Source organism: Marmota monax, unplaced genomic scaffold (assembly GCF_021218885.2).
Source record: "Marmota monax isolate L192 unplaced genomic scaffold, Marmota_monax_Labrador192_F-V1.1 WCK01_AAM20220418_F8-fsc00238, whole genome shotgun sequence".
Classification (NCBI taxonomy): Eukaryota; Metazoa; Chordata; class Mammalia; order Rodentia; family Sciuridae; genus Marmota; species Marmota monax.
Genome location: NW_026693175.1, coordinates 1797452 through 1867686, shown reverse-complemented (window position 1 = coordinate 1867686; position 70235 = coordinate 1797452). Strand labels below are relative to the sequence as shown.

Here is a 70235-nt window from a genome sequence, read left to right as displayed (position 1 = left end):
GACATCTAGGGAGTCCCCAGGCCTGGCCCTCCACAGGGGCTCGGACCCCTCAGGATTGAGCTTCCTGTGTGAAGAAAGGGCCTGGCCATGGGAGAAGGTGGTTGGTGGGCTTATCTGGAAGAGGATGCCAACTACACTCCTCATTAGGCTCATGCCCGTGTCTCGCTGCCTCGCGACGGGGCTATGGACCACACACACACTCGCTGCCTGTGCTGGGACAAGACCTGTGTGGTCCTGCCGACTCTCACGGTGAATCTGCGAGCTTAATAAAAGGCATCACTTGTATCTTTTGATCTCTCGAGTTACTCATTAGCTCTGGGGAACACGCTTCTTGACTGACAGGCCCTTCCCAGGGAAAACCCAGGCTCAGTGCCTCTTCAAACAAAAGTGGTGTAGAAGAGTGTGTGTGGTGTGTGTGTGTGCATACATATGTGTCTGCTTGTGTGGTGTGTGTGCGCACTTGTATGCGTTTGCACGTGTGTGGTGTTTGTGCATACACATGTCTGCACTCATGTGGTGTGTGTGCACATTTGTCTGCATGTGTGTGGTGTGTGTGTGTGCACGTGTGTCTGCATGTATGTATACGTGTGTGTCTGCACATCTGTGGTGTGTGGTGTGCGTATGTGTCTGCACATATGTGATTGTGTGCATGTGTGTCTGCACATGTGTGGTGTGTGGTGTGCTTGTGTGTCTGCATGTGTGTGTGCACGTGTGTGGTATGTGTATGCGTGTGTGCACTTATGTGGTGTGAGAGTGCACGTGTTAGTGCATGGGTGTGGTGGGTAGGTGTACTGTGCGTGTGTGTAAGTATTGGGGGGGCCAGTAGGATTGGGGGGAAGGAGGCAGAGAGGAAGGGCTTGGCGACTTCAGGAAGTGCCTTGCCCATGGTGCCCAGAGGAGAGCCAGTATTGCCTGGGGCCTGTGGCAGCTGCGGAAGGCTCCAGAACCCTCGGATTGCAGCCCCCACAGGCCTCACTGTTCAGTCCTCCCTCCTGCCTCTCTCAGCTTCTTCTCAGGATTCCAGTTGTCCATGAAGGGTCTCTGTTCACCTCCAGTCAGCTCCAAGTCTCAGCCTTTCTTTGACCTGAGTTTGCTTTCAATGCACCAAGGCCACTCTCCTGAATGACCCTCTGCCTGTGAATTCCTGAGGGGATCAGCCCTGGATTTCCTCTCCTACCTCCTGGCACACCCCGAGTCGGGTTCCAGCCCCCACTGAGGGCCTGGCCCTGGGCTCAGTGCTGGCTGAGTGCTGCCACCTTCACAAGAGCTCTAGGAAGTGGGACAGTGGGGAGACAGGCTCAGAGGTTTCAGACAAGGTGCCCAAGGTCACCAGCTAGCCGACGCAGCTCAGGGCCCTGTCCTGGGGCTGTCTGAACCCAGGGTCTGCTTACCCATGCTGGGCCTCTCAGGGGACTCTTGGCTGGCCAAGGGGCCAAAGTGGGCTGGTCCAGGCACTGTGCACCATCCCCAGCACCAAAGTCCAAGGCGGAGGTAGAGTTCCCAGTGTCTCTGCCTCCGGGGACTCACGGGGCCCACTCCCTGCAGTGACCTCACCCAGCTGCTGGCTGTCCTGAGAAGCCACAGCCCCTGGGAGCCCAGGAGGCCAGGCTGGGATCACTCAGTGTGAGTTGGCGTGTGTTTCTCAGCTGGGAAAACAGAACCCCTGGGCCAGCCGCGTCTGCTGTTCCCACCACAGCACAGCCACCCCCGCAGGACACACAACGGGGCCACAGGGCCACACAACAGGGCCGCAGCACAGTGGCGTGGTGCAGCCGCAGCCAGCTGGGGTGGGGCTGGTCCTGTCTTCACCTGTGTGACCCTGGAAGAGTCCTCAGCTCCTCCAGCCAGGCTTGCCATGCAAGGAGCTCCGGAGAATCCTAATTTCTTGAGCATTTTAAATGAGACAATCTTTGCCAATAAGCCTGACTGCAATGACAGAATGTTTCAAGGTTAGGTATTACTAGTTGTGGACTGAAGATCTGTTGAAGTTCTAACCTCCGGTGCCTGAACATGTGACCTTCTTTGGAAAGAGGGTCTTTGCAGATGTAATCATTGCTAATCTGAGGTTGTGAGGGTGGCCCTGATCCCCCTCAGCTGGTGTCCTGATAAGAAGAGGACGTTTGGACACAGATGCACAGAGAGGGCCACAGAAGGCACAGTGGGGACAGTGGTATGAACACGGAGGCAGAGATTGGAGCTGAGCTCCCAGGGATGCCAGAGGCTGAGACAGAGGAAGAAGCTGCTCCTCCAGAGGTGAGAGGAAGCATGGCCCAGCTCCATAGCCAGGAGAGAACAAAGGCTCTGTTCTAAGCACCAACCCTGTGGTACTTCTGTCCTGGCCTAGGAGCCCAAGACCTCCACCAAATTTTGACTTTGTTTCTAAGTAGTCGTGTGACCTTGGGCAACGTAGGGAAGGACAGACTCTTAGAATGGAAAACACCTGATTGCCCAGGTGAAGAAACTGAGGCGCACAGAGGGGAGTGACAGCCACACAAACCCAGTGACCTGGCTTACCTCATCTGAAAACAAGAGGTAATTGTCCCGCCCTGCTTGCTTCACCCAGCTGTGCTTGAGGTGGCAATAAAACCACTAGGTAGACCAGTTGCCTCAGTCGCACAACCAGGCTACCCTCTGCCCCAGGGGCCACTGCCCTTGGCTCTTTCCAGGATGCTGCCCAACTCTGAAGGACCGGCCAAGGAGAGCCGTGAGGAGCAAATGAGGTCTAAATGGTCCATAGGGTAGACTAACGTGGAGGTCCATAGGGTAGACTAACGTAGACTAACTATCATAGCATAGGCTGGCATCACAGGTGAGAGGGGGAGGAGCCAGGGTTAGGGTTTGCACCCAGTGCTGCTGCCCTGCTCTTCGAGTCCTCACACAGCCCTTCTGCACCATCCTCACCACATCCCCGTAGAGTGGTGAGAGGCTGCACCCAGGGAGATGTGACCCAGGAGTCTCCGACCTTGACCCTGACCTTGACTCCGTTTATACTTTCAAAAGAGGAGGAAAGATTTGCCATTCCAGGCAGTGCAGGGAAAACACAGGCCATGTGTGTGTGTCAGGAAACCTTACCTTGCCAGGCAGCTCCGTGAGCTCGGGACACTGCAGAGAGGTCTCCGCACTCCTCCTGAGGAGGCAACTGTAGGCAGGAAGCCCTCCATGGTCAAGTGATGGACATGAAGGCTGAGAATTTGTAAAGCCAGAATGCCTCCTTTCTGGCCCTTCTCTCCCTCCCTCCCTCCCTTCCTCTCCCCCTCTCTTCTCCCTCCCTCCCTCTCTTCTCCTTCCCTCCCTCCCTCCCTCTCTTCTCCCTCCTTCCCTCCTCCCTCTTTTCTCCCTCCCTCTCTCCCTCCATCTCTTCTCCCTCCCTCTCTTCTCCCTCCCTCCCTCCCTTTCTTCTCCCTCCCTCTCTTCTTCCTCCCTCCCTCCCTCTCTTCTCCCTCCCTCCCTCCCTTTCTTCTCCCTCCCTCTCTTCTCCCTCCCTCTTCCCTCCCTTCTCCTTCCCTCTCTTCTCCCTCCCTCCCTCCCTTCTCCCTCCCTTCTCCCTCCCTCTCTTCTCCCTCCCTCCCTCCCTCTCTTCTCCCTCCCTCCCTCCCTCTCTTCTCCCTCCCTCCCCTCTCCCTTCCTTCCCTCCCTTCTTCCTTCCCTCCCTCCCTTCCCTCCTTCTTCCTTCCTCCTCCCTCCCTTCCTTCCTCCTTCCTCCCTTCCCTCCCTCCCCCATTTCTTCCCTCCCTCCCTCCCTTCCCTCCCTCCCCCATTTCTTCCCTCCCTCCCTCCCTTCCCTCCCTCCCCCATTTCTTCCCTCCCTCCCTCCCTTCCCTCCCTCCCCCATTTCTTCCCTCCCTCCCTCCCTTCCTCTCTCATCCCTTCCCTCCCTCTCTGCCTCCCTTCCTCCCTCTTAGCCCACATGAGTGGGCAAATCTGTTCCCCTTGATTCTACTGACGTAGGACTTAAGGGGGTCTCTGTGGAGGAGTCAGGGAAACTGAACACTCTTGGTGGTCCTCAGGCCAGTGCCCAGGACGCACAGCTTCCCCTCTTCCCCCAGAGCACTCCTGCTCTTTGTGCCTCTGCGGTTCCAGAGTCTGAAGTCGGCTTCTGACTGCCCCCAGCTTTCTCGTGGCCCCTCTGCTCCTCCACACCTTCCTGGAGGCTCAGCCGCAGCAGCGCCCACGACCTCCTCACCTCCAGCCTGGCTCACGCCATGGCCCTGTCACCACTGGCAGCACGGCAGCCTCCCTCACCACCGTCATCAACATCACCCTCACCGAGATCACCACACCCACTTTTAAACCAACGCCGGACTCTGCAAGCTGGCAGTGAGCTGGCAGATCCATCAACAGCTCAACGGACTAGTTGATTCCACCTTTACAGGTAAGGAGGCGGCATCTCCAGAACACAGTGACCCTGGGCTCACACTGCTGTGAGCACCCAAGGCACCACCCACATGAGGTTCCCGAGGCCCTGTCTCAGGAAGTCTCTCGGTGGCTAGCCGTTTCCAACAGGCACAGGGCCCTAGGACCGGCTCAGCCGGTGCACAGGTGGCTGGGGGTTGGGGGGTCCCTGAGTGGGGCCTACGGACTCCATCCCACTCCCAGGCAGCTAAGGGGCTCATTTGTATCCCTGGAAGCCTCTGGAGCTCTTCCCTGCCAAGCAGACTTGGGATCCAGCCCACACCTGCGAGATTTGGGTATCTTTTGTCCCTGAGAGCCTCACGCTGCCTGGCTAATCCAGTCAGCGCTTCCTGCTGCCTCTGCACAGGACGCGGCTTAGACCAGAATATTAATGGAGATCACATAGGCGCAGAGGCCATGGGCCAGGGAGGAGCTGCCTGCAAGGAGGAGGCCTTACAAGGAGGACCCTGCAGCGCTCTCGAGAGGCAGGAGGAGACAGTGGCCCTTCCGCGGCTGGCCAACTCCTGCTCTGTCCCCAGGACAACCTGACCACACCCTTGTTTTCCTGCCCATTACAGACAGGATGCCCACACAGCCCTGTTAGAGGGGCAGCCAGGTTTGTGTCCTCAGTGCTGAGCCCTGTCTAGTTTACCATGCCACCATAAGAGTGTCCTCATTGGCATTAGCTGTAGAACAGCCTTCCAAGACAAGGATCAAAGAAGGCAGAGGACAAGGCCATCAAGTCTGGGTTGGCCATGGAGCTCCAGGGGAGGAACATGAGACTCGGGAGTTTAAGTCTCAGCTGACTGAAATTGAAGTTTCCGCATGGGTAGGAGGACTCAGTTATTTCATCCGTCAAATGGGCCTTGGCAAACTCAGGTCCCTGCAGCTCACATGGCGGTGACCTGTGGTACTGGCACACTTCAGCTTCAGCTCAACCAGTTTTTCAATGGGGACCCTGAGCCCAGGGCTGGCCACTGTGGGGTTTCTGTGGGAGCACTATGAGAATCCCATGTGCTTAGATGACCCCAAGCCCTCTCTCTGTGCTGGGGCAGCTGGATCCAGGCCCAGCCCTGAAAACTGGTAGGTGACTTTAGAAGATCTGGAAGACCACAAAAAGCATTTCCTTGTTGGGGTTTTAGGCAGTTGCTGCCAAAAAGGCAGAAAGTGGTGTCAGAGGTGGATTATCTATAACAAAGGGCAAGACGTGTGCAGGTGAGGAAGGAACTGGAGTCCGCCTGCCAGGCCAGGCTGCTGGGGATCCTGGCCCAGAGAGGCCTCCCTGGAGTGGTGGGTGAGCACAGCAGTGTTCACCACGTCCTATGTTGGGGAGCTCCACGGGGCTTCTGGGGCCACTCGACTACCTCCTGTGCCTGTGGGCCAAGGGGGACGCCCATCAGTCGGAATCTGGCTTTGCCGATTTACATAGGCTCCCTTTCCAGCCTCGCACCAAGTGCACACCCGAGCCCTGGCCTCCCCCCAGCACCTGGCATGTCCAAACGCAGGGCCCCCGCCAGCCTTCACTCAGTCTGCCCCTCTTCAGCTCTGCCTCTGGTTGCCCGGTGAATGCAGCCAACTTCCAATGCCCAACTTGAAGACCCTGACTTTTCAAACCTTCCCTTGGCCTCACCTGTCCCAGGCAGGGGCTTGCTCCCTGCCTGGGGATTCTTAACTTAACCCTGTCTGCAGATGGAGCCATGTCTCCCTAGAGACTCAATGCCCGTCTCCATCCGCTGTGAGGCCAGGCGCTGTCTCCGCACCACAGTGCTTCCGAAGAGATGTTATTAAGGCAGCCAACTCTTCCTCCAGCCCTGAGAGGTTCTGACCCCCCTGAGATGGGGACTGTTTGAAGGTGACCAGGGTACATTCCCACCCCCTCCTGTGCCCTCTGTTGTATCGCGGAAGCAAGAAACCTGAGAACTACCTGCTTAGACTACTTTGCCAGCAGGATATAGGTGAGGAAGCAAGGCAGAAGCACCCCCTCCAGCTCCAGGACTGGACCATGAGCTTCTGCTGAAGGGAGCCTCGGTGCTCGGCTCGACAACCCATCCTCTGCCTATTATCTGTGCCCACAGCTGTCTGACCTTGGTTTGCAACTTACATGGAAGCTGGGCCAAAAACCTAGTGAAGGTCCTTGGCTTCCTCTATCTAAGCCATTCACTTGCTGCAGTGCACCTTGCTCTTGCAAAACCTAAATCATTTTTTCCTCAACTCCAAACAATACACCATTTTATTAGACTGAAGGTGTCTGGAGTCTGGGTTTGTAAAGTAGAATTTTTTTTCAATAGAATTGATTCATGAATATTACACATTTTCACCAAGAGAACGTTTGGGGGAATAAATCTCATCAAGCTGATATAATTTCCACATTAATTTTCTATACAACACAGTCACAGTTTTCCCCCCGTTTCCATTTTTATTTTATAGAACATTTCATCTAGATCATGTTTTCCCTTCCTGCTACAAAATTTGATAATGAAAGATTCACTATCAGTTAGGACCTTATTTTTGTTAAGTTTAGTAGTTGATCATATCTCCTGTTTTTACTGATTTTTTTCTAATGTTGATTTTATTGAAGTTGTGTTTCTGACAAATATATTTTTAGTGAGTTTCTATAATTTTCAATTTTTCCAAGAAAATTTATTCTGTTGATTTTTAATCCAAAGCAATTTTTTAACATACTGCTTAAACTCTTAGTAGTTTCATTGACTATTTTTATACAAACTTTTTCTTCAAATTTTCACATATTTGATGATACCCACAATACGTGACTTCTCAATTTTTCTCTCTGCCAGATTCCACTGTGCATTGTTTTAGCTAGTATCAAATTTCTTTCCTGATTATTTTCTCCATAGGCCACTCTTACCAGTAATTGTTAGTATGAATTAATTGCACAAAGATTGGTTATTTGGGTTTTGTTGTTGGTGGTGGTGGTGCTGCTGGAGATTGAGCCCAGCACCTGCTCTCCCACTGAGAAGACCCTTAGAAGGACAAAAGCCAAGGATGTCTATGCACAGTTAGCTCATAAAATTCTTATTTTCAATATGGCAGGGTAAAAAATTCCTGCTCCTCTAGTTTCCTTAACTAAAAGCTATATGTTTTGAGAATTAACTTAAATGCTTAGCACAACATCTGAAGCCTAAACTCCATAACTATAATTCATTTTTGTATTAACTCTAAAAGGGAGTTAAACTGGACGTTGAGACTTGTGAAATGAGTGGTATTATCAGCATCCCTACTTTACACATAAGTAAAAAGAGTGGGCTGGTGGCTGACCCGTATCAATCCAAGGCATGGGCCAGGCCCATGTGCAGGGAGGAGACAGCACGGAGATGTGTCAGGTGGATGCAGATGTGATACACACACCAGGACTCCACAGGAATTCCAGCAGAACACTGCAGTCCAGGCCAGGATAGCACCTATCCACTGGAAGACAGAGTAACAGGGAGGAGAACACCAAGCCAAGTCCACAAAGTTACGGCACCCAGCAGGACTTTCCTTACAAGAGCAACACTACCTAAAAGGCCACTGCACCTCACAAACCCCAAGAACTGTGGATGGGGTAGGTCAGAAAGGATGGACCAGAGATAATGAGATTCTCACAACCCTGACCCAATGCCCAGGTGACCTGTCATGATTTGACAGAAAGAAGAGTAGCAAGGGACAATGGCAGCAGTTTGTTCTGAACACTGATTCAACCATCAAATATAATTTAGAAAACTCCAGAGAAAGAAAGTGTTTCTTAAAGTATGTAGAGGAAATATATAAGAAAATCACAAATAGAAGAGGATAAAGGAACCTCAACAGAAGTAACATTTCAACATTTTTTAAAAATATATTTTTTAGAAGTAGTTCGACACAAAACACTTATTTTATTTATTCATTTTTATGTGGTGCTGAGGATTGAACCCAGGGCCTTGCACATGCTAGGCAAGCGCTCTATCACTGAGCCACAACCCCAGCCCCAACATTTCAACATTTTAAATGAAGTGATAAATGCTTACACCAGTAGATTATGGTGTTGTATATGCATAATGTAATAAATAAAGCAATCATTATTTTTAAAAAACTATACAAAAGTATGCATTTAAAAATAATATTAATAAATCAAAATGAATTCTAAAAAATGTTCAAATAATTCACAGAAAAGCAGGAAAAGAGAGAAGAATAGAAATAAGAGGGAATAAACAAAACAACAAATAATAAAGTGGCATACTTAAGTTCTAGTATGTATCACTGGTTACATTAAATGTAAATGTCCTAAATATATGAATTAAAAGACAAAGATTGGAACAGTGGATTAAAAATACAGCCCAACTATATACTCTCTAAAAGAAACTCACTTCAAATATAATGATAAAGATAGGTTTAACTTTAACATTAAACATAAGAGAGTGGGAATGACAATAATATTGTCATTATTACTGTCAGATAAAGCAGACCAAAGAAAATTGAAGTACCTAAGGCCAAGAAACACATAAAACAATGATTAAAGATATACCAAGAAAGCATAGCAATTCTAAATGCGTACACATCAAACAACTTTGCTTCAAAACATGAAGCAAAAACAGATAGGACTGAAAAGAAAAATGAATGAACACATAATTACAAATGGGACTTCAGTACCTTTCTCTCAACAGTTGGTAGAACTACTAGATGGAAAATCAAGGGATATAACTGAACTCAGCACCACTATCACCAAGAAGATCTAAGTGACTTTTACAGAAGATTTCACCAAGATGAAATCTGCAGTTCTGGATTTTAGTGAACACCATTCTCTCTGACCTGAACACCCTGCATGATAGAAGTCCTTAAATAAAAAGGGACAAACAGGCTTTGGTTACTGCTGAGTTTTGTAAATAAATTCTTCACTTGTCCTGTGTGGGTATAGGAGAGATGAACAAGGCTATGCCCCAACCAATAGGTTGAAAGCCTTGGTACTAAATAATGAAATCTCTTGGTGGGACAGACAAGTTGTTGGTAAAAAGAGCAGAAGTCATTCTAGCTGCCTACAATTAGTTCCAAGTGTGTTAATGGGGAGCTAAACCAGGTCTGAGGCCTAGGACCTGCTAGAGTTACCTGCCAATGTTACCTGGTTACATCAGAAACACATCTGGTCTCTCAAGCTAGATAATGAGTCTGAAAAACACCAATGCCGGCACTAACTTGGATCCAGCACGCTGCAGGTGCTCAATGAATATCTGAGTGGCTCCTGCTTTGCTGCTTTAACACATGACCCTGTAGATGTCTTCTCACTTACCCAAGCTCTCACACATGTAAGCAGAGGGACAACACGGGTCCCACCATCAGACCAGTCTCTGAGCTCTCATGGTCCATAGGAGCAATGCTTCATGTCACAAAGCAAATGACCCAATGAAAGCATCCAGGAGGGAACAATGCACAAGACAGAAAACACTGAATTTTTTTCCCCAAATCTTTTACCAAGTTGAAAGCTCCTTCGTGTGCCCCCTCCTCTGCGGCTGCCATATCTACTGCAATGTGCGTGCCACCTGAAAAGCTTGCCTTGTGTTATCACCAAGGTCTTTCCTGGTTCTGAGGTGCCACTGCCAGGCCTCAGAATCACCTGGCCTAGGTCCACTTTGACAGCACTGTGTCTGGAGAGGGATCCATTTGAGCTCAGTTTCAGTCTCTGATTATTCTTCGCTTGGGACACAGGAGGGGGAGCCAGGAAAGGGCTCGTGTTTCACCTGTGATCCTGTCAGACTGTCACTCACTTGCTCAGTCCAGAAGCTCCTGAGGCTGGCCTGTGACAAACCTGTGACCCAGCCTCCTTGGCATCTTCCCTGGCTCCTGGTTCCATTCTTATGCTTTCCATGCACCTCTGGGCCCGTCAAAGGCAGGAGTGACAATGGACCAGCTCTCCAGCTCCAGATGCTGCAGTCTGGAGCAGCTCGGGCACCCAGCACGCTGATGTCATGTCTTCCCCTTCCAGCTGCGCCACCCTCTGCTGCCCAGCTGACTCTCCGGGTGGGCAGACAGGGAACAGCCTCCCACTGTGGTCCTGTGGGCCATCAGCACTTGGAAGGGCTTCTCGATCAGCGCCACCCAGGCCAAGGCGCTGCCTGTGATATGGACCTCTGCAGGCCACAAGGGAAGGGGCGTGGGTCAGCAAGGCCTCCTCCTCTCCCTTGGTGGATTCTTGGCCAATGCAATCAATCCAAGGGCACGGCTGGCCCAAGTAAGGACAGGGCCAACCTGGAGAAGTGGCCAGTGCCAGAGCAAACGTGGCAGAATCCCCCCAAGGGGCAGAGAGGAGACCTCCCAGCAGTCCAGCCTGGGGGCCTGGAAGCAGGAGCTCCATCTCCACCTCTTCACCAGTGGGGAGATCTCCAGGTCTCCCACCACCCAGGACAGGAATTGCCAGGTGACACAGTTCAGCAGAGAATCACAGGTCTGGACTCACATCTTGGAACTCAGGGCAACGTGACTTCACTGCAACTTGGCCAACTCACCTGGGAATCCAGACAACCCTGCCGGCTCCGCCTGCCATGGGCTCCCACCGCGCTCGTCATCACACCTCACCTGGCTTCCCATGTGGACAGCTCCTGTGCACTCTATCCTCCCAAGTGTCCCTCCTGCTTTGGGTTGACTCGTGTTACACCAAAAGGCCAGTGTCCTCACACAGCACCTTCAGTGTGAGCTGATTTGGAAGGAAGGGGTCACAGAGGGGGTCAAGTCAAGCACCATTGGGGCCTGACCCACCAGGACTGGGTCCTCCTAAGAGGGAGAAACTGCCACATGAAGAGAGATGCGGGACGAACGCAGACGCCGGAGCCTCACAGCCCCTGCGGAGGGACACCCAGACCAGCAGCCACCACTGGAAGCTGGAAGTGACGGGGCGGATTCCACCGCAGTCTCTGGGAGCACGGCCACCAAGAGCCGGACTACAGCCCTCATGTCCAGCGCTGTGGGGGAACCTGATCTCTGGTTTCCCGGCCCCCGGTGTGTGGTTCTTGGTCACAGCAGTCCCAGGAGACTAAGCCCCTTCCCACGTACTCACAGACTCTACCTAGAAGGCCTCCCTGCCACTGCGGCCACCACCTACAGGCTCCCACTGATGGACACGTGCATGTCCATGGGGCACAGAGGCACCGCTGTGAAGGCAGGGACTTGCGCTCCCTTCTTCCACCCGGTCATTTGAAAACCAATGTCTGAATGCCTGTTGCCCACCAAGCACCGTGCTGGCCCAGAGGATGCCAGCAAACTGGACAAAGAACATCTCCATTCAAGGTTGTGGGGAGAAGCAAGCTCTTAAGCCCACGAACAATAGATAAGATCATTTCAGAGTGACAGTGCCCTGGGAGAAGGTGACAGGCAAGAGAGGAAGGGTCCTGGCGAACAGAGAGGTGCAGCCTAGTGGATAGCTCTGCCAGGCTGCTGGGGGTGGGGAGCGGGATGGAAGACAGGTGGCCACGTGGCCAGGCCTTCCTCCTTAGAGCACCACAGGTGTCACTCAACTACAGGGCCAGGCTCCCAGCCATGGACATGGGGGATTCTGTCCCCGTGTGCACTCTCACACCTGGACTACTTGGGCTGCCCTGCATGGTGTCCACCAGGACCTGCCGTGGGCCCTCAGTCACAATGAGCAAAGCCCGAGGTTCAGTGCAGCAGAGGCAGAGCAGGGCAGTGGACAGGGCGGAGGAGGCGAGGCTTTGTTCTCTAAGTAGGAGGCGCTCAGACTCACAGTACCAACACGGAGAGCAACAGTCACCATTCCCCAGCGCTGCTCACCACATGCAGCTGCCCGTGTGCACTCTTCCTGCAGCAGAATAGGTTTGCTTGTCTGGAATCCTCTGGGCCAGAGGCCGCAGATGGTCCTGAGTGAATAGTGTTGCTGACAGTGAAATTAAATGAAAACAGAAGCAGAGGCGAGTTTGCTTCCCCTCCCCAGCACCAGGCGGCTGTGAGGCTGGGAAGTGATGCTGAGCCCTGGAGGCTCCCCACGGCCATGGTCTTCCGTGGGGACCAGCGGTGGGAACGCGGCGGCCCCTCTCAGTCATCCCTGCCCATCCACACCCCCACCCGGCTCCATCACCTGCTGCTGGTTAGGCATCTTGGTCCCCAAGGGGACACTTCCACAGGGACGCAGCAGGCCCAGGGGAGTGGAGGTGCAGACTCCTCTGGCCACAATGGAGTCTCACCAGCCAATGGACAGGCAAAGGGATCACGGCTGCAACTGACCCCGACTCTGGGGCTAAGCCCAGGTACAGTCCTTCCTGTCTCCATCTTGCAGTTGTGACCTGAGGGAGGGGTGAGCAGGAGGAGCAGGCTGCACCCAGCCCACCGGCCAGCTGCTGGTCCCCTGACCCCAGCACCTGTGCATCAGGAGGCAGGCCCCACGTGGCAAGGACAGACCCCCAGCCATCTTCTTCCTGCCACATGACTGTGTGACAAGGCCCAGAGTCTAACCACCAGCGACTAGGGGCACTGCCCTGGGTCTCCAGGTGCCTAACATGCAGGTGTTGAGAGCCACAGCCAAAAGGGCCCCAGCAAACTTCCAGCTGCCAACTGATTGGCTCCTCTGCAGTGATGATCATTGGGCTGTTTCCCTGCCCTTTCAGACCACAGAGCTGCTCATTGGGGGACTTTTTTTGGCTCTGCCCACTCGACCCAGCCAATCAGCCTCAAGAGCAGGAGGAATGGGGGAGGTTTAGAGGCTTGGGGGAAGCCGGTGGTGGCAGTTGGGCTCTGAGGGTTTTTCCTGAAGAGCTGTGTGGTGGGTGTGTGTTCTAAAAATAAAGTTCATTTCTTTTGACAAGTGGCTCCTGAATTGTGCCCAGCCAGACTGCGGCAGCAGGGAGCTGTCCTCCTTGGTCTTTGGCCTCCCTGCCGCCTCCCCACATCCCTGCTGTGTCTGATGGAGCCGGGGGCAGACTTTGGGCATCAGCTTCCTGCTTAGATCCGATGCTGTCTCTAGCATTGATTTTTGAAGAACACAGCCTGCCCCAGGATTTGAGGCCCTGGCCCACGAGGTCCTGAGGCTGCAGGAAAAGCAAAAACCTGAGAGCCCAGCTGCGTGCCAGACACAGGTCAGGGCTGTGCAGGAGGTTTGTACCTATGACCTCAGCCACTCCACAAAGGAGGTCATAGCATCTGCACCTTCTAAAGAATTATCAGGCTCAGAGAGACTGGGTCACACAGAGACTGAAGAGCTAACAAGAAAATCCAAACCCACCCAGCGAGCCCTCAGCTGGACCAGAAGGGTGATGGGCTCCGTTGCTTCTTACCCAGTGATGGCTTCTGGCAAATCCTGAGTTCGAAACCCAACTTCACCACTCCCTGGCTGTGCAACTGGCTGGGTCACAGGACTTCTGAGTCTTCTGCTCCTTGTCTGTGGGGGTTTGTGCTTAGGATTGGCGTGATTGGTGGCTAGGAAGTTTCTGTGCAAAGGCACGAATGCCTGGCTGCTAGGAAACTTCCGTGTAAAAGACACGGGAAGCCTGGCCACTGTAGCTGTGTTCTTCACGAGGAAGCTCTGTGTTAAGAGTTTCGTCAGTTTCGACCTTGATCTTAGGCACATAACTCCTGGGAATAAAGGACCTTGCTTGCTAGATAACTACTGTGCTTCACCAAGTGCCCCTGCTCCAGGATCTGCCTGCCTAACGGTGACTTTAGACAATGGACTTTCTTGAGAGCTGCACAAAGCTCCTGACGTTGCATATTGAAACTGTGGAATGTAATTGTGGGATAAGCAACCTCACTGACATTCCAAGCAATACTGCAGTTATGGTACTAGTGACCTAATGTGACCTATTGGTATAAATAAACGTGGCCGCTTGGACAAGAGGCCGTTCTCCTGCCTCTGCACCTTGTCTCTGTCTCCCTTCATTATTTTTTCTTTACACTTGTCTGCAAGGTGAGGGGCCCAGCATCCACTTCTGAGGTGGACAGAGATGTCTGGAGCCCAATCCTGTGCCACTGGGGTGGGTGCTGCTGTGTGGTCAGGGCTTCATCTGAAGGGTGAAGAGGCTCTGAAGACTGACCTGCCACCTCTGCCTGAGGCCTCCCCACTCAGGAGGGCTAGGGTCCCAGGCTGCCTCTGCTCACAAAGGAGAGTTCTAGAGGACCCAGGGGCCCTAGGCTCATGCCAACTCCAGTCTGAGACCCTGGACTCATCCCCCTCCTTCTCGGCCTGGTTTCCTATAGAGAGAAGGGACTGGTTGAGCTGGTGGTCTATGTGCTCCACCCGAGGAGGCTCCTGGGCCTGTGTGATGTGGGTTTGGGTGCTGTGCAGACATCCATGGAACAGATTAACCCCAGAACCATGCACCATGCCAGAAAGAGTGTGCTGGGTGCGCGTGTCCATGGGACCCATCAGAGGCATCGTGAGTGTTCAGGCTGGGGCGTGGTTCAGTGCAGAGCCTTGTCTAGCCTGAGCGAAGCCTGTGTTCCATTCCCAGCACTGAAGCACCGCTTCATCCGCCCTGGATCACCTGGCTCTTCCAAGCGGCCGGCCTCGCTCCTACAGCTCTTCTAAGAGGCTGCAGGAGAAAGAAGTCTCTGATCATCTCCTCCTGGGTGGAGGAGGCTTCCGGGCTGGGACCTGAGCTTCTGGCCAGAGGCCACTCCATTCGAGCAGCAGTGCCTGCTGCAGGGTGAGGCAGCTACACACAGGCCAGGCCCTTCCACGTCCAATCACAAAACCAACCATCCCTCCAGGCAACTGCAGAGCTTCTGACCGCAAAGCCTGCACACCGTGGCCCCGCTGGTCCTGGGGTCTCTGAGAGCTCCGTGTCCTGGTTCTCATTTCCTAGAAGGGCAGCGAGAAAGCAGGGGAGCTGGGATTGGAGCCCCTGCCCCTGGTCTAGAAGCTGCCCTTGCCGAGGGCCCTCAGGAGGGGGCTCTGCTCCTGGGAGGAAGCAGTTCCAGTGGCCTGGGCACCAGTTCTGGTGAGGCACTTTGCAACTGTGTGTCCTTCGACACACCAACCTCTCTGAACCCAGTGCCATTGTCTGAGGCTGTCCTTGAGGGCATCAAGTAGCAGACCTGTTGTCTGGAAGGAGACCACTGACCAGCCCTGACCTGGTAAATGATGTGCATGGAGCTTCCTGGTTTCATGATATGGGGTTTATTTGGTGGGCAAAACCTTTGAGGAATAGACATCACAGAGAGGGTGCTAAATAACAAAGGGGCTCCAAGCCCTCAGTTTGGAAACTGAGCCTGTCACAGGGCCCATTGGAGCCTGGCCACCTTTGCTCTGAGAATCATTGACTCTCTGGGGAGGAAATGGCTGGTCCAAGGACTCTCAGTGACAAGTTTTCTGGGGAACCTCTCTGATGTTCCTAGGGGGACTGTCTGCTTCTCCTTGCACTTTGGCCACGGGGTGCTCCCTACCCTGCAGCTCTCCCTCCCGGGGTGCTCCCTCCTGCAATGTTCCCTCCTAGATGCTCCCTCCCCGGTTGCTCCCTCCAGGGTGCTCCCTCCTGGGACAACGCCCTCTCCCCGCGCTCTTGCTCACCGGCTAACTGTTAGAAAACGCTTCTGCAGAGCAAGTCAGAACCAGCCTCCTGGGGACCTCGTCCTTTGGCCTCGGAGGCCATGTGGTAAGTCCAGACCAACAGCCCTCTGGGGATCTGCAGACAAGCCCTGGAGTCCTGCCAGCAAAGTCTCATGTTTATTTTGAGTCCACGGATCTGGCATCCATTCCCCCCACCATACCCCCAGAATATTCTGGCAGGATTTAAAAATAAAGCTAATTAATTCCCATATGAAATTCCATCACCCCACCATGCACAGACACCGACGGTACCAGTACCACTGCCCATGCCCTGTCTGTGGTGCTCCACTACCTCCAAAGCCCGCCTGTGCTCCTGATGGTATTTGTTCCCCGGCACTCCGAGGGATGGCTCTTGGGGGACCATGATGCCCCAGTCACAGAAAGGAGACGGCTCAGGGTGGCCGGGTGACTTGCAGGTGACTGCACTGAGGGTGGGACTGGCTGCAGGAGGGGTCCAACCTCCATGGCCCGCCTCTTTCCAGGGCAGCTTGTGATCAGAATGAACGCCACGCAGCTGGTCTTTTAAAAACCCATTCTAAGACTTTGCTCTACAGGAATATTTATATAAGAATGCCCAGATTTGGGCACTAGGGTTGTGGCTTGCACTTGACTGCTTGTAGGTGACTTTACAATCTGTCCATCAGTGGAGAATCGGCGGGAAATTGTGGGACTGCCATTAGTGGGACTGTTACACGCTTTCAAAACACAGTGGGAAGATTTAACACCAAACAAATCATGCAGTGAATAATTGGGCAAAGAACAAAATGGCACCTCTGAAAGGAAGGAATACAACTGGCCACCAAATCGATGAAACAATGCTCTACGTCATTAGCAATCAGGGAAACGCAAACCAGAACTACACTGAGACCTCATCTGACAGTCAGAATGGCAGTCATCAAGAGCACAGGCAGAATTCCTGCTGGGGAGGACATGGGGAAGAGACACTTAACCTGTTGGTGGGACCGTACTTGGTACAACAGCTATGGAAATCAGAATAGAGGTTCCTCAAAAGACTAGGCACAGAACCACCATATCACCAGAGGTCCAGTCCTTGGTATTTATCCTGAAGAACCGAGGTCACCACACTGCAGTGACACCCGCAGCCCATGTTTACAGCAGCACCTTTCATAACCAGCCTCGGCGTCCATCAGCAGATGAGTGGATAAAGGAAAACGTGGCCTGTGTACACAGTAGAGTTTTACTCAGTCGTAAAGAAAAATGGAATTGTGTCATTTGCAGGGAAAAGAAATGGATGGAACTGGAGACCATCATGTTAAGTGAAATAAGCCTAACTCACAAGGTCAAGGGTCATATGTTTTCTCTCATATGTGGAACCTAGAGAGGAAAAGGAAAGGAAAGGTGGGGGTGGGTGCAGGAATCTCATGAAAATCAAAGGCAGAGCAGCCAAGATAACCACTGGAGGTGGGAGTGATGTTGCCCAAATTACATCGTGCATTGTGTGCACGTAGGGATGTGTACAACAAATCCAGCACACATACCGTGCAATGCACCAGTAACACCGTGGAGAGGAGAAGCAGCAGGAGGCCCGGTGTCCACAGAGGAGTGAACCTGCTGCAGGCCGTGCCTGTCCTATGATGGAGGAAGTATGCTCCAGGACTCGGCTCACAGTGGTCACAGAGCAAGGCCTTCAGTCTCACTGGACGGCCGCTGTCTCAGGGCACCTTCAGCTTCTTGACCTGTGGACCTCTCCCAGGGCGGCTCATAGCGCAGCAGCCAGGTCTGGAACAGCCTCGTAGCAGGACAGAGTTCCAGTCCTCTGTCGTCCCAGGAGTTACGCCCTTTGCCACACTCAGGAGCTCTCCTCTTCCCCACGTTCTCCCCAGCACGAACTCTGCCTGTGTTTTTGACGACCACCATTCTGACTGTCAGATGAGGTCTCAGTGTAGTTCTGGTTTGCATTTCCCTAGTTGCTAATGACGTCGAGCATTGTTTTATCGATTTGGTGGCCAGTTGTATTCCTTCCTTTGAGAGGTGCCAGTTTGTTCATTGCCCATTTATTCACTGTGTGATTTGTTTGGTGTCAAGTCTTCCCACTGTGTTTTGAAAGCTGGGTAACATACCACTAATGGCTGTTCCACAATTTCTGCCAATTGTCCATTGATGGACAACCACTGAAAAGCGTAGGAGCCCTGTCCAGCTTACACTGCCACACAAAAGCAGGCAGCAAGCCAGAGTTGGCCTGCGAGCCGTGATTTGCCAATCCTGCCCTAACTTATCAGTTAGAAAAATTTGACTTTTGCATGTCAAGTTTTCTTAATGCAAGTAAGTTGCTGCAGGGTGGGAGACTCCAGCAGCGCCTCTGCCCGGGATCAACCTCTATTGGTTATCACTGTTCAGTTCAGTGACCTGGCACCACCTGAAGGAAGCACTTGGTGGCTCTGTGCATTGGCTGCGCCCTAAGCACCCCCACATTTTCACCGAGGTAGGTGGGACATTGCCGCAGTCCGGCTGCAGCAAAATAACCGGGGGATGACGAGCAACTTGTGTAGATTGATACAGCAGGAGTGGGAGCCCCTTATTGTAGGACAGGAGAGGTATTTATACATTACACACAGCTTATCTTAATTAACATAAAATCGATACCACAGTCAACCAATAAGGAATCTCCACACTTAATGGCTGCTGGCGTTACTTCACAAACCACTCCCTCTGGCAAAATGCCAGGCACCATCCAGACTTGTTTACAGACTCTAACATTTGCCAGGAGCCATCCTGGCTTGTTTACACACTCTAACAGGACATGGAGTAAGGCACATCTGCTACTGACTTGTCCTGGGGCCAGAAAGTGCCCTCTGATCAGAACACACAGGACCCAGGTGAGTCCAGGGGACAAGATGACTGGCCCACTAGCAAGCAGGAGACTGGCCACCCATCACCAGAACTCTCAGCCCATCATCTTCCTGTCTTTCCTTTGCTCCCACCCTCTGTGTATGTGTGTCCGTGTATGCACGTGTTCTAGTGCGTGTTGGTGTGTGCACGTGTGTTCTGGTGCGTGTTGGTACACACACGAGTGCTGGTGTGTACACATATGTTCTGGTGCATGTTGGTGCGCACACATGTGTCTGTGTGTGCATGTGTGTTCAGGTGCATGTTGGTGTATGCATGTGTGTTCTGGTGTGTGTTGGTGTATGTATGTGTGTTCTGGTGCGTGTTGGTGTGCATGCGTGTGTTGGTGCATGCACATGTGTTCTGGTGCATGTTGGTGTGCACATGTGTGTTTGGTGGTGTGTGCACGTGTGTGCATGTGTCTGTCCCTGCTTCCAGTCCCTCAGGGTGGGGCTGGTACTCCCCTGAGGCCTGGTGGAGCATCTCTCTCCTGTCCGCTCTCCCCCTCCCCTTCCTCTCAGCCCTGCCCTAAAGCGTGTTAATATTGAATCTACTTCTAGATGCAGTATTATCACTGTTATGTGATAAAGGGGGAGGAGAGGGGCAGTGCGGTCCCATGGAGTCCAATGAAGCTCAGTGGGTGTCTGTGAAGAGAGCCCTGTGCGGATTCCTCTTCTCCAGGAGCTGAGCCCCTGGCCTGGGTATCTCAGGGGAGCCCCAGGGAACATGTGTGGCCGGCCCCTCCTCCAGGGCCCCATTTCACCGGGAGGGAGAGAGCCCCACGTGGCTGCTGGCACAGAGGCTGATGGCATTTACTTTTTGTTTGGGGCTTATGAATAATAAATGATCAGTTTTGCCTGTCTTACTCTTTTGCGTGGTGCTGAGTTTGGAACCCGGGACCTTGGGCGAGCTTGGCAATCACCTGCCACTGAGTACGCCTCCAGCCCATGCCCTGTAATTAATGAAAATCACCCCTGGGGCCTCAGATGGGGGCCATCTCTAGGCTCTGGGGGCCATCTCATGGCTCTCATCCAGGTTGAGAGCCATGCTCCGCCCTAAAGATCATGGCCTGCCTGCTCCCACCCCCACGCAGGCCCAGCCTCCCCAGGGCTCCCTGCTCTCCAGCTCCCCACTGCCCCTCCATCACTGGCTATGTCCACTTCGGGTCATTGCACTTGCCGTCCCTCTGCTTAGAAGGCTCCCTCCTGTGGCTTTTCTGGGGTGGATTCCTCCTCAGTGAGGCCTGGGTTCAGCGCTGCCTGCACAGAGGCCCCTCCACTGCCCTCCAGGAGGAGTCCTGCTCTCCACCCTGCCTGTCTCTTGGTCTCTCATCACCTGGGCAACCAGCCTCTGTTTACAGTTTTGCTGTCTTCACCAAAGCTACCTGAGGCCTGGCCATCAGGGAGCCTGACCCATATTTATGGAATGCACACACCAACGATTCCTTTTTTAAAAATAAAAGGAATAAAAATGCTCTGCCATGGTGGATGGTTAACCCACCTGTGGCACGTCCCTCCCGTCCACACGACTCAGCACAAAAAGAGACCAACTGCTGACCCACCCGACTCAGGGGGACCCCAGGGAAACTAAGTTCATTGAGAAAAGGCCAAATTCAAAAGGTTATATACAAATAATCTTGAAATATCAAAACTGCAGTGACAACAGGTGTGTGGTTGCCAGGGTCAGGGACTAGGCTGGGGAAGGGTAGCACCAGAGAGCCCTGTGGGATGGACATCTTGACAATGTGTCTTGATGGTGACACACACGTGTGGTTAAATTGCAGAGCCCTGTGCAACACACAAAAGCGAACACCAGTGAGACCCGAGCCACATGGACAGGTTTTGCAGGCGTGTCTGCTGCGTCCGCACGACCGGGCTCCACACAGGACCCACCGGGCAGCCTGGCAAAAGTGCAGGACCCTGTACATTTTTTAAAAAAACTTTCTGTGAATCTACAATTATCTCAAAATAAAAAGTCAAGAAAATGCTCTGCACATTCAAAAGAAAAGGCAAAAAACCTCCTTCGATAATATACCTCTTTCTGAGGGCAACAGTGTAGCTGCATTTTGATATAAAGTATTTCCTATTCCTGGTAAAGCCTTTTCCAAAAATAATCAAGTAATGTGTTTTGTTTCTATTACCACTGGACAGTTTTTTGTCTTATTTTGGAACTGACCTTTCTCCCTGGTCAATGCAACACAGACAGTGCTCTAATTAGTGCTGAGACAGTCCATAGATTCTCATGCCCATTCTATGGATGAGAAAACTGTGGTTTAAACAGGAACATTCATAGAGCTTGTCCAACAGGAGGAACATGAAAGGCCCCCTGATTCCACATTCTCCATCTTCTGCATTTGTACCAATGACACGTGCTCAAGAGACTATTTGGAAATCTAAATTCGCTGCACTCATCCTGCCGTGGAGACTCTGAGGCCATCCCCATTCCTCCCTCTAGAGGAGCTGTGGCCACCCAAGCCCCAGACAACCCCAAGAGGCTAATTAGCACTGCTTTTTAAAAACTCAGGGTGGACTAAGAGAGAAGAGAGGTTCTGTTGGTTGTTGCTCATTTGCGGATGTTTTCCCTGCAAAACCACATCAAAGCAGGGAGCCCACCATGGACTTGGCCAGAAACCAAAGCTTGCTGGCCAATCTGAGAGGCAGCAAGTCCCATCAGGCAGGAGCTATTTTATCTTCTGTCCTAGATTCCTCACTTAGAGCTGGCGGAGGTGGAGTGTCCCCCAAGCACCAAGCTATTCCTGAGCCCCCAGCTGGCTTGGGGAGAGCCCTGGGGGAGCCCTGTCCTGCACAAGTCTGACTGGGGGAGCAAGCCTGGAGCAAGACCCTACTGAGGCAGGTAGTCATGCTCTGGAGAGTCACCCCGCACCCCCAGGACTGAAAACATTAAAATGCATCTTAATCTCCCTTGACCATGCGTGTGTTGAGTTTTTAAAGAGGAATCAGAGCAGTCTTCCTGGTGGACACTGAAGAGTGTGCCCAGCAGGAATCCCACAGCCCTCTCCCTTCCCACCCCACTCCCTAAGACCTGCCTGCACTTGGGACTCAGAGCAACCTCTGAGGTCTCCCAGCCCCAAGTCTGGATTTGAAGGGAGTGCAGGACACAGGGAGGACAGTGGGGGATGAGTCTCAGGCCACAAGGGCTTCAACATGGGGACCCCGTGCACCCTGGGACATGCTCCCTGCCTCCAGATGTAATATTGCTGAAGTTGTCCCCCTCACCCTGAACTTGAGCTCTCCGGGACTCCGTACATGGCTTTCCTCTTTGCACCCCAAGAGTCTGGTGCCTCGTCTGGCTGAATAGGTGATTGAGCATGTGGCTGACCAGCGGCTTCTTCTCCAGGTAGCGGAGACTTTCCAGTGAGTTCTGAAACATCACCCAGCACCCTGGGTAAGCCGCACTCAGGGTGAGGGTAGGGTGAGTCTCCAGATTCTAAATATCAGAGGACAAGGCAAGTCACTGGGGCCTCCTCACCCAAGGTTACCCTGGTTCTCTGGGTGTGGAGCCCCCTTGGAGCGTGGTGTACCTGGGAACCATAGGGACCTTGGGATTAGTAAACATGTCCCAGAGGCCTGGGACCTAGCATGACTTTGGGGGTGCAGGCTCCTGTCAGCTCCCAGTGGGATTCCCCCTCCTGTGTTGGAGGGGTCCCCACCCTGGGAATCTTAAACAGAAGGATCACGTTGAAAAAACAACCCAATGGCACTGCCCCCCTGGCCTGCCTTTCCTCTAGAGCAGTGCAGAGGCCTGGGCCAGCCATCCACAGCCCCACCTCCCAGGCTTCCTGCAGGGAAATACCTCCCAGGTAGGGTGGGGGAAGGGGTCACCACAGGCACCAATGACATCCAGAGAGCAATTGGCAGGTCCAAGGACCCCAACCCCTGATGCCCTGAGTGACAAGAGCCATGCTCCCTCCTGGGAAAGGCCTTCTTAAAGGAGAAGCCCAGGTGATCCCACTTATCCACCCTAGGGGCAGGGTGTTTGATTGACAAGTGCCCTCCTTGGTTGGGTACTCAGACTCTGGGTAATGCTCCATTGACCAGGGACAGACGGCGCTTGGGAACCCTTTCTCAAACTGAGTTTTCTGAACTCTCTGAGCCCTTTGAGGCTGTGTGGTATTTATTGGACAGGGAGGTCAACATCATAATGCAGACTCTAGAAATATAATCCCCAAATCAGACAGGCCAGTATTTGCCCCTGAAGCCACCAGCCCTGCTGTGTGACTCCACTCACGCGCCCTGGTGAGCACAGTTCGTCCAGGTACTGGCAGCATCGCTCCCGGGGAGACTGTTTGAGGGGCCTGGACAGAGAAGGGAGAAAACAGGCTGAGGCCCAGAGGTGCCTGGCTGGGGGGGTGGGGGGGCAGCCCTGGACAAGCAGTGGGCCTACTCAGCAGAGCCCGAGGGCAGAGGAAAAGCCCTCAGCAGAGGCCAGGAGGTGTCAGGTTTGGCCTCCAGCAAGACTTTCTAATAAGCACCAGAGGCGCACCAGGGTGCTCAGCAGAGTGAGCCTAGGAGGGGAGGTGCACAGCAAGCTGGGCACAGGTTGGGGAGCGAGGCAGGGTTTACACCAGGCATGGGTGAAGCAAAGTAATCTCTTGTAAATGAAATGCTCTGAAGCCCCAGTCAGTGCTGTGACGACCCCAAAGGCTCCTGGGCGCTCGCCTAGACACCTGGACACCTGGACACCAGCAGGAGAGGCAATGCACGCAGCTAAAGCTGTCAGTTCCTGGGAGCAGCCTTGCTCAAAGCCAGCTATTAAAAATTAAGTGCAGGTAGACACCGGTTATGGCCATGTCATGGCCAGGCCTCCCTTACGGGTTCACATGTCCTCCTGGTTTAAAATCAATCCCAGCTGTCCTGTCGTCCACATAGCAGTTCAGTGTATGTCTTAACAGGTGAGAATCACTCTCTCCCTTTATAAAGACTTTCTTTTTTCTTTGTGGTACTGGTGATTGAACCCAGCACCTTGCATATGCCAGGCAAGCACTTTACCACTGAGCCACACCCCAGCCCCTCCCTACCTTCTTAAAACACGATCAGGACCCCATTATCATACCCCAAATTAAACATAAGTCTCCAATATCATCAAATATCCATCCTAATCCCACATTTCCAATTTGGTAGGTGTTGGTAGATTTTGGCAGATGTCCGAATTTTTCCCGTTTATAAAGAAATCATGATCCTGCTAAGGACCACACTTCACAATTTGTTGGTGAATACTAAAATAGTTTAATCCACACTCTCTTCCTCACCCTGCAATTTTTTTTGCTGAAGAAATTCAAGCATTTGTCCCAGGAAATTCCCCTGAGTTTGCATGTTGCTGATCACATCCCCGGGGTATTTAATGTGATCTCCCCCCATCCTTCTTCCTATTCTCTGTGAGCCAGCACTGGGGTCTAGAGCTTAATCAGACTCAGATCTCACTGCTATTTCCGAACAGGAAGCAGCCTCCTGTGGTGGCATCCCTGCTGCCGTGCTGGTAAGACATGCCTCTGCTACCAGGGCTGCATCTGTTCATATGCCACTTGGAAAACACCGGGGACTGGGGGGTGGGGGTGGGGGGGCAGGCTGGCTCGCTGGCTGAGCCCTTCTAGTTGCTCAGCGGCTCAGCCCTCTGTGCAGGGCCCCGCGAAGCTTCTCGCACTGCAGACCTTCACCCAGGATGCCCCAGCCTCTTTCCTTTGTCCCTGATCTTCCAGTTTTGCTCCTCCTGGCAAACCAGCCCTGCCATTCCACACAACCCAGGGATCTATGCTGCTCTTTCTCGGGGGAACTGCTTTGTCCACAGGAAAACATTGACCAGAGATATGGGAGAGGCAGGGAAAAACCAAGCGGGTTTCTCCTCCTCCCAAGTCAACACCTCACCTGTGTCGGGGGGTCACCCAAGTGTGTGCAGAGGACCTTCCTAACACATCCACCTACCAGTTCTCCAGTGGGTGTCATATAATTCAGTTCAACTCAATTCTAACACTACCTTCCTGGAACTACAATCAGATCTTGCAGGTGAAGGCTGAGTCCCTAAGACGGCCCCCACCTTCTGGTATGAATTGCGAGCCCCAGGATATCTTACCTGGGGCTCCCATCATCTGCTTCTTCTTTTGAGCAGCTCACAGAACTCTGGGAAGGACCCATGTTTAGTAGTTTATTATAAAGGGTGTTACGAAGGGTGTGGATGGACAGCCAAGTGGGGAGATTCCTAGCGCAGGGCGGGTGGAGGAGCTACTGCTACCTTTCTGGAACACTGCCCTCCTGGCACCTCATGTGTCCCACTACCTGGACGCTCTCTGCACCCCGATCACTTGGGCTTTCACAGAAGCTTTGTTTCTTGGGCTGTGCTTTGTTTGGCTCTGTATCTGGGAGGTGGGGGGCCCGTGGGAGGAGGTCAGGTCCTTGGGGCTTCCCTTGCAGTGATATCAGCACCCAGCCCTGCTCCCCACCTCTGATTCCCAGCTGCCATTTGGTGAACACCCTGTTCTACCAGGCAACACCTGCTGTGGTGTGCTGCCTGGCCACAGGCCCAAAGACACAAGGGACAGTGACCATGGATGGGAATCTCTGAAACCAGGAGCCAAAACAAACCTTTCCTTCTTCAAAGTCTATTTCCTCAGGTGCTTGTTACAGTATCAGAAAGCTAACAACAATAGTAATGACGTCATTGGCCATGGGTGATCAAGTCCACCTCAGCCCTTCTGTTGTCCCCAGAATTTGGATGGGGGTGGGCTGAGCATCCTCTGGTGACCAACACTCTTTGGGATGGGAAGGCTAGCCTCTGGTCATCTCCTTATCATACAAAGGACACTCACCACTATAGCCATTCCAAGGATTTTAGAAGTTGTGTGCCAGGAGCTGAGGCAGAGCCCAAACTTATCACGACATCACCAAGGCATCCTCACTGTCCTTCCAGGTCACCTTGGAGAGGCTGTGGTGCATCTGCAGTCCTCCAGGCTTCAGCTCCCTGCACAGCTGTCCATGACCCAGGTTGGATTCCCCTGTACCAGCAGGGAGGGGAGGACCTCCAACCTGCCCAATGAGGCCTGTTGTGAGCCAAGGAGGTCATGTTGGTGACAGGGTGGGGGTCACCCACTGAGCAGCCCACTGCCCCTTCCCACTTAGCCCCCCTCCCCTCACCACACCACCTGTAGTTTCGTTTCTGTTGTTTCCCATCCTGGGACTGAATCCAGGGGTGCTCTACAGTGAGCTGCACCACAGCCCTTTAATTTTCTATTTGTAAAAGTTTCCCTAAGTTGCAGAGGCTGGCCTTGAACTTGGGACCCTCCTGCCTCAGCCTCCCAGTGGTTGGGATCATAAACATGCAGGCTGCCTGTCACTTTTATTTTATGAGAGATTTCTACCGTTTCCCCTGCCCAGCCTTAAGACTTGGTAGCTCTAACAGGATGCCCTTCACGGCCACTTGACGTCCCAGTTTATTTTATTTTTAACTGGCAGATAATGCTTTTTCTGGTGGTGCTTTTCTTTACACAGTGTTGAAACATGCCAGTCTCTGCTAACCCCCTTTCGGTTTCGTACTCCTCCAGCTAGACTCTAGGCTCCACGTGTAAGAGAGGTCGTGTACAATTTGTCTTCATGTCCCTGGATTCTGTCTGGTGTAAGTCCTCCAGCTTCGACCAGGCTGTTGCCAACTATGGATTGTCTGTGTTTCTAAGAATGCATGATGTTCCACTGCGGTGTGTGTGTGTGTGTACGCTGTGTTTTCTTTATTCATCTGTTGATGAGCACTTAGGTTTATTCCATAGCTTGACTTTTTTTTTCTTCTCTCTCTCTCTCTCTCTCTCTCTCTCTCTCTCTCTCGGTTTAGGAGATTAAACCAAGGTGTTCCCTACTACCAAGCTTCATCAATGGCCCTTTTTTATTTTTATTTTTAGGCAGAGTCTCTCCGCATTACCCAGGCTGTTGAGAGCCACAACCCAAGGGGCCCCAGCAAACTTCCAGCTGCCAGCTGATTGGCTCCTCTGCGGTGATGCTCATTGGGCTGTTTCCCTGCCCTTTCAGACCATGGAGCTGCTCATTGGGGGACTTTTTTTGGCTCCGGCCCACTCGACCCAGCCAATCAGCCTCAAGAGCAGGAGGAGTGGGGGGTTGAGAGGCTTGGGGGAAGCCGGTGGTGGCAGTTGGGCTCTGAGGGTTTTTCCTGAAGAGCTGTGTGGTGCAGTGTGTGCGTTCTAAAAATAAAGTTTGTTTCTGCTTGATAAGTGGCTCGTGAATTGTGCCCAGCCAGACTGCGGCATTTGGTGGCCCGCACGGGAACGACTGAGGGTAAGTGATAAGGTAAACTGCTCACCCCTGAGGGCAGGGCGAGAGGATACATAGCCATTTTAAGATTCTTCTTTCGTTTTGTTTAGCTTTTGTTTTAAGTTGCCTGTCCCTGGAGATGAGTGAGACGGAAGAAAAACTGCTCACATCTGAGGAAAAACTATTTGCGTCTGAGGAACAGATAGGGAGAAAGGATGGATGGACATTTCAGGAGGATAGAAAGGCTGTCATAATGTTTTTTTGTTGTTCCATTTTTGTTTCATTCTGTTTTGGTTTTGTTTGGCATCATCTTGTTGGGTTGTATTATAGTAGAAATATGGGATCAGAAATTAATAAAAAACAGACCGAAAGAGTGTTAAGTAAATTGTTAGAGGAAGGAGGCATCTCAGTAAAATCAAGAACAGTCAGGGCATACGTTGATACAATTCAAAAATGTAGCCCATGGCTTTTTAAGGAGGAGTTGTTAAATATATCACAATGGAACCATCATGGTGAAGATTTAAGGGAAAAGGAAAAGAAAAACCCAGGAACTCTGCCAGTTGGCACATTGCCATTGTGGGCGTTGGTATCTTGGTTGCTTAGTCCAAAGCCTTCAGTTCAGACAATGGTAGAGGAAGGAGAAGACATATTGATTCAAGTAAAAGAGAAGGTCTCTCAAGTTATTCAGACAGAGGAAAAAATTCAAGTAAAAGAGAAGGCCTCTCGAGCTAGTCAGACAGAGGAAGAAAGTTTAGAGCAGAAAAAGCCATCAGAGGAAAAGTTACAACAGGAGACTGCTACTAACACCTTTCTATCACCAGATGGTGTAAGTGTCCAACCAACAGCACCACCTCCATATGCTGGGAGGCCCCCAACCCCAGCAGTTGATAGATGGGATCCTGAGACAGGATCTCAAATATTAACATGCCCTGTATTTAAGCAGGCAGGAGGGCAGTGAATTCACAATGCTTTAAATTTTAAAACAGTGAAGCAGCTAAAAGAGGCTGTAACAACCTATGGTCCTCAAGCACCCTTCACTGTAAGCATGGTCAAATCCATTACCAACTTGAACATGACGCCAGCAGATTGGACTAGTATGTGTAAAGCTGTGCTAAATGGAGGACAATATCTGGTATGGAAGGTTGCCAATGAGGAGTTTTGCAAGGAGATGGCTAGGCGAAATGCAGCAGCTGGTTATCCTCAGAGAAATCTAGATATGTTGTTAGGAAAGGGACCTTATGAGGATCAGCAGCAACAAATTGCACATGATCCTGCCATATACTCACAAATTGCTGCAGATGCAGTTAGGGCATGGAAGACTTTACAAGGACATGGAGGTTTACAAGGTCAATTATCTAAGGTAATACAAGGAAATAATGAACCTTACGCTGAATTTGTAGATAGGCTTATTCAAACAGCTTATTCCCAAAAACTCTGGTGAGTTTTTGGGAATACAGAACAAGCAATGCCATTAATAAAACAACTGGCTTATGATCAAGCAAATCGTTGGTGCAGAGAGGTCATTAGACCATGGAAACATGAAGATTTAAACACATATATTAAATTATGTAGAGACATTAATGAACAAGGGCAAGTCTTGGCAGCTGCAGTACAACAGGTTTTAGATGCCAGGCCAAAAACATGCTACAATTGTGAACAAACAGGACATTTTAAAAGGAATTGCCCCATAGGAGGAGGGTTTAACAAAACTAGGTATCAAAGGAGTAGAATACCAGGTATTTGCCCACGATGCCGTAGAGGGAGACATTGGGCTAATGAATGCCGTTCTCAAACCACCATAGAGGATACTCCGTTATCAAAAAAACGAACAAGGACCAGGTGTCTATCCACGATATCAAGGAGAAAGGCATCAGGCTCCATTGCCAAAAAATGGACAGGGTGGCCCAATGCTCCAGGGCCCAAGACCACAAATATATGGGGCACTGGAGGAACCCAGAAACCCCATCAGGGTAGTGCCCAGGACACATTGTCCATTAGATCCCTCACTAGACAAACCAGAGGAAACACAGGATTGGACATCTGCGCCTCCGCCAGAACAGTACCAACTCCAAAGATGGGAGTTCAAATCATTCCCACAGGGGTAAAAGGACCTCTTCCCAAAGGAACAGTAGGCTTATTATTGGGACACAGTTCTTCTACTCTAAAAGGACTTATGATAAGTCCTGGGGTAATTGATCCCGATTATGAAGGTAAAATAAAAATTATAGCCAGTTCTCCAAAGGGTATATCAGTAATTTCACCAGGAGACAGAATAGCATAGTTACTAATAATACCCAGCCTACATGATAAATTTTCCAGTCATACTGTAGAAAGAGGTTCCAGGGGATTAGGCTCCACAGGTGTAGATTGGGCTATGCTTTCTTTAAATTTAGATTCTCGCCCCATGCTAAAACTAAATATTCAAGGATATGAATTTAATGGGCTACTGGATACAGGTGCAGACTTTAGCATCATCTCTCGTCAAGAATGGCCAAAACATTGGCCGTTACAACAAGCCACTCAAATGCTTCGAGGCCTAGGAGTGGCTACTAATCCCCATAGAAGTGCAATGGTATTAGATTGGAAGGATCCTGAAGGATGTGAAGGAACTATACAGCCATATGTATTGGATCATCTTCCTATAAATTTATGGGGACGAGGTGTCCTAGATCAATTAGGACTAACATTAACAAATAACATCAATTCAAATGTGTCCACTATTATGGCTAGACAAGGTTTTAGGAAAGGAAAAAGATTAGGAGAACAAGAACAAAGTATAGCAGCACCAATACAAATAGATCAAGTAATAGACAGACATGGATTAGATTTTTAGGAGGGGTCACTGAGACAATAAAAATTACTTGGAAATCAGAAAGACCAGTATGGGTTCCTCAGTGGCCCCTGACTAAAGAAAAGATACAAGCAGCCCATGACCTGGTCAAACAACAATTAGCGGAAGGACATATACAACCTTCTGTATCTCCCCATAATACTCCCATTTTTGTCATCAAAAAGAAATCTGGTAAATGGATATTATTGCAAGATTTAAGAGCCATTAATAATGAGATGGTTATTATGGGACCTGCTCAATCGGGGATTCCTCAATTGTCTGCTTTGCCAAAAACCTGGTATGTTTTAGTTATAGATATTAAAGATTATTTTTTTTTTCAATTCCAGTTCATCCTGAGGATAGTCCACGTTTTGCATTTACTATCCCTGCACTGAATCATGAAGGTCCTGATCAGAGATATGAATGGAAAGTACTCCCTCAAGAGATGGCTAACAGCCCAACTATGTGTCAAATTTATGTTAACAAAGTAATCCAGCCACTTAGAAATCAAAATCCTGAAATATTTCACTATATGGATGATGTATTATTAGCACACAAAGATAAAAACACATTGCTAGAATGTTATGCCACACTTACAAACTTATTAAAAATTATAATCTAGAGATAGCAATAGATAAAGTACAATTAAATTTTCCAATTAATTATTTAGGAGTTCTATTATCCTCAACCATGGTCCATCCACCAAAAATTCAAATATGAGTAGATCAACTCAAATCACTTAACGACTTCCAAAAGTTATTAGGAGACATAAATTGGATAAGGCCTTATCTAGGCATACCAATAGGAGAGTTGGGACCTTTATTTGATATCCTAAAAGGTCCATAAGATCCAAATTCACCCCGCATGTTAATGCCTGAAGCAAGAAAATCATTAAAAATCATTGAAACATATATGAAAATATGCATTGAGGACCTATCACTCTACACTCATCACATCTGGGGAAGAGCATGTCACTCTACAGTCATGACACCTGGGGAAGAGCCTGTCACTCTACAGTCATGACACCTGGGAGGAGTCTGTCATTCTACACTTATGACACCTGGGGGGATCCTGTCACTCTATATTCATGACACCTGGGGGGAGCTTGTCACTCTACAGTCATGATACCTTGGGGGGAATGTGTCATCTACAGTCATGACACCTGGGGGGGAGCCTGTCACTATACAGTCATGACACCTAGGGGAGCCTGTCACTCAACAGTCATGACATCTGGGGGGAGCCTGTCACTCTACATGTAGTCATGACACCTGGGGAAGGACCTGTCACTCTACACTCATGACACCTGGGGAGGAGCCTGTCACTCTAGAGTCATGACATCTGGGTGGAGCCTGTCACTCTGCAGTCATGACACCTGGGGGGAGACTATAACACTACAGCCATGACTGCTTGGGGGAACCTGTAACTATACAGTCATGACACCTGGGGGGAGCCAGTCACTTTGCAGTCATGACATCTGGGGGAAGCCTGTCACCCTACAGTCATGACTCCTGGGGGGAACCTGTCACTCTACAGTCATGACACCTGGGGGGGGACGTGTCACTCTATAGTCATGACACCTGGGGGGGAGCCTGTCACTCTACAGTCATGACACCTGGGGAAGGACTGTCACTTTATAGTCATGACACCTGGGGGGAGCCTGTCACTCTACATTCATGACACCTGGGGGGAGCCTGTCACTCTATAGTCAGGATAACTTGGGGGGAATGTGTCATCTACAGTCATGACACCTGGGAGAGCCTGTCAATCAACAGTCATGACACCTAGGGGGAACCTGTCACTCTACAGTCATGACACCTGGGGGAAGCCTGTCACTCTACATTCATGACACCAGGGTAAGAGCCTGTCAATCTACACTCATGACACCTGGGGAAGAGCCTGTTACTCTACAGTCATGACACATGGGTGGAGCCTGTCACTCTGCAGTCATGACACCTGTGGGGAGGCCTGTCACTCTACAGTCATGACACCAGGGTAAGAGCCTGTCAATCTACACTCATGACACCTGGGGAAGAGCCTGTTACTCTACAGTCATGACACATGGGTGGAGCCTGTCACTCTGCAGTCATGACACCTGGAGGGAGCCTGTCACTCTACAGTCATGACACCTAGGAGGAGCCTGTCACTCTGCAGTCATGACACCTGAGGGGAGCCTGTCACTCTAAAGTCATGACACTTGGAAGGAGCTTGTCACTCTATAGTCATGACACCTGGGGGGGCCTGTCACTCTACAGTAATGACACCTGGGGGAGCCTATCACATTAAATCCATGACACCTGTGGGGGAGCCTGTCACTCTGCAGTCATGACACCTGTGGGGGAGCCTGTCACTCTGCAGTCATGACACCTGGGAGGAGTCTGTCACTCTACAGTCATGACACCTGGGGGGAGCCTGTCACTCTACAGTCATTATACCTTGGGGGGAATGTGTCCTCTATAGTCATAACACCTGGGGGGGAGCCTGTCACTATACAGTCATAACACCTAGGGGAGCCTGTCACTCTACAGTCATGACACCTGGGGGGAGCCTGCTACTCTACAGTCATGACACCTGGGGAAGGACTTGTCACTCTACATTCATAACACCTGGGGAAGAACCTGTCACTCTAGAGTCATGACACCAGGGTGGAGCCTGTTACTCTACAGTCATGACACCTGGGGAAGGACTTGTCACTCTACATTCATAACACCTGGGGAAGAACCTGTCACTCTACAGTCATGACACCTGGGGGGAGCCTGTTACTCTACAGTCATGACACCTGGGGAAGGACTTGTCACTCTACATTCATAACACCTGGGGAAGAACCTGTCACTCTAGAGTCATGACACCAGGGTGGAGCCTGTCACTCTGCAGTCATGAAACCTGGGGAGAGCCTGTCACTTTACCGTCATGACACTTGGGGAAGAGCCTGTCACTCTACCGTCATGACACCTGGGGGGATCCTGTCACTCTATACTCATGACACCTGGGGGGAGCCTGTCACTCTACAGTCATGATACCTTGGGGGGAATGTGTCCTCTACAGTCATGACACCTGGGGAAGAGCCTGTCACTCTACCATCATGACACCTGGGGGGATCCTGTCACTCTATACTCATGACACCTGGGGGGAGCCTGTCACTCTACAGTCATGATACCTTGGGGGAATGTGTCCTCTCCAGTCATGACACCTGGGGTGATCCTGTCACTCTGCAGTCGTGACACCTGGGTGGAGCCTGTCACTCTACGGTCATGACACTTGGAAGGAGCCTGTCACTCTCCAGTCATGACACCTGGGGAGAGCCTGTCTCTCTACAGTCATGACACCTGGGGGGATCCTGTAGCTCTGCAGCCATGACACCTGGGGGGAGCCTGTCACTCTACAGTCATGACACCTGGGTTGAGTCTGTCACTCTACAGTTTTGACACCTGGGAGGATCCTGTCACTCTACAGTCATGACACCTGGAGAGAGCCTGTCACTCTACAGTCATGACACCTGGGGAGGCCTGTCACTCAACAGTCATGACATCTGGGGAGGCCTGTCACTCTACAGTCATGACACCTGGTTGGGGAGCCTGTCACTCTACAGTCATGACACCTGGTGGGGAGCCTGTCACTCTGCAGTCATGACACTTGGGGGGAACCAGTCACTCTACAGTCATGATACCTGGGAGGGGAGCCTGTCACTCTACATTAATGACACCTGGGGGCGAGCCTGTCACTCTACAGTCATGATACCTGGGGGGAGCCTGTCACTCTATAGTCATGACACCTGGGGAGACCCTGTCACTCTACATTCATGACACCTGGGAGGAACCTTTCATTCTATATTCATGACACCTGGGGGGAGCCTTCACATTACAGTCATGACACTTGGGGGGAGCCTGTCACTCTACAGTCATGACACCTGGGGGATACCTGTCACTCTACAGTCATGACACCTGAGGGGTGCCTGTTACTCTACAGTCATGACACCTGGGGAGAGCCTGGCACTCTATAGTCATGACATCTGGGTAGAGCCTGTCACCCTAAAGTCATGACACCTGTGGGGGGAGCCTATCACTCTACAGTCATGACACCTGGGGAGAGCCTGTCACTCTAGAGTCATGACACCTGGGGGGTGGCGGTAACTCTATAGTCATGACACCTGGGAGGAGCCTGTCACTCTACAGTCATGACACCTGGGGGGAGCCTTCACATTACAGTCATGACACCTGGGGGGAGCCTGTCAAAAATCTACAGTCACCTGAGGGGTGCCTGTTACTCTACAGTCATGACACCTGGGGAGAGCATGGCACTCTATAGTCATGACATCTGGGTAGAGCCTGTCACCCTATAGTCATGACACCTGGGTGGAGCCTGTCACTCTGTAGTCATGACACCTGGGAGGAGCCTGTCACTCTACAGTCATGACACCTGTGGGGAGCCAGTCACTCTACAGTCATGACACCTGGGGAGAGCCTGTCACTCTACAGTCATGACACCTGGGGGGAGCCACTCTACAGTCATGACACCTGGGGAGAGCCTGTCACTCTACAGTCATGACACCTGGGGGGGGCCTGTCACTCTACAGTAATGACACCTGGGGGGAGCCTGTCACATTACAGCCATGACACCTGGGGGGAGCTTGTCATTCTACATTCATGAAACCTGGGAAGAACTTGTCACTCTACAGTCATGACACCTGGGGGGGGGGGAACCTGTCACTCTACAGTCAAGACACCTGGGGAAGCTACTCACTCTACAGTCATGAAACATGGGGAGAGCCTGAACTCTATAGTCATGACACCTGGGGGGAGCCTGTCACTCTATAGTCATGACACTTGGAAGGAGCCTGTTACTCTATAGTCATGACACATGGAGAGAGCCTGTCACTCAACAGTCATGACACCTGGGGGGATCCTGTCACTCTACAGTCATGACACCTGAGGGGAGCCTGTCACTCTAAAGTCATGAAATGTGGAAGGATCCTGTCACTCTATAGTCATGACACCTGGGGAGAGCCTGTCACCCTACAGTCATGACACCTAGGTGGAGCCTGTCACTCTACAGTCATGACACTTGGAAGGAGCCTGTCACTCTATAGTTATGACACCTGGGGGGAGCCTGTCACTCTACAGTCATGACACCTGGGGGAGCTTGTCACTCTACAGCCATGACACCTGGGAGGAACTTGTCAATCTACAGTCATGACACCTGGAGGGCGTCTGTCACTCTACAGTCATGACATCTGGGAGGGGGGGAGCTTGTCACTCTACAGTCATGATACCTTGGTGGTGGTCTGTCATTCTATAGTCATGACACCTGGGGGCGGAGCCTGTCAATTTACAGTCATGACACCTGGGGGCAGAGCCTGTCACTCTACAGTCATGACACCTTGGGGAGCCTGTCACTCTACAGTCATGACACCTGTGGGCGGGGCCTGTTACTCTACAGTCATGACAGCTGGGGGGGGAACTTGTCACTCTATTGTTATGACACCTGGGGAAGAGCCTGTCACTCTACAATCATGATACCTTCATGGTTGCCTGTCACTCTATAGTCATGATACCTTGGTGGTAGCCTGTCACTCTACAGTCATGATACCTTGGTGGTGGCCTGTCCTATTACAGTAATGGCAGCCCTTCAAATTCGCTGGACACCTCAGCTCTAGAAGAAGAAGGTGCCCCCCTGGGTTCACCCTGACAGTCCTGCTTTGTCCTGGCTCTGGATTTCATCTTCACATCCTCTGAAAGGGCCTGTCCTGTTCCCCAACTGACCTGTGGCCACATGGCTCTGGTCGGCTGTGGCGCAGTAAACCCTTCCTTGTCTTCATCCTCCCTAATGCGCCTGGCCGCTTCCCCAGGAGCCCCTGCTGTGCTGGTTTCTGAGGTGCCCCTCAGTGAGCCCCTGCTCCCCTACATGAACCCGCCACCCTCAGGACCCAGGCCACTGTCCCTACACTACTGGCTGCTGACCCTCCTCGGTAGAGGAGGTCACGTCCCCCCGGGGTTCAATCCTGGGTTGGTACCCATCTCAGGACTGGCTGGACCCAGGCCTGTCTCCCCTAAGCTCCAGAGAAGGCCATCTGCATCTCCCTCCTCGTGCTGACCCTCCCGCCCTGGAGGCATGTCTCAGCCCCCTCCACGCTCCATCCCAATGGGTTCTGAAAAGCTTCTAGGGTCCAAATCTCTTTCCCACCTTCCTGTGTCAACGTTACTATTTTGTTTTGATTCTTTTCACTTAGGAGAAAAATATATAGGTGACATTCATTTTCCTTTTGTTCTTTTGCTGTTTTCCTATATTTTCAGAATTTCAAATTTTCCTTTCTTTCTTTTTTATTTTATTTATTTTTTTCAAAGAGCAAATAATCAGGAAACAAATCCAAGAGGCTATTTTGCCAACTGGCGTGAGGCTAAGGGCGGGTGGCCCTTCCTGGCCCTGCAGCCAGCCACTATGGGCAGGGGAAGTGCAGCAGCAGCAGCACAGAGGGGCTCAAAGCCCGGATTCTGGCCCAACAGAGCCTCCCATTCTGTGCTTCCATCCCCAAATCCCATGCTTTCTCACTTCAGAGCGTCCACGTTCAACCTGCCAAATGCCACTAAATCTGCAAATTAAACCTCTGATTACAGAATTCCTTTTGATGTAAAAAAAATGTGGGGATTTTTAAAATGTAATTATTCATACACTAAGATTTTAATTGTGCTTCTTTTCTCCCTCTCTCGCCTTTTTTTTTTCCCAGGGCAGGTGATTCCCCTTCTGGGCCTGCCCGGGCAGCGCAGGGGCCGGTGCAGGAAGGAGCCTGCAGGACTTTCTGATGCGGCTCAGGATGCTCCATTCCAGGAACTGGGAAGGGGCCTGGCTAGTAGCTGGTGTCCCAGCCTCGGCCCACAGCCCCCTCCCCACCGCAGCCAGTCGACATCATGGGGAGTCCCTCCTGGGGCACGTTGGGCCTGGTCTGGAGCCAGCCGGTCACACTCTGGAACCCGCTGCGGAGGAGGACAGTAGAGGTGGGGTGGAGCTGCCCTCTCTCTGGGCCATTCCTCCTCGGTAACTGCCACCCACTGTGGCTCTGCAGATTGGTCATGAGGAGCCTCCCGTGTAGAATCTTAGCACCCTGTCATTTCCTTCCTCAGCGAATGGTCCTCGTGTTGAAGCAGGTATCAGAACTTCCTGTCCCTCACGGCTGGGTGGTCATCTGTCCTATGGACGGACCACGTTCTGCTCCCCTACTCACCTGCAGATGGACACTTGGGGGCTTCTGCCTTTGGGCTCCTGTCGATGCCGTGGCTATGACGTGATGTGTGACAACTTTGAGTCCCTGCTTCAGGTGTTTGGGTGCACCCCCAGAAATGGGGCTGCTGGATTATAGGGTACGGACTGCTCTTTTAGACGTGACCACTAACCCATTTTATTCCACTGTTTAGAAAAAATTCAACCCCTCTGGGAACCCAGCAGGATCTGCACGATGGGGTCCCTCAGGGAGCTTATCCCACCCCACTTCCCAGAAGCCCCGGTCACAACCACACTGACCTCCTTGGGGACTCCCGACACCCAAGCCCTGCCCCGCTGGGCCCCTCTCTAATGCTCTCTTCTGGGTTCTGATTCCCAGAGCCCTGGTCAGCCATACGGAGCAGCCCTGCCCTCCCGTCATACACTGTGCCCTGGGCCTGTGCCCCTCGTCGGCCCCCATGCTCACTAACCTGTGTCTTTCTCTATTGCCTCCTCCTATTGTCCTCAGGGGTGAGAGCTCCGGAGCAGCAGGCACTTCACCTGGTCACTATGTGCCTGAAACCCACCTGGCTTGCAGCACTTCTCCTTCGACCAGGCTGCAGGAATGAGGGGATGAACCTACTTTCCACGTGCTGGAGAGGGCACAGGGTTCTCCAGGTCAGCATCAAGGCCCAGGCACCTAGGAACAGACACCCTCTTTGAAGGCTGGGGAGGCAAATGTTAGATTTGCATTTACTACAGTGAATAAGACTGGAAGGAGTGAGCAGCCGACACCACAGGAGTCCTGCTCCTGGCTGCAGGCAGGAGGGTCCTTCCTTCTGAGGGCTCTGGAAGAGCTGCAGACTCCTCTGGCTTCTGGTGGCCAGGACATTCTCCCAGGTCCTGCCTGTGCAGGTTTGTCTCTGGTCCACATTTCCCCTTTTGTAAGGACACGGTCCTGTTGGGCTGGGGCCATCCTAATTCCTCCCGCTGAGATTGCCATTATTTCCAAGCAAGGTCACCGCACAGGCCTAGAGCTCACAATTCCGTCACCATTTGCAGGACACAGTTCATCCCAGAAGAGGGAATAAATGCCTGTGTGCGGGGTGGGCTCAGGGGCAGGGGGCAGGGCAGGAGGGTCCTGTCGGTTGCCCTTTCCTCCACAGAATGTCAGAAGCCAAGGCTGGAAAGCCCAGCCCTTGGCAGACCAGGCCACTGAGGCCAGGGAAGGCACCTTGTCTCTGTTCCCACGGACAGGCCAAGTGCGCTCATGCCCATCGGGCCAGGACCAGAGCATGCTGAGGCAGAGGCTGTACACAGGGTGAGCGTCAGGGAACAGACCTGCCAGGAAGCGAGGAAGGCAGGATGCGGGAGAAGCTGGCCTCAGAGCCACTAATCACAGGCCCCTGGGAGTCCGGCTGTGCCCTGTCAGGGCTGCAGCTAAGGTGAGGGAGCATGGATGCTGAAGAGGTTCTGGGCAGAGCACCGCAGCATCTACTATGCGGCCCTGGAAATGTCCGGTGCGCAGCCAGCGCTGGGATGGGGAGCCCGAGCTTAGCAGGGCTGTGGCCTGAGTGAGTAGCACCAGTCCAGCCAACCGGCCGTGGCCGGGTGATCCTGGAACAGCAGATGGAGGAGCCCATGGCCAGCAGCGCATCCCGACCTCGGGAAGCAGCGGGAGGCTGAGATCACGATATCTGTATCCTCTGGGCTGCAGAACCCCTGAGACTTCCTCCTCCCCTCCTCGAGAGGCCTCCTGGCTCCCTCGGGTCTGAGGATTCTGCAGTGCGCTGCCTCCTGACCGTGTGAGTGTCCAGGATGCCACGACACAGTGCCACAGGCTGGGCGTCCTCAGCTCTCCACCCAGTGCTGGAAACTGTGCCTTCCCGATGAAGGAGTCAGCAGTGTCCCCCAGGGACGGCCAGGGAGAGGTGCTCCTCCAGGGATGGCCATGGAGAGGTGCTACCCCCAGGGATGGCCAGGGAGAGATGCTCCCCACAGGAATGACCATGGAGAGGTGCTCCCCCCAGGGGTGGCCACAGAGAGGTGCTCCCCCCAGGGACTGCCAGAGAGAGGTACTCCCCCAGGGACGGCCACGGAGAGATGCTCCCCCCAGGGATGGCCACGGAAAGATGCTCCCTGGCCAGAAGACAGCTGCCTTCTCCCTGCCCGGGGTCTTCCGTCTGCAAGGGTCAGCTCCGATGACAGGATGCTTCCCTCTGAGAACACCTGGGCCAGTGCCGAGGGTCAGGTCCCGGCTGTGACACTCCTCTCCAGTGGCCTCATTCTTCTGGAACAGCCCTTTTGAAGACCTCCAGAGATACCACATTCTGGTCACTGCGGTTAGCACCGTCAGGAAGGGTACATGGTGCAGCCCCTACAACGGCAAGACCATATCCTTCCACGCTACAGTGACGTGCCTGACACACGCTCTCCAGGGCTCTGTCATTAACTGCCCAGCACTGGACAGAAGCCCACCGAAGTGACCGACCTGGTGGCTCCTCTACTCCATCCCTGAGTGTGTTTGGGGGTGTCTTCTAGAAATTGCTGGAGGTAGGCTCTGCCTTCTCCAGGATGCTGCCTTGGACCTAGCTGGCCATCACAACCACAGCAGGGACTGATAAGTGCTGGGTGTTCCCTGGCTATGGACACCACACCCAGGCAGGAGCAACACTTCTGTCCCAAGGAGTCTCACTCTCTCCCTTGGCAGGACAGTGACAGGAAAAGCTGCTGCCCAATGCAGGGCTGGCCACGCCCATGGGCAAGGGGCCTGGGAAGGAACAGAACACAGCCGGCCCCCTCACAGACCAGGACAGCAACGCTGAGGGGGACAGGAGGGTCTTAGAGGTCCCGGCTGCGACACTCCATCCTCAGGACAGGCCTGTGTGCGGGAGCCTCTGCCGATGTGAGCAGCCTGCAGCACAGACCAGGGCCAGGCTCAGAGCTTCCTGTTGTCCAGGAAAGACCAAGCTCTCCAGAGGTCCTGACAAGTGCTCCAGAGGTCCTGATGAGCTCTCCATAGGTCCACACGAGCTCTCTAGAGGTCCACAGGAGCACTCCAGAGGTCCACAGGAGCACTCCAGAGGTCCAAAGGAGCGCTCCAGAGGTCCACACGAGCTCTCCAGAGGTCCACACGAGCTCTCCAGAGATCTACAAGAGCTCTCCAGAGGTCCACGCCAGCTCTCCAGAGGTCCTGATGAGTGCTCCAGAGGTCCTGCTGCAGGGCCACTCTGCTCAGAGGTCCCCAGCCTCCCCAAGTACTGAGGGCCTTGCCCCTCTCTGCTCATGGGGCAAGGTGGGTACAGCAGTTCCATGTGTCCCCATGGGCAGGACCCCGTGGTAGGCACAGGCTGGAACTGCAGAGGGGAAGGGGGTGCCTCGGCTGGGGTAGAGCAGCCGCACTTGCCTGAGTCTCAGGCTGGTCCCTGACTCACCTTTTCTTGAGGATTTGCTGGTCCACTCCTGGCAGGGCCAGCTGATCTCTTTTCATCCAGTCAACTACCTATGGGGTATGGGGGAGGTGTGGCCTGGAGTACCCTTGAGAAGGGAAACATGAACTCTGCTCCTGGGTTTTCCAGTGTCTGGTGTATTGACTGTTTTGTCGGCGCCTTCCTGAGCCTCAGTTTCCCTGGGGAGAAGCTGAGAACCGCAATGTCCACCTCATTGTTGCAAGGTTTAGAGAAAGTATATGAAGAACCTGGATGTGCCCAGTATATAGTTGATGTCAAGAAGTGACCACTCTGGACAGATCTGTCTCCCCTGGACAGAAAGCTTCTGTGTGCCACCCCTCCTTCCACAGTCTGGAATAACATCTTCAGAGGCATCCAATGAAATACATGGAAGAAGAGAAAAGCTGGTTATATTGAAGCACAGAGACCGACATATTTTAAAACACAATATAGAAATGCACCTTTTATTGATAAATAACATTGTGTTGTGTCTAATAATATTTCAAAGTATCCAAGAGTGTTAGTGATAAGCCGGGATACTTATAACTGCTTGAATGTCACCTAGAAACACCAGTGAGTTCCATAGATGACAAGTGCCAGGCGTGGCTAACTCGCAGGTTGGCCACCAGCTGGTGTGCCTGAGGGAAGGTCTAACCTTGGCAGCACTAGAAAGACACAGCTTCTTCCCCTCCAAGTTCTCAGACCCTCTGAACTCCAACCACGAGCCCCAGGCAATTAGTAGACCTCAAGTTACAAGCCTGCCCTGGATTGGGAGGAGGAAGGGTCCTTTTCCACCAAGACCCCAGTGATGGCTGCAGCAAGGTAATACCTAAAGGGCCCGGCAAGAGAGCAGAATCAGGAAAAAAGGCCCCAGAGCTGCGGTTGGGCCTTCTTGCCAGACCTGACACCTGGAGGGGTCTGGCCTCTCCAGGGGCAGCCTTAGCTGGGGTCTTCCCCTGACTGGGTCAAGCCAGTGGTCTTCCACTTTCTATGCTTTGGAAAATAGCTGCTGGAACCTGAAGAAAGTGCCCAAGCTGGGACAGCTGACCCTCAGAAGGTCCGTGTCCAGGTTCCCCTCCCAGGGCCAAGTCCATCCTGGCTGCCCAAGGGAATGACAGCAGAAATTGCTGTGCAGCCTGAGAGCCAGGGTCCTCAGCTACCGTGCCCGTGGCTGTGTGACCTTGTCCACTCCCCTCTCTGAGCCCCAGTTTGCTCATCTGTAAAGAACAGAGAATGGGCTGGGGATGTGGCTCAAGCCACATGCATGCAGCCCGAGTTCAATCCTCAGCACCACATACAAAGATTTTGTATAAAGAACAGAGATTGGGAGAGAAGTTTCTCACAGGGGCTCCAGGCTCGCATTTTTGCTGTTTGAGAATTCTCTGCCAAAAGAGATTCTCTGGATCGTCTGCCACCTAAAAACTAAGTCTTAACACGTAATTTCAGCGTCTGCCTTTGAACGTGAATTTAACAGTCACAAGCAACAATACCATCTCAGCAGGCACAAGCCAGGAAGGAGAGGCAATAGGACATCCACAGGACAGCTGGACGTCACAGTGGCTGAGATGGGACTTGCCCCTGTGGTTAGAAGAAGTGAAGCACAGGAGCCAAGCCCCAAGTTAAAAGGGAGAGAACCGCGCTAACAGCCCCAGGAAGATCAGACCCCAGGCCAGGCTCCAGGCGGCCAGGGTATCACACAGTGACAGAGACCTTGCTTTCCATGATGCTGTCTGTAGATGTGTTCACACTAGATTGGAATTCGATTTCTGCTCATCCCGCACAAGAGCTGTCAGCATCCAAACTCACAGGGTTCCACGTTTATCCATGTCTCAGTACCTTTATTACAAAGCCAAAAACTACTTAAGACAACATTGGAGGCATGTGTGATTTTTTTTTTTTAAAAAAAGAGGGCGGTCCCAATACTAATTTTGAGAAATAATGAAGTTTTACAGTATCTCTGGAGGCAGGGGGTGTGGCTCAGTGGTGGAGCGCTCACGTAGCATGTGTGCGGCCAAATTCAAACCTCACCACCGAGAGAGAGAGAGAGAGAGAGAGAGAGAGAGAGAGAGAGAGAGAGAGAGAGAGAGAGAGAGAGAGAGAGACCTCTGGGGGCCCCTTGCAATGGTTAATTCCCAGAGAATTAAGTCAGACGGGCACTGTGGTGTGGGCCAGAGGCTGTGGGAGCTGGGAGGAGGACTTTGCGTGTGCTCTGCTGCCCTCTTCTGGCCACTAAATGCACCGGCGGGGGGATGTTTGTCCAGGGGAGCAGGTGGCACCTCGCAGTGACCTTTGTTTGCAGAAGCTCTGCCCAGAGCTGGGCCCCAACCCCTCTGAACTCTTATGCCCTAAATTCATTTGCAAGCAAGCGCTGTCCCTGCCTATGGGCAAGCAGTGAGGGACAGAAGTGATCCAAGCCAGATGAGGGGAGGGGACCCTCCCCAGGTGGGAAGTGACCCCCTCTCCATGTGATTGGCGACCCTCCCCAGGTGGGAGACGATCTTCCCCAGGTGGGAGGCGACCTTCCCTAGGTACAGAGAGACCCTCCCCATGTGAGTGGCGACCCTCCCCATTGACTGGTGACCCTCCCCAGGTGGGAGACGTGGGTCATGAAGACCCTCCACGATGGGAGGTGACCCTCTACAAGTGGAAGATACCTTCCCCAGGTGGGTGGCGACCCTCCCCATGTGAGTGGCGACCTTTCCCAGGTGGGAGACAACCTTCCCCAGGTGGGTGGGGTCCTTCCCCAGGTGGGTGGCAACCCTCCCCATGTGAGTGGTGACCTTCCCCAGGGGCCAAGCCCAGGGGAGTCTCCAGAGGTTTCATGGTGGCTCTGAAGACGGAGCCCTGCCAAGTTTTCCACTTGGCACCTGTTCCAGGCCCTGGCCTGGTCTCCAGAGCAGCTGCCCAAAGGAAAGAGTGCTCCTCGCAGCAGAGATGCACAGGGACAGGCTTACTCCACCTGCTGGTGTCCAACAGGCCTCTGCATTGACCAACCTACTGCGGATAAAAAAGCAGGGTGGAGCCCAGGAGGCCGCTGGAGCAGCAGCCCGGCACCCGCCCTGCCGCCCGGCAGCTCCTCCTGGATCTGCTCCCATGAAGGCTTTCAGGGGAGGCCACATTTGGGGGTCAGGTCCTGGGCATATGGGGTGCTCTGCAGGCCCCTGGGGAGTGCTTAGGTAGGGCAGGAGACCCCAAGCCCATCGCAGCAAGAGCTGGCCAGTGCTGGAGTGGAGGAAGAGGGGCTGCAAGGACCTAGCACCTGTACCGGGAGCCTGTCTTCTGCCCTGGACAGCTCTGGCCTATCCTGCAGCTGCTAGGCCTCCTCCTGCCTTGCCTCTCCCCAGCTGCCCAGCACCGGTGGACGTCTGTAGGGTAGTCCCTGGTCCAACAGGACCGGAGTCCATACAAAAAGTGGAAGTGCAGACCCAGACGCAGGGAAGATCAAGTGCAGGCTGAGGGAGCAGGTGCCATCTGTGGGCCAGAGGGACCCTGGAATGAAGCCAGCCCTGCGGAGCCCTGCACGTCCACCCTGCAGAGCTGAGGAGATGGCTGTCCCTGAGCAGTCAGTGTGACATGTCAGCCTGAGCCGACAGGTATGTGTGCATGCACATCCACACACACGCCACATGCACGCACACACCAGGCACATCTACACACATGCCATGCACATGCACACACACCACACACACCAGACACACACATGCACACACCAGGCACATCTACACACACACATCATGTACATACACTAGGCACATCACACACACACCAGGCACATACATGCACACATGCACACGCACCATGCACATTAGCACACATGATGCACACGCAAGCACACACACCAGGCACACATGCACACCATACACATATGCATACACATGCCATGCATGCACACGCACATACACCAGGCACATCACACACACACCAGGCACACACATGCACACGCACCACGCACATCAGCACACATGATGCACACACATGCACACACACCAGGCACATCTACACACACACACTTCAATGAAAGCAAGCCCCTCATGCCAAGTGAAGCTGGAGCAAGGCTGCGTCCTGCTGCGGCACCCACTGGCTGGCTGGGAGGTCACAAACCCTTCACCTCCGTGAGCCTCAGGCTCCTCTCCTGGCGGTCACCACAGGTCTGCCCTGAGGATCAGGCAAGGTGAAGCACTCCGCACTCCCAGAGTAAGGTCAACTCTGAGGCTGCCGCACCTCTTACCATAAGCAGGATCCAGCACTTTTAAGCCACCTGTGTCTTTTACCAACTGCCTTCTGAAGGGGTCTTCTTGCCTGGAGGCAGCCTTCCCTGGGTCTGCAGCTCTGTAGGGGTCTAACGGTGCCCAGCTGTTCTGGGCGCAGGTTGGAGGTGGACCTGGTCCAGCCACGGGCTCTGCTGGGGTTATCTGGGGACTGAGAGCCACAGTTGGGCCAGTAGTGGTCCCGCTAGCCGGGCCACCAGCCTTGGTGACCTGCAGTGACACCGATGAAGGGAGGGTTCCCTCTCTTGGGCCATTCGCCACTGACCAGGGGCTGAGCCCTTCGTAAAGCACTTTCCAGACTTTGATTCCTTCACTTTACAAACAAGGAGAGGGGGCTCAGAGAGGTTGGGTAACTTGTCCAAGACCAAACAGCCAGCAAGTGGTAGAGACGGAAGTGAGGCTGAGGGTAGGGCCCGTAAGCACCCACAGGGGAGCGGGGAGGAGGACCCCGGAGGGGACACACGGGGAAGGACAGAGGGAGCCCCACAAGAACGCGTGCACTGTCCAGGAGGCTCTGGGATGAAAACTGCACAAGCTCAAAGCCACAGAACCAAGCTCCAGGCCAGCCCCTGCTCCCTCACGGTGCCACCTGCGGGCCATCGCCCCTCAGAGCCTGGGTTTCCTCCTCTGTAAGGTGGGGAAACAGTAGCACCCACTACACAGGTCATCATTGGATTACATGAGCCAATTTTTGCAAACTGTCAAATGGCACGTAGCTGGGGCTCTTGGGGCCACCAGGGGAATTTCTCCCTCTACAAAAACATTTAAAATTCTATTACATTAAAAAATAATAAAATAAAGTTCTATTACACAACTGGGTTGGTGAAGGATAAAAATAACCATTGCTCTTTTGTTCAGGGGGGTACCAAGGATTGACCTCAGGGGCGCTCGACCACTGAGCCACATCCCAGCCCTATTGTGCATTTTATTTAGAGACAGGGTCTCACTGAGTTGCTCAGTTCCTCGCTGTAGCTGAGGCTGGCTTGGAACTCTCGATCCTCCTGCCTCAGCCTCCCCAGCCGCTGGGATTACAGGTGTGTGCCACCAGCCTGGCCACATTGCTCTCTTTTGATTTAAAACAAAAACAAAGACAGGGGCCTGGAACAGTGGGGCACTCCCTCGGCCAGGGCCTGTTGGGCCTAAAGGGAAGAGAGCCACTATGGGACTGGAGTCCTGGAAACTGTCCCGTTGTGGGCTTTGAAGCCCATCACTCTACAGGAGTCTCCTCCCGCCCTCTGGTCCTTCCCTGGGGCTCCCAAAGCCAGGCCTCCGTGTCCATTGTGCCAGCAGCTGGTGCCCTCACACCCTCAGTCCTGGAGCACCATGGAGATGCTGTGTTCTGATGGAATGCCAGGTGCCCACTGGGTCAGGTCACAGCAGCCCTGAGGGTGGGACCAGTGTCTTCTGGCAGCAGTTGACCCTGTGCCTGTCTTCCCTGGACTCTTGGTACGCAGGGCAGGAGGCTGACTCTGAGAGTGCAGGATGCAGGTTTGCCTAAAGCTTCTCCCAGTGCCACAGGATCTGAACCCAGGGACACAGGCAGCTCTGCCCTGGCCCCGAGGTGCAAGCAACAGGCTGCTCTGCTGGGTCTGCACACCGTGCTACCGAGGCTTGCCACTGGCCCCTGGGGTCCCCACCTCGACCCTCTATACTGCAGGTGCCAGACCCACTGAGCAGCGTCCAGAGAGTCTCCTGCCCTAGCTCTTTAGGAGAAGGAGGGTGTCAGGGTGGCTCTAGGGAGCACTCTGGGGTCCAAGGCCCAGAGGAGGCCACTCTAGCGGGCTAAGCAGAAGCACTCGGGGAGGCACCCCTCCACCGCTGGCTCAGGTGCTCGACCGCATCCCGAAGCATCAAGGTCCAGTCGTCCTCCCTCTGCATGGGGGTGCATCGCGTCTCCTTGTTCTCTAGAGCCAGGATATCCGCTGGGGTCTCCGGGGTCAGCCCGGCAGCCAAGACGGCCTCGGGGAACTTGGCTGCAGAGGCAGGGGCGAGGCAGCACCTGGGAGTGCTGTGGAGGGTGGGCAGCAGGGGCAGGGGGGTAGCAGGAGGGTGGGCAAGGCAAAGGCAGAGGAGGAGGAAGGAAGGGGAAGGGCCGGACAGGGAGGCCCAGGGAGGACAGAGGAACGGTCAGTACTGACGGGAGCCTGGAACTTAGCTGAAGCATCCTGCCCTTGCCACTGGACTCCATTGCCCCCTGCTGGCGCCCTGGGTATCCCCTCTTTCCTGCTCTAGGCCACAGGGCCAGGCAGTTTCACAGGCACCCATCACACCACCGAAGCCCCTTCCCCATAATCCTGTGGCCCTGCTTGGGGAAGAGCAGGGATCCTGAAAGTCAAAAGACCCAGAAACCCAGACCCCACGGCCACACCTGGGCTGCTGCCTGTCCAACTGCTGGTAATGGTAGCTCACGGCCACGGCCGAGTGAGGGCACAGCAGGTACCGGTTCTCCTCCCAGCAGCGGCCCATGGCCCTGGTAATGGCCTCATCGGACACCGATTGCGACGTCACTGCCTCAGAGAGCTAGAGAGTCCAGGGCCAGAGGGGGGTTCAGGGGTGGGGGTGCGGGGCAAGAGGACCAAACCCCACCGCATGCCGCACAATGGACATCAGGGACTCTAGGGAGTGCTGGCCCAGCATGCCCTCAGCCTCCCTGTCTTGAGCTGTCCAGCCTGGAGGGAGCTCGGCCGAGGTTTGACGCAACTGGAGACTCAGCACCTCATGTGCAGCCCGGCTCAGCGCAGGGCACACACAGCTCTGGTGTGGCACCCTCCCCCACCCCTACTCAGCACAACCCAGCTCCAGGGGGCCTCCTGGACTCAGAGAAGACCCCTTCTTGGTGCCCCCACCCACTGTGTGCTCGGTCTCTAGTCATCCTCTGATCACATGCATAACGTGCTCATAACACGTGAACACCTGCACACACTCCAGGCCAGGCCACCTGGGCCAAAAGCTGTTCACACGGGCACCTCCCTGAGGAGTCAGAGAGGCAGCCGATTTCCTCCCTCCCTCTCTCCCTCCCTCTCCCTCTCTCTCTCCTTCCATCTCTCCCTATCCCTCCCTCTCTCCCTCTCCATCCATCTCCTTCCCCCTCTCTCCCTCCCTCCCTCTCTCCCTCTCCTTCTCCCTCCCTCCCTCTCCCTCTCTCTTCCTCCCTCCCTCTCCCTCCCTCTCCCTCTCTCTCTCCTTCCATCTCTCCCTATCCCTTCCTCTCACCCTCTCCCTCCCTCTCCATCCCCCTCCCTCCCTCTCTCCCTCCCCTCTCTCTCTATCCCTCTCTCCCTCCCCCTCTCCCTCCCTCCCTCTCCCTCTCCCTCCTTCTCTCCCTCTCCCTCTCCCTCTCTCTCTCCCTATCCCTCTCTCCCTCTCCCTCCCTCCCTGGGCTGGGCTTAATGGACCCAGGCCTGAGGCACCCCCGCCCCCAGGCCAACAGTTGTATTTGTCTCTGTGGGCCCAGCCCTGGGTGCAGTCCTTGGCTCCTAGTAGAGCCACCACTCTACTAGGTGAGTGGTGGCCACAATTCCAGCAAATGGAGTGTCTCCTGCCCACACAGTCAGGGAGAAGACGCAAAAAGGGGACATAGCCTCTGTCTTCACGGGCATCTCGTTTCCGTGAGGGCAGGGGAGGTAGATGTCAACTCCTGAACCAAATGCTCATCTAAAGCAGCCAAAGACACAAGAGCCCCTCAGGTCTGCGTCACACTACCCAGACTACAGAACGTCTCCAGTTCTGAGAACAACCCTTAAAATGGACGCTGACCTTGCAGAACAAGGTTTTATGAGAGATCCCTGAGGGAGCTGAGGGGAGCCTGCGGGCTCCAGAGGTGAGGGACAGAGGATGATTCCGGAGGTGAGGGGCACCAGAAAAAAACGGAAAGACCTGGGTAGTTAGTGAGGACTCTTCGGATATGGGAGAGAAGTGGACACCAAGCCAAAAGGCAGACTGTAGCTCATGTCTGCCCTCTGGTCCCCGGAGGCAGGCATAGCCCTGAGGGACCCTCAGGGAAAACTCAAGCCGACTTCAGAAATTCTGTACTTATACACAAGACAAGGAACCATCACCAAGCTGCATTAAAACAAAAGCGATCCTTTCCAAGTGGATTCCTACAGTGAAGGAAGTTTCTTCTTCTCTAAGAGGGAAAGAGACAGGGAGCAGTGCCTATCCTTGGGAATTTACAGCCTTGGAAAATAAAAATATGACCCTTGCTGTGTCCATTCCACACTGTCAGGCAGCAACCAAGTGCCTCGAGGCACCAGCTGACCTGCATCCCATGGGGCACGAGAGGCCCGGGTCTCGAGTCATTGAGGCAGAGTCTTGAAAACTGGCCAGTGTCTCCAGGCTGGCTTGAGGTGGACCCTGCCTGGCTCCAGCCCAGTCTTCTACTGCCCATCTGATCAGTAAGTCAACCCACAACTCACAGCAGGCCGTCGAAAAATCAGCGTCCCCTTCCCTTGCCCCACATGACAGTTTGGATGTGAGGTGTCCCCCAAAAGCTCAGGTGTGAGACAGTGCGAGGAGGTTCACTGGTGGTGACAGTCGTGACCCAGCGAATTAACCCCAGTGGGATGAACTCAGTGGTGACTGAGTGGAGGGTGTGGCTGGAGGAGGGAGCACTGGGCGTGGCTTTGGTACACCTTTGTATCTGGACAGTGGAGTCTCTGCCTCCTGATCACCGCGTGAGCCGCTTCCTTCGGCCACACTCTTCCACCATGATGTTCAGCCCCACCTGAGCCCTAGGAGTGCAGCCAGCTGCCTGTGGACTGAGACCTCTGAAACCATGAGCTCCCAAGGGAACTTTCCCTCCCTAAAATCGTTCTCATCAGGTCTTCTGGTCACAGTGTGAAAAAGCTGAATGAAAGACCCCAATTTCCCGACCCCACATCAGTGGCATGCATGGCTGTGCCCTCTCCTCTCCGTGGTGTGGGGACTGACCTTGCCATGCAGTTCCTTAGGTAGCTGCACACTTTGGGTCCTCTCAAACTGCTCCATGAGGGCTCTTGTCACCTGGCTGTTGGAGCCGGAGAGCAGCCAGAAGATCCTCTCCATGTTGTAGGGCATCTGGGCAGAGGTCAGGGTCCCAGGCCAGGCCAGCCATCCACTCCAGCAGCCCCACCAGCCAATGCCTGGGCAGGACCCGCTCTCCCCACCTCACACCCACCTGAATGTCCATTGCAGATGCCAAGGACGGTCTGACGGCCTCAGACAGAGAAAAGTCCCCCTGCCGGATGGCCCTGTGGATGATGTCATTGTGGTTCACCATGGCCACCAGGCGGATGGGCAGGCCCATCTTCTGAGCAGTGCACCCAGCTTGAAGTAAGACAGAGAGCAAGTTTTTAGAAACAAAAACAAACTTTTTAAAAACTTGGGCTTCACCCAAATCGAGAAATTCTTAACGCTTCTTAAATATTTTGTGGTTCAAAGGACACTGTCAATGTGAAAACTCATGGAACAGGAAAATATTTGCAAATCACATATCTGATTAGGGACTTATATCCAGAAAATATAAGAAATTCTTACAACTAAACCAAAAGTACAAACAACTCAATTCAAGAACAGGCGAATGATCTGAATAGAGACTTTCCAGAGAAGATACACTAATGACCAGCGCACGTGAAAAGACTCCAACATCCTCATGGAAATAGGTAAATACCAACTCAAACCACAGCGAGACCCACTGCAAACCCACTAGGACGACTAGAATCAAAAGGGCAGATGGTAGAAAGCGCTGGAGGATGTGGGAAACTGGAACATTCCCACACTGCTGGTGGGTACGTAGGATGTTGTTTGGAAAACAGTCTAGAAGTCTCTCAGAAGGGCCACAGGACCCAGCCACTGCACCCAGTCACACATGCAAGAGAAATAAAAATGGAGGTTGACACAGACACCTCACACAAACGTTCCCAGGAGCGGTATTAATGATATCCAAAAAGTTAAAATAACCCAAAAGCCCATCAGCTGGAAAGCGGATAAACAAAACATGGCCGCACAGTGCCCCCTGCAGCCTGGAAACCATCCTGCCAAGTGACAGAAGCAGAAATGACACTGCTGCCTGATGTTACTCCATAAAATGTCTAGAACAGAGAATCAACAAAGGGACTGCGGCCACCTAGGGCGGAGGGAGAAATGGCTCGAGAGGAAAGTGGGTGACCGCTAACGAGGACAGGGTTTCTTTCTAGGGTGTGCTGGTCACGCAGCTCTGTGTGTACTAACGTGCACACTTCAGATGCATGCACATGATACTGATCATACAACAACAAAGATACAGCTGGAGAGGACATTGCCATGCCCTGTTCTCTGTGAGGCTGACCCACACACTGGCCACCTACCAGACACAGAGGCCACTCATTCTCAGGAGAGAAAAGGAAAGTCCCAAGAAACAGGTCAAAATGACCTGTCTGGGGCCTGCTCAGTGGCAGAGTCTAGGTACAAAATGTGCCGTCTAAGTCCAGGGCGTATATGTGTCCTAGGATCAGTGGCTTTGGGTGGCACTTCTGGGATAAGCCTGTGGGGGAGAGGGTGGCCACACAGTGTGGAAGCTGTCAACCTCTGTCCAACCATAGCAGTTCCTATTTGCACAGAGCAACCAAAGCATCCCCTGCCCAGACGTGGGGCAGGTTGGGGAGGGTGTGCTACGTCTGGGACCTGACAACCCAGCACCCAGCACCGCGCCCAACCCCGCAGAGCACTCTCAGTCCTGTTTCACTTGATCCCGGTGAATGTCAGGATGCCCTGAACAAGGAGGAGGAAAAGCACAGGGGCCTCACGGTGGCTGGCAGAGCAGGCACCTAGGAGCACCCTCAGCTCTCATGCCTGTGTGCTCTGCCCTCAGGGTGACCATGGCACCCAGCACAGAACTCACAGGAGGGTGGCACTGGTCACGGCTTTCCCGTCTGTGCATCGCTGCCTGGAGGGCCGTGAGAGGGCAGGAGGCCCTGGCCCTGAGGCCGCTGACCCTCCTGGTCACCACCCACCGTACTCTGCTTTTGGTGGAGGAAGCCACGCTTCCTGGCCACAGAGAGGCTTCTAGGTCCCACCTAAATCACCGGGGGCCTCAGAAGCAAGGCCACACACAGTTACAGAAACAGCAGTACTCTGGTCAGCACCTGCATCTGAGGACTCCACATCTGCAGACTCAAACACCGTCAAAAGTATTTTTGAAAAACTGCATCTGAGCCAGGCACAGTGGCACATGCCTATAATCCCAGCAGCTGGGGAGGCTGAGGCCAGAGGATCATGAGTTCAAAGCCAGCATCAGCAATGGTGAAGTGCTAAGCAACTCAATGAGACCCTGTCTCTAAATAAAATACAAAATCGGGCTGGGGATGTGGCTCAGTGGTTGAGTGCCCCTGAGTTCAATCCCCAGTACCCCTCCCAAACTGCAACTGCACCAAAGATGTGGAGACTTTTTCTTATGATTATTCCCTAAACTGTACAACTATTTACACAGTTTTTTAGTTTTTTTTTTCTTTTTTTTTTTTTTTTTTTTTTTTTTTGTACCAGGGATTGAACCCAGGGACATTTAACCACTGAGCCCCAGCCCCAGCACATTTTATTTACTTATTTTTTTAATTCAAGGGTAGGGTCTCACTGAGTTGCTTAGAGCCTCACTGAATTGCTGAGGCTGGCTTTGAACTTGGAATCCTCCTGCCTACAGATGTGCGCCTCTGTGCTCGGCTACACGGCATTGCATATACTGTATTAGATGTCATCAGTCGTCATCTAGAGGAGACCTACGTCTTCAGGAGGGTGTGCTCAGGCTATGTGTAAACACTACACCGTTTTATAAAAGGGCTATGAGCATCCTGAGCAACACCCCGTGCGCACAGTGGACTGAGACGCCACCCGGTTGGGCAGCACTTCCCCTTACAAGGTTCCAGGGCACACGGATCTCACCTGCCACTCACAGGAGTCCTCAGAGACAATAGGCGTTCCAACCCCTGAACCCAGGGACCACCCCACGCCCATGCCACTGGTACTGGGCAGAACGGAGCCATCCTAGGTCCACAGGCTGCCTCTCTGCACCTGGTCTGTGTGCCCAGCAGCGAGGACATCCTCCTGGGCACCTAGGCTCTATGCCTAGCAGTGGGAACATCCTCCTGGGCACCTAGTCTGTGTGCCCAGCAGTGGGGGCATCTTCCTGGGCACCTGGGCTATGTGCCCAACAGCAGGGAGATCCTCCCATGACACCTGGGCTGTGTGCCCAGCAGCAGGGACATCCTGTGCCACGGAGCTGCTTGCTGCCTCAGCAGCAGCTGGCTCTGCTGGAGCAAGGCCACCACTTCTGGGGGAGGGTGCTGCCACGTGCTGGGCAGCTGACCCTTGGCCTCACATCTCCACACCCTGCTGAGTACACTGGGTCAGGCTCTGGAGCCCAGGAATGGGCCCTCACCCTCCCTCCACAGCAAGCCCACACTGTCCCCAGGAAGGCGGCGCAGGGGAGGGGCACTTGGGCTGAGAGGAGACCTCCTCCCTCCCGTGCCTTCCCAGCCACAGCTCCTGAAGGTGGGGCCATGGAAGCTCCTCTGAAAGCCCATCTGCACAAGAAGCCTCCTTACCTGCAAGGTTCCCAGCAGCCCCTGTTGGTACCACCACCTCCACGGTGGGCAGGGGACACCCATCCAAGGAGGGCGCACAGCGGAAGTAGGCGAAGAAGTAGTGGGCCATCTGCACAAGGACCCGTGACCAGTTGACAGAATTCAGGCTCATCAGGTTGTGCTTCTCCACAAAAGGCAGGTCGGCAAACACGGCCTTGATGGGCACGTCCAGCTGGTCACTGTTCCCTTCCACTGCAGGAGAGGCAGGCGCTCAGGAGCTGAGGAAGCCCCGGACCTCCTTAGGTCACCTTTGCTCAGCTCAGTTCTTGACCTTCATGGGGCTTAGCCTTGACATGAAGACCCAGGAGAGAAACAGCATCTCCTGTTCTGTTCCTGAAATCCACTCACTCAAGAGACCAGAATGCGACACCAGAACTCCTTCCAGCATTCCCACTGCCACAGGAGATAAGACTCAGGGCCAACCTCAGGATGGGGGAGGACCCTCCCTGCACTCCAGGCCCACTCCCCACTCTTGTCCCCCGCGGGAGGATTACTCCCTGGGGGACAGTGAGGGGCTGGCCCTCTGCCCCACAGCTCTCTGGGGCTGGGCTGGCCACGGCACCCGTGACCTGCCGTCACTCAGCTCACATGTAGGTGCCCTGCTCCCCGCGCCTACCGTCAGGTGAGCTCGTGTGGCCGACCCCCCTTCCCTGCAGCAGAGTGGATCATCGACCTTCATGGGCACATTACTGGGCAGACTTAGCAGCTGGCTGCCCATTAGCTGGACGCACACTCCCCTATCCAGCTGGACTAGCAGTGCACCAGCACCAATTCTCAGCTGATGCCAGGGTCCATTTCTGCACTGGACCCACAGTGGGAGGGGAGAGGTGGATTTACTGGGGAAACAGCAGCACAGGCTTCAGGGTGGTGAGCCATTCTCCCCTCGCCACTGGCAGCAGTTCTGAGGCTGGGGACTGGGCGTGAGCCCTAGTCAGCCTCGCTAAACACGGCAGTCCCAGTCCTTGGCCAGGACCAAGCTGTTGGAGCCTGGCCTTCCGTGGAGTCAGGGTCCAGCTCAGAAGTGGGCAATGAGAGATGAGGGATGTCTGCTGCAGTTGTGGGAAGAATTTGCCACTTGTGAGGAGTCCTGGCAACCACAAGTCACTGCACAGGACCACGAGAGCTCAGGACTGGGGAAGGCAGAGCAGAAGAGGAAGAGCTTGGGTTCCTGAAGGGCCCAAGACCGAGCCCAGCCCACCTCTGGACACCCAGTCACAGGAGGAGGAAATTATTCTTGTTTCAGCTGATCTGAACTGGATTATCTGTCACTCTCAGCCAAAAGCACCCCAAATAATATAATCAGTAAATATCTAGTGCTTGCTGATTATTCTGTGCTTAAAAATTGCACACTTACGTGGAAATCAACAAGCCTGTGAGCTGAATCAGTGTCCACACTCGACAGTCCTGTTGTCCACTCTCCCTCCCCTGAGACCACTGGTCTACAGGAAAACACACATTTGCCACCGTTTTTGAAAGGACGCAGCCCCCCCACCCCCCACAGTCCAGCCAGCAGGTTCCAGGAAGGGAGGGAGGGAGGAGGCCAACACACTGCCCGTAAACAAAACTTTCTCCAAAGTCTGCTGCCTTGTTTCTGGAAACTCAGCACACATACATACAAATCCACCCCCAACTGGGGTATACAACATGCTGCACTACTGTCCACATATGGCTGCCACTACTTCCCACGGCCCCACCTACAGCCACTGGTGGAGGACACGCTCCCACCTGGCCCAGAGCTGAAAGCCCTCAGATGCCTGTGTACAGAAAAGAAAGGAGTAGGTGGCAGGACAGGGGCACAGAGGCCGCCAGGGAAGGCATCCTAAACCCACAGCTTGCAAGGCTGAAGGTGACCAGGACCTCTGCTGCCTGAATCCTGGGTATTAAAGTCCTGTGGTGACTACAGTAAAAATGTAGCCAAACATGGACAACTACCAAGGCTGAGGTGGAAGGTCTGCCAACACCGCGTCAGCTAACCTGGGGACTGCACACTGGGGCGTGTCTGCACTTGCTCAGTAGAAGAGCAGGGGCTTTTTGTTTGCTCTGGAATGGACAGGGGAAGGACATGCAGGCTCCTCCCCAGGGGAGTCTGCTCCACAAAGCTGGTGTTACATGAGAACAGCCTTGAGGGCCACACCAGGAGCCAGCAGCCTCGAGGGCCACACTGGGAACCCACCGCTGTAGAAGGAACGCTCTGTTACTCCAGTGCTGCTGCTGACGCCTCAGGTGAAGAAGCAATGTGCCCAAAGTCTTGGTATACAAAACCCCAACCACGACCCCTGCTGCTCATCTCCCTGCTCCCACCTGGGGGTACCCCAGTATGAGCTGGGTGTGAGGGAGAAAGACCAGGTACGGCCCCACCCAGTCTCCCATCCTCTCCACTCTCAGGCTCTGCAGTCATCAGACGTGTTCAGAACCGACAGTCTAACTTGAAAACACACGGTTCTCTCCTCTCTCCAGCTGCGACAGTGCTATATCCTCAGGAGGTGGCCTTCTTGTGTGGCTAGCTGTAGGTAACTAGTGATGGGCAGCCATCTGTCCTGAGTACTGGGACCTGCTAAGCCAGGTCAGCTGCGTTGCCTCTGCCAGCAGGGAGGGCGTGAACTCCAACATGCAGTGATCCGTACCCTTAGCTATCCAACTCATTGCTGCCCTCTGAACTTCAGGGCCCGAGGACAGGAGTCCAGTCGCTGCATGGCCTTCTACACACGACGCAGTGGGCTGAGCCAGCACAGCAGTGGTGTTTTCTGGGGGGGGGGTGGTTTTGAGCCTGCGCTTCCTACACGGTGCTGTTCCTGGGGGTTCCTGGTGTGGTCACTCGTCTGTCAATTTAGGAGAGTGGGCAGCCAGGAGCCTCCCCAGAGATAAACCAAGGCAGAGCTCCAACCTCAAAATATGACCACTGAGGGCAGGAAAGGGGAGAGAAAGAAGAGAAGGAAGGACGCTGCCCCAGCCTCTGCACAGCACCCACCTTCAAACACATGGACGTTCTCCCTCAGCACCGTTGTCATCTGGAGCTCCTGAATCCTCGAGCAATGGCCTTTGGGCAGCAGAACGATGATGTCCACATTCTTAGCCTCTAGAACACTCTCAATGGCAGCACTCCCAGTGTCCCCAGATGTGCCTGGATGACAAGAAGGGCGGCCCCTCTCTTTAAAACAGGGGAATGGGAAGAAGTGGCCCTTGGAGCATGGCTGCCAAATGCAGCAACGACCACTCTCCAACCCTTGCTGGACAGGAATTCCGCACTAAGCCCCAGTCTGTAGACCGTAGAGGAAGCTCAGGACCTCGGACAGCGAGAAACCACACACCTGAAGTGTTCTGTGTATTTAAAGATACTTTCCTGAGAAGCATCCTCAGCCTCTACCAGACCCTAAGGGGTCCGTGGCACAGAAAAGGGTTAAGGACCTTGCTCCAGAGGAGCCAGTGGAGGGCACCCTGCAGGTGGACAGTGCACATTGGGGACACTCAGGCTACACCCCTCACACCCAGGACATGCACCTACAACCACGGTGATGTGCTTCTCCCTCTTCTCCAGGAAGTACTGCAGGAACTGCGCTGTGCAGCTCAGGGACAGGTCCTTGAAGGCACGTGTGACCCCATGCCAGAGTTCCAGGACATTCAGCCCCTGCACCAGCCTGCACAGGTGGACCACGTCCTTGTGGCGGAATCTGCTGAAGGCACGGTCGATCAGACCTGCAAAGGTGGGCGCACCGTGGGGGAGCATGTCACCTCTTCTCCAGCTCCCCAGGCTCTCGAGCACTTTGAAGTCTGGGAAATGTGCCCAGAGGCTTTCTGGCAGGTGGGTGGTGGATTCTCAGCTCTTGGTGGGCAGAGCTGGGGTACGGTGCTCACCATTCAAGTCGTCCCTTGGAATGAGCTCAGGACCAATGAAGAGCGAGCACAGCTCCTTCACCAGGCCAGGATAGGAGAGTGAGCGCCACTGCCGCAGGGTCTCTCCATCCAGCTGTGGGAGCTCCTCGGGCACGTAGAGGCCACCATCAGGCGCATAGCCAGAGAAGAGGGCTCCTTCAAAGTCAACCCGTGGGGCCAGCCCCCGGGTGCTGATGTACCACATGATCCTGGGGGCTGCAGAGGAGACACCACGGTGGCACCTGGTCCTCCAGCACTCAGCACCCCACAGGCGAGGCGCAGCACCCAGCCCCTTCAGCTGGCCCATGAACCACCACGTGCCAGGCTGCAGCCCAGACTGGAGACAGGAGCCTTCCTGAGTCCCCCGCCAGCTTCACCTGTCACAGGCCGAGTCATGACCCCTCCAAAGGGATGCATTTCACAGACTGCTACCTCGGTGAGGAGGTAGGGAAGCAAACTGGAAAAGAAGGAAGCCCAGTCACCGTGGAAAGGCCAGCCTTGGAGTGGGGCCAGGGACAGCAATAGAGGCAACTGCCATTTTTATAGCCCCCTCGGGAAGAACAAGTAGGTCTGCTTCTGCTCAGAAACCTCCACCTTCCAAAGCTATTTAGAGATGCTGCATTTGACCTAGTGGATCTCAACCCTGGTCCTTCTCCAGGATCAATTAAGGAGCTTTAAAAAAATTTACATGCCTGGAGCCCACGGGATCAATACATTAGGCTCTTTAATCACGCGGCTCCTGGAGGGAGCCCCCCTGCAGCCAGGATGGACAACAGGCAGCTGCTCATCACACTTGGCCTGGGACCCACCTGGTTTTAAACCTGGAAGTCTCACTTTCCAGAAAACCCTCAATCCCAAGCAGAGTGGTGTCGCATTTCTCATGACTCAAACACTCAGGATCACTCCAGGGGAACTGGGCTGCACAAAATAATCAATAGAGACAGAGAGACCTTTTCCTTTGGGTCCTGTGATGGCTCCTCTGACCTTAGGGGGTCCATTCAAATGAGGCAAGGGGTCAGGTTTCAGGGGGTGGAGTCTAGCTTTGTGATGTCTGCTGTCAGCAGGTTGACTGACACCTAGGAAGGCCACACCAAAGGTAGAGCAAGAGAAGGGGACACACAAAGGGAGTTTCCACAGAACATTCTATCCCCAACAGGGCAAAGGGGTAGGATTACAAAAGAACAGGTGAGTGTAGTTCAGCCCCAGGGGTTGGCCTACTCAGAAGACTGGTCTTGCTATCCAAGTGGGATAATGCCCAAGTCGCCACGAAATGTGGTGATTGGTCAGAGCCTCCTGTTTCAGGACTGGAAGGTGTGGTCACTCAGAGTGGCTCCCCACAGACTGGCACAGCTGGTCACCTAGTTGATGACTGGTGCTGACCTCTTGGCCTGGTCCTAGAATACTGGTTGTAGTACTGACATGCTCAGGGGCCCTGGCTAGCTGGCAGGGGCTCGTGGTGTGGGAAGACCACAGCAGTGAGTTTAGGGGTTCTGGATGAATTTGACTGAGCAGTTCTTGATACCACTTAGATTGTTCTGTGCTGCAAGGAGTGGAAGGGACTCTGCCCCCTGAGGCAAAGTTTCTTGTCTCTTGGAGGGTGTGGCTAACACTGACAGAGAAGGACAGGCCTCGAACACTATGTGTTTCTGACACCTGCTCTGCATGGGCTGTGCCCCACTCCTCTGCTGGCACCTGAGTCATGTGGTTTATGGGCTCCATCATTGAACCCACAGATCTTTTGAAAGTGAAAGGGACAGAGGTTTTTGTGCTGGGACAATGGGTATAAGCAAAGACCCTCTCGGGCAACCAGGGACATAGGGTTGCCCTACACAGAAGTCCAGGTCAAAGACATGAAATCGAGGCAACTCCAAAGCCACCTAAGATGGCTCAGCAAAGCAGGCAAAGTGCCTTGGAAGACAGGAACAGGGTCAGGAAGCAAAGGCAGAAATGCCTTCAATAAGACAAGAGTTTCTGAAATTCTGTGGCAAGGGTCAGGGCCAACAAGCTGCCCCAGTCCCTGGAGTAACTAACAGGAAGGCTTCACCAGGTCATTCCATAGGACCAGAGTAGAGAGAATGCTAGAGGATGGGGGAGGGTTGGAAGGAGGGAGGGTTACAGGAGCAGCAGAAGACTATGTTCTCTAGATGCCCTTCCCCGGATGGAAAAGCACCCAGCTGCTGGGGGACTGGGGTCTGCTCTGCTCCCCACCGGACAGGCCAGAGGAGGCAGACAGCCTGTCCAGGATCAAAGGAAAGAGGCCGACTGGACTCTGCACCAGCTCCTTGGGCAAGAACTGTCCCGGTTCTGTCCAAGGACCTCAGGGGCAGCATTCCCAGGACAACAGGGAAACGCTATAGAGAAGCACACACCATAGGGTCCAAGGTAATGGAGAAGTGCAGAGATAGAGCCAGCTGCCACCAGGGTCACTAGCCGAAGAAGAACATCCAGCACTGTTCTGGGCTGACAGCTGAGGAGCTGGGCGAAGTGGCCGCTGGAGTGTATTACTGTGACTCCCTTGGATCTTATTCCAGATTGAAAACAGGAAAACGCTGAAATAACCTGGGTAACTGGTAAGGTCCCTCGGAGCGCTGAAGGTTGGGTCGGGATAGGGGTACAACTGAGGACGCGCTCTTGGGAAGAGACTGCAAAGGAAGCGGTGGGGCAGCGGGACGCTCAGTGCTGGGGGCAGAGGCCCCTCGGGCGGGAGGTGGGGAGGTGGGGCCCAAGACAGGGTCTGGGCCCAGGAGGCGACTCTCAGGAGGCTTGAGGCCCGCTCCCAGCATCTGCCCACGCCATCTTCCCAGTTTCGAGCTCATCAAGAGCTGCTAAACCCCGCAGGAAGCGCAGAGCACAGGAAGCCTCCCCCTCCGGGCTGCCGCGCGCCAGGAAGAGGCCAGCCCGGGCGCGGAGGCCAGCGCGGCCCTGGAAGCAGGGCTATCTGAGAGCCAGAAGGTGGCCCGAGAGGCAGCGGAGGGCGCGGCGACGCGGGGGCGGCGCGGTTACCAGTGGACGCAAGTCGCGGCAGGCCTTCCGGGCTCCCCACGGCGCGCGCGTCTCTGAGCGAGCAGGGCTCGGGCCTCCTGGCAGGAGGATAGGCTCCGGATTCTAACGTGGGACTGGAAGGCTCCGGGACACTGCGGGAGGACCCAGCAGATCGCGGGAGAGGGCGGAGCAGGGGGCGGGAAGGGACAGGGCGAGGGGCGGGAGGGGCGGGGCAGGGGCGGGAAGGCGGAGTGCGGGGCGAAAGGGGGTGGGAAGGGGCGAAAGAGGGCAGAGCAGGGGGCGGGAGGGAGTAGTGCAGTGGGCGGGGAGGGGGCGGGAGGGGACCGGGCAGGGGCGGGAGGGGTGGTGCAGTGGGCGGGGCAGAGCGCAGGAGGGCGGGGCGCTGAGTGGGCGGGGCAGGGCGCAGGCGGGGGCGGGGCAGTGGGCGGGGCGGGCGCAGGAGGGCAGAGCACGGGGCGGGAGGGGGTGGTGCAGTGGGCGGGGAGGGGGCGGGCATGGGAGGACTGGGGCCTCACCTACCAGCACCGGCTCAAGTTGACTTCGTGTGGAGCCTCCGCTCTAGAGAGACTAGAAAAACTCATTTTTCAGATGAGACACCAGAAGGCTAGATGGGAAGAAGAAAGTCCCTTCCCTACTTTGGGCTTCCTGACTCTCCCAGCGAAACCAGAGAACTGGGCAGTCCTTAATTCTAAGCTGGGTGTGGAGCCCACGGGATGGGGGACATCAAATTAGCTCAAAAAAGTCCTTTACAGATGGTGGAATGTGATAGGCATCATTATCCAAAGTACATGTGTGAAGACACAATTGGTGTCAACATACTTTATATATAGCCAGAGATATGAAAAATTGTACTGTGTACAATAAGAATTACAATAAGAATTGTAATGCATTCTGCTGTCATTCATTTTTTAAAAAACAAATCAATTTAAAAAAATTTTTTTTAAAAATCCTTTACAGGGGCTGAGGGTGCTGTTTGGTGGTAGAGAGCTTGCATCGCTAGAGCCTTGGGCTCAATTCTCAGTCAGGAGCTGGGCTCCTCTGTAAGGAAGCACTTCAGTAGAGATCTATTCTAGGGTTTAAACAAACAAACAAAAAGGCTGCTCCTAGTTCATTTTTAAGAACAAAATCTGGGCTGGGGGTGTGGCTCAAGCGGTAGTGCTTGTCTGGCATGCGTGCGGCCGGGTTCGATCCTCAGCACCACATACAAACAAATATGTTGTGTAAAAAAAAGTCTGGAACTTGGGGAAGAAATGACCTCCAGATAGTTCCAAATGCGCCTGGGACAGTGACTGATGTTCTCACATTCACACTCTGGGTCCCCTTAAGAGGCAAAGTTAGTGGAGCTGGACCTGACAGGTGGCTGGAAGTCGCTGGCCTCAGGGGGTTAGAAGATGTGGAGCCACACCTATTTCCCCCTTTATTCCTGCAGGACACTTTTCTGAACTTGTGATCTCTGTTAACTCAAGTGTCCTACCGTCCACACACTGGCCCACTTGACATGGCTGCACAAGTCTTGGCAGCTGCAGCTTACTGTCTAGTCTAGCGGGTCTCCTTTTCTGGAAGAGGAAGATGGAGGGAGGCCTGAGAGACCCCACTGCTCCTCCCAACACAAGCTGGAACCAGGGGCTTGTCATGGGGCTCACACAGGGTCAGGAGCCATTCCCACTTTGACTCAGAAGCCCTATCCTGGTGGTGAGGAAGACAGAATTCTGAGAGCAAGCAGGAACAGAAGGAGCATGGAGTTATTATTTACAGACTTCTGCAAGGTGTCAGCATTTAGTTTTTGTAAGATTCAAAACTTTCTTTTCCTTTAATCCTTGCCGATTGAGTGCTCAGCTGTCTGTAGCTAGGAGACCAGTGATCCTCGAAGCAGAGATCAATGGACACAGGAGTCCTGGTTGTCCCTTTCTTCAGGCTCTTCCAGGCAGGGTGCCTCTGTCTCCAAGCACTGGCGGCAGGAGCTAGAACCAAAACCTTAGCAGAGGGTGAGGAACCCAGGTCTGGACTTCAGCAGAAGACAGCAACCTGCTGGGAGCCCCCCCATCTGCTGTGAGAGCAGAGGCCAGGTGCAGGATTCTACTGTCCAAGCCAGACCAGGACAGCAGTCCAGAGGGAGAGAGGATGCCATCTGAGTCAGGACGCACCTGTTCTCTGAGGGTTTCAAGTTTCTATCTGGATGATCTATCAGCCTGTTGGAGGGGGCATTGTGTGAGGAGGTGAGTGGTACCTAGGCTCAAGCACCTTGAATCACACTCAGGTCCCTTCCTGAGTTTCTGACTCTCTGTAACAAGGGTTCCAAATAAACAGCCCCAACTTATCAAGAAAAAACTGAACTGGCATAATTCCAACCACTTTTTTTTTACCCCAGAAATGGACAAGTTGATCCTGAAATATGGATAGGACAGGTAGTAAGAATAACCAGACTAATTTTGCAAAAGAAGAACAAAGTTGCAGGACATACACTTCCTGCTTCAGGTATAGAATAAGCAAGATGGCATGGTACTGGCATAAGGCTAGACAAGCAGATGAACAGAATACAGCTGAGTCTAGAAACAAGCCCACATGCCGATGGTCCACTAATTTTTGGTAAGGACATCAAGACCACTCACCATGGTGGGACAAGTGGACATCCACCTGCAGATTAGTGAGTGGATATCCACAGGCATCTATCTATGCAAAAATGAGCTCAAAGTGAGCTCAAAAATGAGCTCCCAAAACCTAACTGTGAGCACCAAAATTGTAAAACTCTTATAAAGGAACATAAGTTTTTTAAAATCATTGTGACCTTGGATTAGGCAACAGTTTCTTAAATATAACACTAAAAAATGTAACAATAGAGAAAAAAGATACATTGAACTTCATCAAAGTGAAACTTTTGTCATCAAAGGACTCTATTATGAAAAGGACTCTAAATGAAAAGACAGCCTACAAAGTGGGAGAAAATACTTATAAATCACATACCTGATAAGTGTCTAATATCTGGAATATATAAAGAAAGCTCTTAAAATTCAATAATAAGAAAGCCTAATTTTAAAAATTAATTTATTTATCTTAATTCATTATACATGACCGAAGAATGCATTTCAATTCATAGCACACACATAGAGCACAATTTTTCATGTCTTTGGTTTACACAAAGTAGAGCCACACCATTCATGCCTTCATACATGTACCTAGGGTAATGATGCCCATCTCGTCCCACCATCTTTCCTACCTCATGCCCATTCCCTTCCCCTTCCTCTCCTTTGTCCTAAGTTTCCTCCATTCCTCCCATGCTACCCCATTATGGATCAGCATCCACATATCAGAGAAAACATTTGGAACTTGTTTTTTGGGGATTGGCTTTCTTCACTTACCATAATATTCTCCAACTCCATCCATTTACCTGCAAATGCCATGATTTTATTCTCTTTTAACACTGAGTAATATTCCATTGTGTGTATATACCACAGTTTCTTTATCCATTCATCTATTCATGGGTATCTATGTTGTTTCCATGGTTTAGCTACTGTGCTGCTGTAAACATTGGCCTGGCTATGTCCCTGTAGTATGCTGTTTTTAAGTCCTTTGGGTATAAAACAAGGAGTGAATAGCTGGGTCAAATGGTGATTCCATTCCAAGTTTTCCAAGGAATCTCCATACTGCTTTCTAGATTGGTTGCACCAATTTGCAGTCCCACCAGCAGTGTCTGAGTATGCCTTTTCCCCCACATCCTCACCAACACTTATTGTTGTTTGTCTTAATACCTGCCATTTTGACTGGAGTGAGATGAAATCTTGGAGTAGTTTTGATTGAATTTCTCTAATTGCTAGACATGTTGAATATTTTTTCATATATTTCTTGATTGATTGTATATCATCTTCTGAGAAGCGTCTGTTTAGTTCCTTGGTCCATTTATTGGCTGGATTATTTGGGGTTTTTTTTGGGGGGGGGTGTTAAGATTGTTGAGTTCTTTATATATCCTGAAGACTAGTGCTCTATCTGATATGTGTGTGGTTAAAAATTTGCTCCCATTCTGTAGACTCTCTCTTCATCTCACTGATTGTTTCTTTTGCTGAGAAGAAGCTTTGTAGTTTGAATCCATCCCATTTATTGATTCTTGGTTTTAATTCTTGTGCTATAGGAGTCTTATTAAGGAAGTCGGGGCCTAATCTGACATGATGAAGATTTGGGCCTATTTTTTCTTCTATTAGGCACAGTGTCTCTGGTTTAATTCCTAGGTCCTTGATCCACTTTGAGTTGAGTTTTGTGTATAGTGAGAGATATGAGCTTAATTTCATTTTGTTGCATATGGATTTCCAGTTTTCCCAGCACCTTTTGTTGAAGAGGCCATTGGAAGAACGATCAAGGCTTGCCGTTGGAGAAAATGCTGTTTATTGCGGAACAGCTCTGCATATTTATAGAGCTGGGGTCAGTTTGACAGTTATGACAGTTTAATGGTTGAACCATTTGAAGGTTGGCTGGGGTGCTTTCTGATTGGTGGGTAAGGATCATGTGAGCCAGCAGGGCTCACCATTGGATGGCTCTTCTTGGGGGATGGGGAAGTTAGTCTTTGGAGCTGGGGCGACTCCCAACATTCCCCCCTCTTTGTTATTAAATGAGAGTGGGCGTCGACTCATTCTGGTTGCTTCCTGCTGAGATGGGTAGGTGTGGGAGAAAGAGAGGAGGGAAGTAAGGAGCCCCCACAGGAGGGCAGAGAAGACCGGTATCAATGAAGGTTCCTTGCCACCACAGATCCATGATGATGTCAGTCCATTCGGCATAAGTCTCGACTGGAGGTATCATCCGTAGCCAGGAGTTGGTAATTCCTGAGGAGAAGCTGGTTAAAAGCTTGATAAGAAATTTTACCCACCTGAGTCTGAATGAGCTTTATGATAAAGGGAAGGAACAGACACAGGGATTTTTTATAGCCCAAATCTAATGGGGTCTCTAGGTCTGCAAGCTGCCTTGTTGGCACAAGGGGGGTTAAGTGTTCAGCCTTGAGCGGGGGCTTTGGCATTTGGGCTTGAAGCAAATAGGTGATAAAGAACCAGACAGAGGGTTTGAGAAGCCAGGTCATCCTGCAGGTAACTTTGTTTGGCATGACCTGAAGACCAGCCTGTCCTGCACCTAACACCCTCAGTTCCTCTCTTCATTCCTAGTACAATCTAGCTCCCTCCCCTCTCTATTAAGGCTGCTCTTCAAACTTTCTCCTAAATGGGTGTACCAGCTTGCTTCTCTCTTTGCTTTTCTCGAAGGTGGCCAAGGGAGGACAGTGGCCCATTGTTACCATATTTCCCTTTGAGAACAGTCAGATCTCACCAGGTTTTATGTGAAACACCTCAACTTTAAATACTGATACTTGAAATTCTTATGAAACTGGGAGGGTAAACAAAACACCCATGATCCTCCTTAGGCCCAAAAGGCAACTGGTAAAGTGCTCTCTTATGATCACACTTATTCAGGGGTCACCATGCTCTGGACACCTAAGTGGTTTGTCAAAAGGACAACACACAATGGTCCCACTACTGGCCAGATCCAAGCAAGTAGGGGGTCTGTAAGGAAAAGAAGGGGGTCTGGCTGGAGGGGGCCCTTAGGGTCACTTGCCTTGAATATAGGGCAAAGAGAGGACCCAAGAGGGGCCAGAAATGAGGGGGAGCATTAGCAAAACCCATTTATGGAACATTGGGCTAAGAACAGAGACACGGGAGAGGTAGAGCTTGAGGAGATCTTGTGGGGAGGGATGACAAGAGTACTTAATGACAGGTGATGATTGTTGGCTCTTCTGATGAAGGTGTAGGAGTGCCGGGCATAAGCCTGGAAATGTGAATCCATGGGGTAAGTTGTTATTAGACAGCTTGAGTTTGGCCGCCAAGGGAGTGCACATAATCACCTGAGCAGGACCCTCCCATTTTGGTTTTAGAGGGGGCTTTTTCCCCGTGGGCAATAGTAAACAAGTTGACCAGGTGTTAAGGAGGTAGGGTTTTGAAAGAGTCTGGGGTCAGGAAGGAGCCAGTCTTGATAGCGCCAGAGTTCAGAGCATAGTTGGAAGAGGAGGGGCAGGGCATAGGTTTCGGAGATGGGTAGGGGTTCTGAAGGCAATCCGGGAGGAACGAGGGGACGGCCATACATGACTTCGTAAGGTGAGAGATTAGAAGTCTTCTTTGGCAAGGCTCTAATGTGCAATACAGCAAGGGGAGAGCAAGGGGAGCACCTTTACCCAGTGAGCTTGGTGAGCTTGGTGAGGGTCTCTTTAAGGGACCAATTGGTCCTTTCAACCTTTCCAGAAGCCTGGGGGTGGTAAAGGCAATGGAAATGCCAAGGGAGTGATAGCGCGTGAGCCAGTCCCTGAGTTACCTGTGAGGTGAATTCTGGACCATTGTCTGATTGGATAGAAATGGTCATCCCCAAATGGGGAATTATGTGAGTCAACTACCGTGGAGGCCTGCTTGTTAGAAGTGGGAAAGGCTTGTTTTTTACTCAGGGCATGTTGGTGAAATCAATCTGCCAGTCTGCAGCTGGGGTATGACCGAGGGCCTGATGAGAAGGGAAAGGTTTAGGTTTTAATGGAGTATTGGTATTGGTTCTCTGGCAGATCTGACAAACAGAAGTGATCTGTTGTAGGAGGGTCTTATCGCATGGGGAAAGGGTGAAAAAGGAGTGAAGGAAAGTTAGTGAGACTCTGTGGACTAGAATGGAATAGAGAGTGAAGAAACTTGAAGAGTTGTTGGGGATCTTTGGGCTGATGCCTGGTGGTAACAAAGAGTAGCAGAGAGGAGGTAAAGTTCTATAGGGCAGCTGATCCAGCCATTTGATCGGTGTTGGAATTCCCCATAGTAGTAAGGGAGGAGTCAGTCTGGTGGGCCTTGCAATGGATTATTCCCAGTTGGGAAGGCAGCCTGGAGGCTCATAGTAGGCCAGAAATAATTGTGGAATTAATGACTGCCATCCTTCTGGTGATAGCCCCCTTTCTTCAAAATGGTTGCGTGGGAGATCAGGATATGGAAGACGTATTTGGAATCTGTATATAGGGAGAGGGTTTTTCCCTCCGCTAGCTTGCATGCCCTTGTGGCAGCCATGAGTTCAGCTTGTTGGTTGGTGGTATTGGGTGGGAGAGGTTTTACCTCTATGATGGATGAGAGGGAAATGACAGCATACCCCGCCACTTTAACCCCTTCGTGTATAAAGGAGCTACCATCTGAGAACCAGACGAGGTCTGAAGAGGGCAGGGGTCCCTCAGAAATGGTGGCAGGGCAGGGTAAAATCATCTCTAATACCTCCAGGCATTCGTGGATGGGATCTTGTGAGGGAGAAGATGGGAGGAGGGAGGCAGGGTTTAATGAAGAGCAGGGATGAAAAGAGATGGAGGGATTTTCAAGGAATGAGACAAGGAGGGATAGAATCCTGGAAGGAGGAAGTGACTGTAGAAGTGAGGAAATCCTTTAGATGGTGAGGAGATGAGATGGTTAGTGGGGAGCCAAAAGTAAGCTTGTGTGCTTCTTCCTGGAGGTCATGGGCTGCTGATAGGGCTCTGAGGCATGGGGGCCAGCCCCTGATGGTGGGGCTGAACTATTTGGATAGGTAGGCCACTGGTGCAAATGTGGGGCCATATTCCTGACCCAGAACGCCCAGACTTTGTCCCTGTTTTTCATGTACATAGAGGGTGAAGGGTCAGGAGAGGACGGGGAGATGCAGGGCAAGTGCCCAGAGGAGGGTCTTTTTGTAAAGGGCTTCCCTACCGCTGAGGGTAGGGGTTCATCTTGGAGGCCCTTGGCTAGATTATATAGCAGCCTGGCGAGGAGGGAGAAATTCAAAAGTAACCCAGGCCCTGAAGTACCCAGCCAAACCCAAGAAGGAGAGTCATCTTTGGTCTTTGGTCTTTGGTGTAGGTATAGACACAATAAGCTGTTTTCTGTCTACTGTAATGACCTTTTTCCCTTGAGAGATTGAGGACCCTAGATACATGCTATTTGGGCCTTTTGTGGAGAGGCCTGATATCCCTTTAAGGCCAAGAAATTAAGTAGGAGAACTGTGTCATCTGTTGAGTGCCCTTTGGACAGGCTAGAAGAATTTGTAGAGGTTTGCAAGGGGTGCAGAGAGCAGGACTGGATCAGAGCAAGAAGAAAGCCTGGAAGAGATCCCTTAGAATGGAGGGATCCAGGGACCCAAAAAGGGGCCATCTGCTTTGGTTGTCTAAGGGATAAGTGGGCCAGGCCTGGGTGCTATATTTGATCCAAGAGGCATTGTAGGGGAGAGTCGATCAGCAGAGAGGACACATTACCCATGTAAGGAGGAGGGAAGAGGACACAGAGAAGGAGGAAACTGATTTATTGGCAAAAGGGGCGTCCCCACTAGAGCCAAAAAATCAGGAGTGCCTAAGTGGCAGGTTTGAGCTGCAGAGATTGGTCCTCACCAAATCCTGACAGTCAAAGCTCTCATCCTGGATGGAGCCAGAGCAGTGGGAGACCTTGGCCAAGGCTTTTCAGGACCCCTCCTGGAGAGGCCGGATACTCCCAGGGCCGGAAAGAGGGGAGAGGAAGGGGTGGGTAAGTGTCTCTCAAGCGGGCAAGTCTTTAGGTGAGAGGACTAGGACTTTTGAATCTGCCCAAAGGAAGGAGTCCCTGAGGGCCACCGTAGCCTTAAAGGCTGTGGTGAGGTGCTTTCCTCCCCACAGGTGGGCAAAGAGATTTGCCGGATGATAATCAACATATTGCAAGAGGGTGGATTTGGGGCACTGGGGGTGAAAAGATTGGAGGTTGGAGGACAAGGTTTGTCCAAAAAGGTGTGGACTATCTCGAAATCCCTGAAGAAGGACAGTTCAGGTTAAAGGCAAAAAGATATCCTTTAAATCTATGACCGAGAAGTGGGTGGCAGTGTGGGGGATCTGAGACAGCAGAGTGTATGGGTTGGGAACCAAAGGATATATGGGCCTAAAGGAGGTGTTTATGAGTCGTAGGTAGGACCCGGTGGGCTTTTTTACCGCTAGTATGGGAGTATTGTAAGGGGAATGAGCAGGATGGAGGTACCCCTTGCTAAGAAGGTCCTGAATAATAGGTTGTAGGCCCAGAAGAACTTTTGTGGACAGGGGGTATTGAGCCTGATTTGGGAAGGTGTTAGGATCTTTGAGATGAATGTTAACTGGTGGGCAGGAAATGGTGGAGGGGGTGTGGGTATCCCATACAATCGGGTCAACCAGGTTAATATGGTATATCATTGTTGAGAGCCACAGCCAAAGGGGCCCCAGCAAACTTCCAGCTGCCAGCAAACTTCCAGCTGCTGGCTGATGATTGGCTCACAGTGGCCCCAGCAACATCTAGCTGATTGGCTCCTCGGCTCCAGCAACATCTAGCTGATTGGCTCCTCTGCGGTGATGCTCATTGGGCTGTTTCCCTGCCCTTTCAGACCACGGAGCTGCTCATTGGGGGACTTTTTTGGCTCCGCCCATGTGACCCAGCCAATCGGCCTCAAGAGCAGGAGGATTGGGGGAGGTGGAGAGAAGCTGGTGGGGGAGAGAGAGGCTTGTGGAAAGCCGGTGGTGGCAGTTGAGGCTCTGAGGGTTTTTCCTGAGAGGCTGTTTTGTTTGGCATGTGTGGTTCTAAAAATAAAGTTAGTTTCTTTTGACAAGTGGCTCCTGATTGTGCCCAGCCAGACTGCGGCATTTGGTGGCCCGTACGGGGAGCGACTGAGGGTAAGTGAAACTGCTCGCCCCTGAGGGCAGGGCGAGAGGATGGGTAGCCATTTTAAGATTCCTCTTTTATTTTGCTTCACTTTTGTTTTAAGTTGCCTGTCCCTGGAGATGAGTGAGACGGAAGAAAAACCGCTCATATCTGAGGAAAAACTATTTATGTCTGAGGAACAGATAGGGAGAAAGGACGATGGACATTTCAGGAGGCTATTATAATGATTTTGTGTTGTTCCAATTTTGTTTCACTCTGTTTCAGTTTTGTTAGGCGTTATCTTGTTGGGTTGTATTATAGTAGAAATACGGGATCAGAAATTAGTAAAAAACAAACTGAAAGAGTGTTAAGTAAAT

At 52.8% G+C, this 70235-nt stretch overlaps 2 protein-coding genes across 5 annotated transcripts; both read right to left on the bottom strand.

Moving 5' to 3' along the window:
• Window positions 1-36160: 36160 nt before the first annotated feature.
• On the bottom strand, window positions 36161-42071 carry LOC124100400 (uncharacterized). Its single transcript, XM_058583030.1, has 2 exons — window positions 41982-42071; window positions 36161-40854 (listed from the first exon to the last, which is right to left on the bottom strand). The coding sequence occupies exon 2, from the start codon at window positions 39369-39371 to the stop codon at window positions 38439-38441; it is 933 nt and encodes a 310-aa protein (XP_058439013.1). The 5' UTR covers window positions 39372-40854; window positions 41982-42071; the 3' UTR covers window positions 36161-38438.
• Thnsl2 (threonine synthase like 2) lies at window positions 40927-60380 on the bottom strand. Of its 4 annotated transcripts, XM_046455898.2 has the most exons (10): window positions 60224-60380; window positions 57203-57436; window positions 56849-57043; window positions 56319-56471; window positions 53312-53542; window positions 49915-50063; window positions 49689-49814; window positions 47128-47279; window positions 42202-46767; window positions 40927-42069 (listed from the first exon to the last, which is right to left on the bottom strand). In XM_046455898.2, the coding sequence occupies exons 2-9, from the start codon at window positions 57423-57425 to the stop codon at window positions 46542-46544; spliced, it is 1455 nt and encodes a 484-aa protein (XP_046311854.1). In that variant the 5' UTR covers window positions 57426-57436; window positions 60224-60380; the 3' UTR covers window positions 40927-42069; window positions 42202-46541. The 4 variants fall into 4 exon arrangements, with proteins under 4 accessions (XP_046311854.1, XP_046311856.1, XP_046311857.1 ...); XM_046455900.2 differs by lacking the exons at window positions 40927-42069; window positions 60224-60380 and adding an exon at window positions 59590-59808 and having other exon boundaries at window positions 45608-46767; XM_046455901.2 differs by lacking the exons at window positions 40927-42069; window positions 47128-47279 and having other exon boundaries at window positions 45608-46767.
• Window positions 60381-70235: the final 9855 nt, after the last annotated feature.

Excerpts from the sequence above, each read along its gene's own strand:
- Thnsl2 (XM_046455898.2), bottom strand. The coding sequence starts at position 57,425 with ATGTGGTACATCAGCACCCGGGGGCTGGCCCCACGGGTTGACTTTGAA. Across the intron at positions 56,472-56,848 it reads GCACATCACCGTGGTTGTAG|GCACATCTGGGGACACTGGG; the intron begins GTGCATGTCCTG and ends CTTGTCATCCAG. Across the intron at positions 50,064-53,311 it reads GGCTGCTGGGAACCTTGCAG|CTGGGTGCACTGCTCAGAAG; the intron begins GTAAGGAGGCTT and ends TCTTACTTCAAG.
- LOC124100400 (XM_058583030.1), bottom strand. The coding sequence starts at position 39,371 with ATGTGGTATCTCTGGAGGTCTTCAAAAGGGCTGTTCCAGAAGAATGAG.